Raw genomic sequence first — 72,089 nt, forward strand, 5'->3', positions numbered from 1 at the left:
GTACTTGAAGAAAAACATTTCAAGATTTGAAGACCCTGTAGTGATTATTAAAACTTCTGACAAGCATTCTCTATTCTCTAATAATCAGATCCAATACAAGTTTTTTGTCCTACTCACTTTCCTCCTTTCAGTCTAGGTCAGCCAACACACCCACCTTGTCACATCTCCTATCTCGTCCTCACCATGAACTCCTATAACTTCCAACCTCCAAAGGTCCCCCTTTCAACCACAAATTCTTGTCTTTCCCCTTACCAATTCTTCAGTGTTACAGAATGTGTTCCTCACCAAGATCCCTCATCCCTCTACTTATTTCTATCCTCCTCAACTCTTTATTTCACTCAACTCTTTAATTGTCATCACACTTCTCTGGTGGGTCAGCTAAAACATGCAAAGAGAGTACACAAAGCAAAACCTACAAAACAAAATAACAACAACAAAAAACCCATATCAGTGGATAGGGCCAAGATAGCTGGCAAAAGAATTTCATCATTATTATAAAACAGGGAGAGATGGACACACACAAGCAGCAACAAGATAAACATGGGCCTCTATGTTTTTGAATTCACCTGTTGGAAAGCTTTGGCATATGCTGGCACATTTCTCAGGCGGGCTATGTTTTCCGGTGAGCCTGGTGTTTATGTCTTAGTGAACAAGTAATTTGGGTAATTGAAGTTATTTACAAACTGGATGTCATTAATGGTATATAGGCTTGGATCTTATTATACAGTATATGGTTCTGGGAAAAATGCCTCGATAGCCACACCTCTTCCTTAAAGTATACATAATGCAATGTTAAGATTATGTATGTTACAACGACAATTCAAACAAGGTATGACTGATGTGGGCTCAAGGTACAACAGAGTGTCACATTTTCCCTAAGTAAAAATAAAATACACGACCTCTCAGGGCTAGCTAGCTACATAGTGTGTGAGCTGGGCAATCACACAGTCCCATGCTCTTAAGGGTCTCAGCTTGGTTTAATGCTCTGTTGTTGCCTTCTTCAAATTCTTAATAAGTTCATTTCTCAACTTGTATTTTGCTAACGATGACTGATGGAACAGTGGAGCAGGCATGTTAGCAGAAAAGGTAGGCACAACATGCTTGTCAGTCACTGTTTACTGTCACCCCACTCACATGCGGCGGTTGTGACACATTGTGAGCACCGAAGTCCGGAGGGCACACAATGCACAGGGGTTGCACCAGGTTCCAAGTGAGCAAAAGGTAAATGTGTACCACCTATGACTGAATAAGCAGAGCATGCCAGCTCTGAGAGGTCACACTTTCTAGAACCAGAACTTGCTTCAGATGCAGACAGAAGGTAATGGCATTCTAAGAAAAACGAACAACCAGAGTCCTACTATATGCTTTCATATTTGTGTTACTTCCCTCTATTAGCTAAGCATTTACACTGACCATGACCATGCGGAAGGAAAGGGAAACAAAGAGCAGCCTTTAGTTCTTTTTCATTTCCTTACCCATCTGAGCGCTGAAGGTAGTACATTGGTAGAATGCGTGCATATCAAGAAGTGAACTACAAACAGCTGAGTTAGTTTTGTACAGAATTTCCATATGTGTGAGATATAAGTTGTTTAATTTTGGTGGTTGTGCATATGCATGAAATGTTCCTATGTGTGCATTATAAACTGATATGGCACAATATAAATATGAATAGTAAAATTTATGCTAATAATCACATTTTTTTCTTATAATGACATTAAATAACAAACAGAAAACACAATGGCAAGTTGAGAGACCGTGAAAAAAAGAGAAAAGCCTTCCATTTTGTAAACTTTAATATTTTTTCCTCCTTTTTGAACATAAGGTCCTGCATTTTAATTTTGCACTGGACTCCACAAATTAGGAAGCCAACCTTTCAACCAGTTTCCAAAGACAGAGAGTTGAGTATTTTTAATTATCTGTGAAAGAGAAGAAATGGAAAAGAATATGGCTAAGCTTACCTTTGGGATAAACCCTGCTTTCTTATATATTTGGACATTAGAAGGTAGGTTGCACAAAATGTTTATGGAGTCAGAATGCTTTAATATATGTGCCCCAAGTTTCCACTTTAGAGAGAAGAAAGCTGTACCCTATCTCCCCTCTTCCCACTCATTATTTGGTATTTCCCACTTATTTGATTATTTGATACTTTATTATAATTTGTGACAATTTTTAGAAATGATTATGTTATGGGGCACCTGGGTGGCTCAGTTGGTTAAGCATCTAACTTGGGCTCAGGTCATGATCTTGTGTGTGAATTTGAGCCCTACGTTGGTCTCTGTGCTGGTAGCTCAGAACCTGGAGTCTCCTTCTGATTCTGTGATTCCCTCTCCCTCTGTCCCTCCCCCACTCATACTTTGTCTCTCTCTTAAAAAAATAAATGTTAAAAAATATTTTAAGGTGTGCCTGGGTGGCTCAGTAGGTTAAGCATCTGACTTTGGCTCAGGTCATGATCTCACAGTTCTTGGGTTTGAGCCCCACATCAGGCTCTGTGCTGACAACTTGCTCAGAGCCTGGAGCCTGCTTCAGATTCTGTGTCTCCTTCTCTCTCTGCCCCTCCCCTGCTCACATGCTGTCTGTCTCTTTCAAAAAAAAAATAAATGTAAAACAAATAAAAACATTTTTTCAATTAAAAAAAGAAATGATTATCGGAAATCCAAACTTTTGTTAAGAAACGTGCTAATTAACATTATGCAGCTGGTTCTTTAACACATGGGTTTGAGCTGTATGAGTCCACTTATGTGCAAATTTTTTTTGATAACTATAGTACAGTACTATAAATGAATTTTCTCTGGTAATTGTCTTCATCTGTTTCTCGAGCTTGCTTTAGTGTAAGAATATAGTATATGATACATATTGAATGCAAAATTTGTGTTAACTGTTATTAACAAGGCTTTCAGTCAACAGTTGGCTATTAGTAATATTTTGTCAAAAGTTGTTTGTGGATTTTTGACTATGTAGGGGTCAGCTGCCCTAACCCCCATGTTGTTCAAGAGTCAACTGTAATATATAAAAGAAATGCAATGATGGGGCAAGCAGATGATACAAAACAGCAGATGATTATGTTTATTTCTTTCCTCTTTAATAGGACTATTGGCAAACCTATTTCAGGTTTTCCCAGTTAAGCATACTTATAAAAGACTGCCTGCCGTATCATGCAGTAGTTTTCTACAAGTGCTCTAATCATACAGAAATTTCCCAGAGTTTAGTCAGTTATGTCACCCTTCATTCATTCCGTCTCCATCGTTCAACATGTAAGCTAATCTTGATTTATGTGTTTTGACACCTCTTTTCTTTACTCAGTGCAGATGGAAATTAATGCTTTTAGAACCTGGAACAAACTTTAGTAGATATCAAGTAAAGAATTTATTATATTCTGTATTCACAGAGCACTGTCATTTCTACTACAGCTAGAAACAAACTATTTTTTCTCTTTTCAAATTTAGTAGCTCCTTGAAGTATCCATTTTTATATAAAAATTACATAAATATTAGTGTAACTATTAATATTTGTCCTGATTAGGTTTTCCTCTTAAATCTCTCTTGCTTTTTGTCACACGTATCAAGTTAGTTCTCATAATTGTACACTTTTGGAGGATACGCTTTGTATCCTTCAAATATTGTGTTATTTCAAGATGCGACTCCTTGCTCTTAAGGATTACACAGAAGCTGTGGCACAGAAAGCCCCGTTGAAGAGTGTTTGCCTCTAAAGTTGCAGTTTCTTTTTAAAAACATGCCAGTGCATTTCTTTTTTCAGTAAAAAGAAAATATTGGCTTTGTTTGTAGTTACATGTAATAACAATACTTTGCTTTCCCTCGAGATTGTCGGCTGCATAGTCTGTTTTCCTATGGATAATCCACAAAGCTTAAGTTTGGGAAGGTAATTGAATATATATATTATTTGGGAAGCAAGATGGCCAGTTTTTCTTTGCGCACCCCCCCCCCCCCGATAGGATAAAGTACCTATTTTTCTGTGGTTCTATAAAATGTTGTATATATTTATTTTAAATATTATTTTTTAAAAAAACAATTAGTCCTCCCTCAAAGAAAACTGACATTTTGACAGGGGCAGGTGGAGCACAATGAACAATAGTGAGGTTAAAATAATGACCAAGACAGCAGAAGTATTCTTATAGTATTTATATGTAAATGATAACAAAGAATGACTTATGATGGAGATATTGCAATACCTCTGAAGACAATACCTTTAAGCCCCGCCTACTGCATCTCTTATGAAGCATTGAAACCAGTTTATTCAATTGACCTGAAAACTAGATCACACACTGTCCACCAACTGTCTTTCCCCTAAGGTCCTATATTCAAGCATTTTCCATAGAGACCCTGCCCCATCCCTTTTAATCACATCAGGAGATATATTCTCAATAGGCCTGTGTTACCTCTTCATTGGATATATTTAGACATGCCTCAGACTTAACTACAGGTTCCACTTAGGCTCAAACTGTAACATTTTACAATTAGAAATTATCTTGTCCAACCCTCCTCCTTTACAGATAAGAAGACTGAAGTGTCAGAGGTTGAGATGTTCTAAGTTTACTCCAGTGTCAGAATTGGAGCACAGGCATTCCCAGCTTGCAACCCATTTATCTTTCCCCAAGACAATGCTGCCAAATTACTTTCAAAGCTTCTACAATTCTTTTACCCTTGCCTCCAGACATTACTCTTCCTAAATAACACATGTGAAATCTTTAAAATAAAAATTTGCAAGACTTTGAAACAAGCTTTGAAAGATATTGTTGTATGCCTTCTCTGTAGTGGGGCCACAGGAAATATGAGAATGTGTAAAAAGCCACCTAAGCCCTCGAGAATCACAGTCTCACGGACAATTGAATATCAAGTACTGAAATTTACGATTATCTCCAAACACAGCTTGCTCAAAAGAATATATTAGTGTTATACAAACAATTTCTGTTGAATAATAACTTAAAACGATAGTGAGTTACTGGTCATACCTAGGCTAATCCTATTAAACACAAAGGGCAATATAAATTCTAGGTGATCTATCAGCATAGGCTTCATGTTTGATGATAAAAAAAAAGTTATATAAAACACACTGCAGGAAACCTTATCACTCTCTCTAAAATTCATTTCAGCCAAGCAGCAGTAAAGCTAATAAAAATTTCCCTTTACAGAAAGGCCAAGAGTCACATCTATTTTCTCTTTCCTAATAGGCTGTGTGCACCAAGACATCAATAGGAAATGATGGTGGGAAATTTTTGCTCAAATAAAAGATAATTTTTCTGAGAGTGCTGTGAGACTTAGCACTTTGTGATTAATATTTTAAAGACATTGAATATGAATAATGTTATGTTTTTGTTAAAAAAGTAGGAGCATGACACATCCAGTATTAAAAGAGTTTTGGAAGAATGTTTCACTCTTAACTACTCTTTAAATTTGGTCTTAGAATCACGGTTTTGCCAAATATCACTTGAGAATTATCACAAGGAATTACATACACCATCAAGCAAATATTTGATAGGAAATATGGGAAAAGGATCTTTGTTCCCAGGCTATCTTTGCTGAACTTAGAAGTCTACTAAATACTTCTCCTGAAGACACAAATAAGAGAGCATTGTAAGGGGAACAGTACCTGACGAAATAAGCTTGAGAAATTTCACACTTCTTTCCTAAAAATTAAAATGTATATTAGCAAATGTGTTACTTTGTTAGCTCTGCTGTAACAGACCGCCCAATCTGGATGTCTTAGTACAACAGAAATGTAATGTCTCATGATTTGAAAGTCCAGACATCTAAAAGTAAGGTGTGGCAAAGGCTCTGATCAATCTGGAGGGGTACAGCAGCAGCTTTCAGGCCTCTCTCCCAGCTTTTGGGAGTTCTTTGGCTACTGGCAGCATACCTCCAGTCCTCACGCACATAGTTGTTACCCCTATGTGCATATCTATGTCCAAATTTCCCTTTCTCACGGTCACCAGTCACGTTGGATGAAGGATCCTTCCTACTCTATGATAGCCATATTCAACAAAATTCATTACGTCTGTAATGATTCGATTTCCAAATAAGGCCATTCTGAGGTCTTGGGGCTTAGGATATCAAATTTTTAGGAGACACAATTCAACTCATAAAAGCATATTAAAATCTTTTGGGAAACCATTGAAGAATAACACTTAATTTGGTTTTATTTAAGCCAATTTTTTTTTCTTTTTTTTTAAAAAACACTTTATTATTATATTCTCATCAGCATCTTATAAAACAGCCTAAGAGAGAGGCAGAAGGGAAAACTAAGGCATAAAATTTAGAAAATACCTAAATCTAAGGTGATAATTCTATGAATGGAAAATAGAACTTGAAAAGGAAGTTATGTAAATAACGGCTGAAGAAGTAGAGAGACAGAAGTACAATGAATGTAAAGAGAAGAGGTTTCAACACAAAGATATTCAGTGGTGTAATGCCTATATCAATTGGCTTTTGCTGCATAACAGATCACCCTAGATCTAAATGACTTAAAACAGTAAACATGTATTTCTCCTATCTATGGCATTCAGTGAATCTATACAGAACTTGACTGATCATTGTTTATTCGCTCATGCATCTGTGGGTGGGTTTGTTCCATGTGTCTCTCATTCTCCTCCTGGGATCAGTAGGTGCACCCAGCATGTTCTCTTTATGGCAAGGGAAGAGGTACAAGAGGGCAAGTAAAAATATCTAAGGCTTCTTGAAGCCTGGGCTTCAAACTGAACAATTTTGCTTCTGCCTCATTCTTTTGGCCAAAGTAAATCACATAATTGAGCCCAGAATTTGACTAGGAGGACATTCATCTTCACATCTGAAGACACCTGTCCACTTATCATACCCCTGAAAGCTAAAGGCTGAAGGAGGCGTATTACCCCATCCTACAACCCACAGATACATCAAATGCAGGATTTTTACATTTTTAATTTACCTCTTCAACTGTGAGTTCCTTCTTTCAATAGCAATTGTGGGCTTTCGGAATGCTACTTCAAGCAAAGATCCAGAGAATTTTTTTTAAGTTTATTTATTTTAAGAGAGACAGAGACAGAGCAAGTGGGGGAGGAGCAGAGAGAGAGAGAGAGAGAGAGGGAGGAAGAGAGAGAATCCCAAGCAGGCTCCATCCTGAAAGCACAAAACCTGATGTAGGGCTCAAACTCACAAACCAGGAGATCATGACCTGAGCTGAAACCAAGAGTCATATGCTCAACTGACTGAGCCACACAGGCACCCCTCAGACCTAACGAATTTAAAGGCTGCCCAAGGGATGTTTGGTGCATATGCTCATGTTTAACAGTGGTCTAAATAAAATGTATGTTAATGGGTACTAGGCTACAAATATTCTAGGTATATATACATAGGAACACATTAATGTATGTGTAATGTATGTATATATACATAGGAACATTAATATTTGCTCTCATACTGGTAAACTAAAATGTTGGCCTCTTTAGTATAATCTCCATCTTTACTCTCTGATTCTATTTTCTTATTTTTTGGTACAGCCAATGTCTCTACCTCTTCTGGTTCGACCCCATTTTCTGATATTCAATACTCCACAGTTCAGTAATCTGAGATATGAAACCTGAGAATAACACTGGAGAGATACGTAACTCCTGTGAACATGCGGCCACATTTTATTGCCTACAATTAGCTATGGCATGAAATGGAAAAGTCAATGCATAATAAATGAGAATACCTATTCATTCATTTAATATTTATTGAACACTTACTGTACATCACGGATTGTTCTAGCTCTGGGAAGAAACCTTATATCACTAAAACCATCCATTTCATAGGACTTTTGATCATATCACATTAAATCAGCTCTGACATAAGAAAAAATTCAATGAATAAATTATGACACCTGTTTATTCATCTAATATTTACTATTATGTTTCATTCACTATTCTAGGCTCTAGAGATACTTCAATCAACTCAACTTACATTCAAGTAATAGTTACAGGAAAAAAAGTATACACATAAATTAAAAAATAACACCAGGTTCCTAGTGTAAAAGTGCTGTGCAGAATAGCAAAAACAGACTGAAAGAACAGACTGTGATGGGTAGCTAGTATTTTAGATAGGGCTATTAAGGATGATGTCTTTGACAGGGTGATACCTGAGCAAAATAAAAATTAAACAGCAAGAGAGAAAAACGCAAGAGAATATCTGGGGAAAGACTCTACCAGAGATAACAGCAGTTACAAAAGCCTTGCAGTGGTATTATGTTTAACCTGTTTGAGAATATAAAGAAGACCAGTATGGCTATCAGAGAAGCAGTCTGAATCCAGATCAAGTAAGGTATCCATTAGGGGCCTTAACAAGACCTGGGATTTCATTCTAAATGTTAGGGAAAGCCATGGAGATTTTGAATAGGGGTCTAAGAGAATAGTGAGCCCATTATTTTCGTTATTAATGCATGTTTTTTCTCTGTCCACCGAGGCTCTACAATCTGGAACCAATCAATCTACCTTCCAGACTTATCTCAACTATATTCTTCCATAAATCCTAATTCTCTAGGAAAAGATCCTGTCATTATTTCCCATTACTTCTGTCACTGCTTATCAAATCTACTCATCTTTCAAGCCCTCCAAGGTTCAAATGCCACCTCCTTTACAAAAGAACATATCTGACTGTAGTAATTTCTCCAACCTCAATCTCTATACCCTTTTGTTCCCTCCTTGGGTCTTCACTTTTATGTTATTTACTAGACTCCCCGCTATTCAACACAACTGCCAAGTAATCAAATACTTGAAAAGATATATAAAAATGGAGAACTGTTAACATTGAGACATTCACATCATGAATATTTTATATTAGATTAAAATATGTAATTATACATTCATGAATATTTTAGTGTAGAGCCAAGACCTTTTGAGTGTGGATCTATTGATTAGACTTCTGCATAATTGTCTCTCCTAAACCATTCTCCTAGTACTTTGCCTACTGATCTCCATTTTAGTTAATATTGAGCAGCAGCTTACAGAAATCTGTGCAGTGATAAATGTCAACGTAAAAATTCTTGATTTTTAAATTATTTTGTAGTCCTTTAGTCTCCTCTAGAATCTTGTTGCTAAAAACACACTTCATCAACCAGCATCTTCATCAGTATACCTTGGAACTCGTTAGAAACACAGTCTCAGTCTCTATACCAGAATTAAGTCTGTATGAATTCATACTTTAACAGTATCTTCAAGTGATTCTTGTAAACATAAAAGTTGGATAAATAATGGTATAGCACATAACTAATTCAGCTGCAATTAGTTTTTAAGATGGCCATTATTACATTCTTCAAAATACTAACTCCATTTTCATTGAAATAATTTTCTGTAGTCATTTTTATGTTTCATTGGTATATATACATGCAGAAAAGACATCCTAGCAACCTGAGACAGCTATCCTTAAAAAAGTTGTGTTTGCAAAGTTGACCCATGGCTGGTGTTAGAGAACTTGACAGGTAAACAATTTCCTAAGACTGGTATAAAGTTGTTTCTAAATGGGAAAAATGGCTCACTGTGCCTAATCTGTTTGTGAAAACAATATACTTTATAATGAACACCTGCTCTCCTTCTGAGGGTCTGGAATTTTGGTATGTGCTAGTAAAGAACGCCTATGTGATAGACTCTCAAAAACCGTGTACCCTCACTCTCACATGAACTTCTCAGGCAGACAACACTTAAATGTGTTGTCATAACTAGTTGCCAGAGGAATTGGGTACATCCTGTGTGATTCCACTGGGGGACGACTCTTGGAATTTTGTGCCAGGCCTCCTCCTAACTTTGTACTATACATACTTTTTCCGTTTGCTGACTTTGCTTTGTATCCTTTCACTATAATAAATCTTAGTTGGGTTACAACTAAGTATGATTACAACTATACTGAGCCCTTCCAGAGAAATACCCAATTTGGGAGCAATCTTGGCAACTCAAAACAAATATGACTCTAAATTAAAATGCCATGTTACAAAAGCAAATTTTGGAATACGCCTGATTTTTAGTACGCATACAACTCAATTAGTGACAGCAAAAGTACATGGATATTTAAGAGTCGCCATGGGCAATTAGCACATCCCAGACGTAAATCAGCATATTTTCAAAGAGATGAGGTGATATTGGTTAATTTACCAATGAAAAATCTCTCCTTAAGGCAGGTTCTAAGATTTACAGACCTATATATCCCCCAGAAAATATAACACTCTACTGTACACATAATAAGCTGTGGGAAATATCTATTAAAATAATTATTTAACCATTTAAACATTTGAGTTATATTTTAAGCAAGGTAAAAGACATACTAAGACATTTCTTAATAAAGGAAACAAACATATATAGACAAATCCACATTTTGCCTATAAATATTTTTAAGAAAGATAAACTGTACTTTCAGTTTTTCATTATCAACCTAATATGAAAAGATATCAGCTTTTTCTCAACATCAAAAGTATTTATTGGGTTTTTATTTTAGTAAATTTGGTTGCCTATTTCAGGTCTTATGATTTTTATTATGGTTCACTAAAACCCTCGAAGGCAAAGAAAATCACAGGGCTATTCCTGCACAAAACAAATCTGACATTCCCCAAAGCCATCATTCTTCTTGACTTGTCAACAGATTCAATTCAATTTTTGTATAGATATAAGTTGAACTCTGAAAGCTAAATACCCCAGGAAGCTGTGATCCTTCTGAGCTGGTTTGAAGGACTTTGCCATTTAGACAAGTAAATGGCTCCATTTAGAAACTATTACTATGGTTTACTATAAAAATCAAGAACGATTGTTAAAATGTTGATTTATCATAATGTAGGTAAAATTGCTTCACTTTGCTGTTAACATGATTTCCCACAGTATTTGGTCACCCAGAGAGGGTTAGCTTAAAAACGTTAACTTAGAATGGTCTCTGATGTACATGTGCTAAAAATCATCTCATTATAATTTTTTTTCTGAATTAGGAACCTTTGAATACCTAGACATCTGGTACCAACCAAGTCTGTGTGGTTATAATTTTATCTGAATCCTCAAAATTACTGGTCAACTTCAACTTGTATTGGGCCAACATAAGTAACCCTATGGAATGAAGTTCTGTTAATTATAATTTTCCACCTATTCTGGTGCAGAATCTTTGTATTTATCACATATAAAAGATCACAAAATACTATATTGCTAAAGACATTTATGACATTTATTGACAAGAAAAATTAATTACAAATTATAGATTCCATTTTAAATTGAATAAAACCATATCTTCCTAGAGGTTTTTTCTCCTTCCCTTAGCCATATATTTCACAAAAATGTTAGCATGCTGAAACAATTTATGAGATATTTATATTTTTAAGGGGAAAAAAGAGAGTTTCCTGTTATCCTAAGGAACAAAGAAAATGGATTTTACATGAGGCATTTTCATTCAAATGCTAATAAGTTTAGGACAATTTAAAAATTCTAGAATAACTTTTAAATTTACCTGAGCACTATGCACAAAAAAACTCTTTTACTCACATGAGAAATCTAACACTTCCATTCAGAGCCCAGTCCAGTAGTCGATGCATAAAGGGAGTAAATAAATATCTTTTGAATAAAGGAATAATGAAAGTATTAATGAATAAATGAACAAATGTGTAAATTAGAGATCTTTAGAGGTCAGGATTTTAGATTCTAACATCTCTGAAACTGTAAAATTCACCAGGAGAAAAAAATCAAGGCATCTACATATAGCACATTTATACCTTTAACATACTGTTAAAATAACAGCACAGACATTGGGATGTTGGAGAACAGAACATTATGCTATATGGTAATCATTTGTGATGTGCAATTTACCCCTCAGTTGTTAATATCTAAGTCAATTAAGATACTACCATACTCTCACAGTTGGTTCTAATTATGGGTTTAGTTACCAGCCTCTATCAACAGTACCAATAATAACAAATAATACCAAACACATTTGTTTGTAGAACATACATGCAATAGGTCAGAATTCTCAATTTCTTTTAAATGTATGTTTTTTTAATCCCTCTGAGGGTCTTAGCTAGTGACTATACTCAGTTTTAAAATATGCAAACTGAACACGAGGTAATTATAGGAGTCATAAAGAGGTTTGAACTAAGTAGAAAATCATGCAATAAAAGATATTGTGCAATGTGATGCAAAGGTGTTACTTATTCTTATAGTCACCAGTGCTATAGTAAAATGATTCAAGATTTAAAAAATATTTGTAAAAATCCCGCTAGGGAAATTTTTTAGATTTTGGATTTTAACTCTGGAAAAATTCAAAAGAAAGAGACAAGTGCATCAATCATCAATGTTAAGCCACTCAGTTCTTCTGTCAAAGAAAAAAACACCAGTAGACTGTCTTTGAAAAAAAAAGTAAAATCCAGAGCCTGAAAAAATACAAGCAATGAGACATGTTTTGCTCCAATTTTCAAAGTCTGAGATCTACACGTAATATATCAACTTCAATTTATTTCCATTCCTGACTTCCTCAACTACCCATTACTTAATCCTGATGTTTCCTTCCAAAATTAGCATTTTAATATTCTTATACATCTTGTATAGGGGATATTTCCGCTATAATCATTTTCTAGTGGAGGAGAATGATGCAATTCAGTCTGTGCTTTGGGATAATCCTTTATCATTTGTGTTCCGTTTTGGCATAAACTAGGTTAAAATGTCCACTTTGGCATCCGAATAGAAAGTCTGGACTATATATATGAACTGAATGCATAAATAAAGAGATACTACAAATCATTGTTCATGAAGAGAAAGATCATTCCTCGATGCTAAAAAAAAAATTGAGAATTTGAAATATATATATTTTAAATCTTTACATAATGGCTTATATCAAAATAAAATTCTATGTAGTATGTAATGATTTGGTTGTGATGTCAGCAATATTGGATTCTTGGCAAGGCAGAAGCCTAGGGCAATTTTGCAGGCCTCAGGCCCTTGACACCATCGAGACTGTCTCTCCCATTCTCACTTCTACATTTCCTTGCTGGCTGGCTTAATTCTCTGTTGCTGCTAAAAGATACCTTCTGCTAGTCACAGCATGCATCAACAACTACTGGGTTTAAATTTTCACACCTTAGTGACAGAGCTGAAAATGCTGTCCCTCCACCAAAAGTTTGAAATCTCCCAGGAAAGGGGAATGTACGCCTGCCTGGGCTTGAGTTAGTCCCCAACTCTCAAACCACTGCTGTGGCCAGGGAGCAAATGCCATGGAAAATATGTCAGTTCCAATTTGGACTATAAGCTAAAGTTAAGATGAAGTGACTCTGCCCCAAGGAGGGGGAGATGCTAGCAATTAAACAATGCAGTTACAGCAGAAATCTCCAAAATTACTTACATTAGCCATTAGCGATAAAAATGTAATATTATGAACAAATTAAAATACAGTGTTATGTATAAATGTTCATACAATGTGTGCATCTATGCAAGGTATTTCTTGAAGTTTCCTTTTTTTTTTTTTTACCCATAAACTGGGATCCATAGTATTTTTTTCTTCTAAAATCATTCTGAAATTAAAACACAAAATACCCTTCAATTGATGAGGCCTTAACTTGACATGAAAATTATGATTCACAGTGTGTTGCTATTGTTCAAATAGCAATCTGTATTCACTTTGAAAGAATTCTGTTAAATCCTGCTTAAATATCATTTTTTAAATGATGTGTTTCTGGGCTATTATTTTTGTTAATAATAATGCTGGTAATTATTTTGATATCATATTGGCATAGCCATTTGTACAATATCAGCATATAAAGCCCTAAATGAATACATGTATGGTATATAAAGAAAGCACAAAATAGTAACTCAAGAAAACACCTCAGTGTCCTAACCTACAAGTAACACCCACTGAGAGACCTATGAATGTGGCCACCCTGTATGTTGCAGCCCTGCTGACCCTCAGCTGAATGTAGGCTCATTATTAAGCTCAAGGGGAACCAACAGAGGAAACTCTTATTAACCCCACAGTAGTAGAGAGAAATAATAAATCACTGTTGTATGAAACCACTAAGTTTGGGGTAGATTTTTACATACAACTAGATAACTGTTACAGAAATCTTATGCAGTTTTGTAGTAGTTTTGGGTACCTAAAAATTATAGAATTTGAAACACAAAGAAAATAAGATTCTAGATAATGAGAAAAATATAAGGCTACTTTAAATATAATTCACTAGAAGTGTTTTTTTTTTCAACGTTACTTCTATTTTTCCCCCTAAACTTTTGCTCTTTTGATTTTCTGAAACCAAGAACTAGTTTTATTTACACAATACCTCTTGGGAGGGTTACCAAAAAATCTTCCAATATTTTTCATATAGTCTCTCAAGGTGTGTGTGTGTGTGTGTGTGTGTGTGTGTGTGTGTGTGTGTGTGTATGTATTTAATGCTCAAGATTTTGGCAACTTCTACTGAATATACTTAGTTGAAAATTTTTCAATGTTCGGGGAGCCGGAGGGAAGATGGCGGCGTAGGAGGACGCGGGGCTCACCGCGCGTCCTGCTGATCACTTAGATTCCACCTACACCTGCCTAAATAACCCAGAAAACCGCCAGAGGATTAGCAGAATGGAGTCTCCGGAGCCAAGCGCAGACGAGAGGCCCACGGAAGAGGGTAGGAAGGGCGGCGAGGCTTTGCGCGCTCCACGGACTGGCGGGAGGGAGCCGGGGCGGAGGGGCGGCTCGCCGGCCAAGCAGAGCCCCCGAGTCTGGCTGGCAAAAGCGGAGGGGCCGGACAGACTGTGTTCCGACAGCAAGTGCGACTTAGCGTCTGGGAGGTCATAAGTTAACAGCTCTGCTCGGAAAGCGGGAAGGCTGGAGGACAAAGGGAGGGAGAGCTGCTGAGCCCCCCCGGAAGGCAGAGCTCAGCTTGGCGGAGAACAAAGGCGCTCGCCAGCGCCATCTCCCCCGCCCATCCCCCAGCCAAAATCCCAAAGGGAACCAGTTCCTGCCAGGGAACTTGCTTGCACTGTGTAACACCCAATGCTGTGCTTCTGCAGATCCATCCCTCCGGCAGCGGGTCTGACTCCCTCCCGCTGCCACAGGGCTCCTCCTGAAGTGGATCACCTAAGGAGAAGCGAGCTAAGCCTGCCCCTCCAGCCCCCGTGCACCTTGCCTACCCACCCCAGCTAATACGCCAGAACCCCAGCAACACAAGCCTGGCAGTGTGCAAGTAGCCCAGACGGGCCACACCACCCCACAGTGAATCCCGCCCCTAGGAGAGGGGAAGAGAAGGCACACACCAGTCTGACTGTGGCCCCAGCGGTGGGCTGGGGGCAGACATCAGGTCGGACTGCAGCCCCGCCCACCAACTCCAGTTATACACCACAGCACGGGGGAAGTGCCCTGCAGGTCCTCACCACTCCAGGGACTATCCAAAATGATGAAACGGAAGAATTCCCCTCAGAAGAATCTCCAGGAAATAACAACAGCTAATGAACTGATCAAAAAGGATTTAAAAAATATAACAGAAAGTGAATTTAGAATAATAGTCATAAAATTAATCGCTGGGCTTGAAAACAGTATAGAGGACAGCAGAGAATCTCTTGCTACAGAGATCAAGGGACTAAGGAACAGTCACGAGGAGCTGAAAAGCGCTTTAAACGAAATGCAAAACAAAATAGAAACCACGACAGCTCGGATTGAAGAGGCAGAGGGGAGAATAGGTGAACTAGAAGATAAAGTTATGGAAAAAGAGGAAGCTGAGAGAAAGAGAGATAAAAAAATCCAGGAGTATGAGGGGAAAATTAGAGAACTAAGTGATACACTAAAAAGAAATAATATACGCATAATTGGTATCCCAGAGGAGGAAGAGAGAGGGAAAGGTGCTGAAGGGGTACTTGAAGAAATTATAGCTGAGAACTTCCCTGAACTGGGGAAGGAAAAAGGCATTGAAATCCAAGAGGCACAGAGAACTCCCTTCAGACGTAACTTGAATCGATCTTCTGCACGACATATCATAGTGAAACTGGCAAAATACAAGGATAAAGAGAAAATTCTGAAAGCAGCAAGGGATAAACGTGCCCTCACATATAAAGGGAGACCTATAAGACTCGTGACTGATCTCTCTTTGAAACTTGGCAGGCCAGAAGGCTTGGCACGATATCTTCAGTGTGCTAAACAGAAAAAATATGCAGCCGAGAATCCTTTATCCAAAAAGTCTGTCATTTAGAATAGAAGGAGAGATAAAGGTCTTCCCAAACAAACAAAAACTGAAGGAATTTGTCACCACTAAACCAGCCCTACAAGAGATCCTAAGGGGGATCCTGTGAGACAAAGTACCAGAGACATCACTACAAGCATAAAACATACAGACATCACAATGACTCTAAACCTGTATCTTTCTATAATAACACTGAATGTAAATGGATTAAATGCGCCAACCAAAAGACATAGGGTATCAGAATGGATAAAAAAACAAGACCCATCTATTTGCTGTCTACAAGAGACTCATTTTAGATCTGAGGACACCTTTAGATTGAGAGTGAGGGGATGGAGAACTATTTGTCATGCTCCTGGAAGCCAAAAGAAAGCTGGAGTAGCCATACTTATATCAGACAAACTAGACTTTAAATTAAAGGCTGTAACAAGAGATGAAGAAGGGCATTATATAATAATTACAGGGTCTATCCATCAGGAAGAGCTAACAATTATAAATATCTACGTGCCAAATACCGGAGCCCCCAAATATATAAAACAATTACTCATAAACATAAGCAACCTTATTGATAAGAATGTGGTAATTGCAGGGGACTTTAACACTCCACTTACAGAAATGGATAGATCATCTAGACACACGGTCAATAAAGAAACAAGGGCCCTGAATGACACATTGGATCAGATGGACTTGACAGATCTATTTAGAACTCTGCATCCCAAAGCAACAGAATATACTTTCTTCTCGAGTGCACATGGAACATTCTCCAAGATAGATCATATACTGGGTCACAAAACAGCCCTTCATAAGTTTACAAGAATTGAAATTATACCATGCATACTTTCAGACCACAATGCTATGAAGCTTGAAATCAACCACAGGAAAAAGTCTGGAAAACCTCCAAAAGCATGGAGGTTAAAGAACACCCTACTAAAGAATGAGTGGGTCAACCAGGCAATTAGAGAAGAAATCAAAAAATATATGGAAACAAACGAAAATGAAAAAACAACAATCCAAACACTTTGGGATGCAGCGAAGGCAGTCCTGAGAGGAAAATACATTGCAATCCAGGCCTATCTCAAGAAACAAGAAAAATCCCAAATACAAAATCTAACAGCACACCTAAAGGAAATAGAAGCAGAACAGCAAAGGCAGCCTAAACCCAGCAGAAGAAGAGAAATAATAAAGATCAGAGCAGAAATAAACAATATAGAATCTAAAAAAACTGTAGAGCAGATCAACGAAACCAAGAGTTGGTTTTTTGAAAAAATAAACAAAATTGACAAACCTCTAGCCAGGCTTCTCAAAAAGAAAAGGGAGATGACCCAAATAGATAAAATCATGAATGAAAATGGAATGATTACAACCAATCCCTCAGAGATACAAACAATTATCAGGGAATACTATGAAAAATTATATGCCAACAAATTCGACAACCTGGAAGAAATGGACAAATTCCTAAACACCCACATGCTTCCAAAACTCAATCAGGAGGAAATAGAAAGCTTGAACAGACCCATAACCAGCGACGAAATTGAATCGGTTATCAAAAATCTCCCAAGAAATAAGAGTCCAGGACCAGAAGGCTTCCCAGGGGAGTTCTGCCAGACGTTTAAAGCAGAGATAATACCTATCCTTCTCAAGCTATTCCAAGAAATAGAAAGGGAAGGAAAACTTCCAGACTCATTCTATGAAGCCAGTATTACTTTGATTCCTAAACCAGACAGAGACCCAGTAAAAAAAGAGAACTACAGGCCAATATCCCTGATGAATATGGATGCAAAAATTCTCAATAAGATACTAGCAAATCGAATTCAACAGCATATAAAAAGAATTATTCACCATGATCAAGTGGGATTCATTCCTGGGATGCAGGGCTGGTTCAACATTCGCAAATCAATCAATGTGATACATCACATTAACAAAAAAAAAAAGAGAAGAACCATATGATCCTGTCAATCGATGCAGAAAAGGCCTTTGACAAAATCCAGCACCCTTTCTTAATAAAAACCCTTGAGAAAGTCGGGATAGAAGGAACATACTTAAAGATCATAAAAGCCATTTATGAAAAGCCCACAGCTAACATCATCCTCAACGGGGAAAAACTGAGAGCTTTTTCCCTGAGATCAGGAACACGACAGGGATGCCCACTCTTACCGCTGTTGTTTAACATAGTGTTGGAAGTTCTAGCATCAGCAATCAGACAACAAAAGGAAATCAAAGGCATCAAAATTGGCAAAGATGAAGTCAAACTTTCACTTTTTGCAGATGACATGATATTATACATGGAAAATCTGATAGACTCCACCAAAAGTCTGCTACAACTGATACATGAATTCAGCAAAGTTGCAGGATACAAAATCAACGTGCAGAAATCAGTTGCATTCTTATACACTAACAATGAAGCACCAGAAAGACAAATAAAGAAACTGATCCCATTCACAATTGCACCAAGAAGCATAAAATACCTAGGAATAAATCTAACCAAAGATGTAAAAGATCTGTATGCTGAAAACTATAGAAAGCTTATGAAGGTAATTGAAGATTTAAAGAAATGGAAAGACATTCCCTGCTCATGGATTGGAAGAATAAATATTGTCAAAATGTCAATACTACCCAAAGCTATCTACACATTCAATGCAATCCCAATCAAAATTGCACCAGCATTCTTCTCGAAACTAGAACAAGCAATCCTAAAATTCATATGGAACCACAAAAGGCCCCAAATAGCCAAAGTAATTTTGAAGAAGACCAAAGCAGGAGGCATCACAATCCCAGACTTTAACCTCTACTACAAAGCTGTCATCATCAAGACAGCATGGTATTGGCACAAAAACAGACACATAGACCAATGGAATAGAATAGAAACCCCAGAACTAGACCCACAAACGTATGGCCAACTCATCTTTGACAAAGCAGGAAAGAACATCCAATGGAAAAAAGACAGTCTCTTTAACAAATGGTGCTGGCAGAACTGGACAACAACATGCAGAAGGTTGAAACTAGACCACTTTCTCACACCATTCACAAAAATAAACTCAAAATGGATAAAGGACCTGAATGTGAGACAGGAAACCATCAAAACCTTAGAGGAGAAAGCAGGAAAAGACCTCTCTGACCTCAGCCGTAGCAATCTCTTACTCGGCACATCCCCAAAGGCAAGGGAATTAAAAGCAAAAATGAATTACTGGGACCTTATGAAGATAAAAAGCTTCTGCACAGCAAAGGAAACAACCAACAAAACTAAAAGGCAACCAACTGAATGGGAAAAGATATTTGCAAATGACATATCGGACAAAAGGCTAGTATCCAAAATCTATAAAGAGCTCACCAAACTCCACACCCAAAAGACAAATAACCCAGTGAAGAAATGGGCAGAAAACATGAATAGACACTTCTCTAAAGAAGACATCTGGATGGCCAACAGGCACATGAAAAGATGTTCAACGTCGCTCCTCATCAGGGAAATACAAATCAAAACCACACTCAGATATCACCTCACACCAGTCAGAGTGGCCAAAAAGAACAGATCAGGAGACTATAGATGCTGGAGAGGATGTGGAGAAACAGGAACCCTCTTGCACTGTTGGTGGGCATGCAAATTGGTGCAGCCGCTCTGGAAAGCAGTGTGGAGGTTCCTCAGAAAATTAAAAATAGACCTACCCTATGACCCAGCAATAGCACTGCTAGGAATTTATCCAAGGGATACAGGAGTACTGATGCATAGGGGCAATTGTACCCCAATGTTTATAGCAGCACTCTCCACAATCGCCAAATTATGGAAAGAGCCTAAATGTCCATCAACTGATGAATGGATAAAGAAATTGTGGTTTATATACACAATGGAATACTACATGGCAATGAGAAAAAATGAAATATGGCCTTTTGTAGCAACATGGATGGAACTGGAGAGTGTGATGCTAAGTGAAATAAGCCATACAGAGAAAGACAGATACCATATGGTTTCACTCTTATGTTGATCCTGAGAAACGTAACTGAAACCCATGGGGGAGGGGAAGGAAAAAAAAAAAAAAGAGGTTAGAGTGGGAGAGAGCCAAAGCATAAGAGACTGTTAAAAACTGAGAACAAACTGAGGGTTGATGGGGGGTGGGAGGGAGGAGAGGGTGGGTGATGGGTATTGAGGAGGGCAGCTTTTGGGATGAGCACTGGGTGTTGTATGGAAGCCAATTTGACAATAAATTTCATGAAAAAAAAAAAAGAAAAAGAAAATTTTTCAATGTTCTTTTTGTACGTATGGCAACAGTTAGTATAATGGTGTCCCTGATCCTTGATTATTGGATTAATACATTGTTCAATGTATTCTACTTCTAAGTGAAATATACAGATTCTTCAAACATTGAGACTTTGCATGAATAGATCTCAATTAAATGGAGAGTTGAGACAATTGTCTGGCTAATAATTCCCAAACCTTACTATTAAGAAAAAGTGAGGTTTGAGGTTTAAAAATTTCAGATGGGCTGACTACATTAAGTCATCCAGCTTTCCAATTCATTCTTTTTTGCAAACATGATTTGGGGTCTGTTTGATAAAGAATAATACCTTCAAGTATATCTATATCCATATAAAAATGGAGTATTGAAGTGGTTATCTATTTTACTTGGTCTAATATCAGCAATTGTTTTTTTTAAATACATAAGGAAATTGTCTGCAGTCTCCTCTTTATCTTGAAAAGGTGTCACAATAAGGTGATGTTATATAAATACAATTTAAAAACATAACATTTGAAATGGAGTTAAAAATCCTTTATAAATGATTTAGGACTAGAAGACACTGGAGAATACTAGATATCATATATTTGAACATGATTGATTTTAACCCATTAGTTACCTTCTAAAAGTGGGAAAATAATGGTTATATCTGTTGTCTATTTTTATGGCACAATATTGACTTTCCAATTAATTCTTTTGACATTAACTCATTATCTCTTGTGACATTCACAGAAAGTATATTTTCTTCTCCCCTAAAAGAGATTATATATAATATGAAAAGTGAAAGAAAAAAAATCTGACAAATTTCTGATTAATGTGATTGACACATACAGTTGAGCAATAAAAATCAGGAGCCAAACATAGCTCTCCTCATGAATGATCTACAAAATAATTTGATCAGTTGCTAACATGTCACCATGTACTCCTATGAATGCAGTACATGATAGCAATCAATTACCCCATATCTTTTACACTGACTTTCCAATAAGTGCTCCATATTTTTTTATATATGGAAGGAAGGAAGGAAGGGAGGGAGGGAGGAAGGGAGAAAGGGAGAAAGGGAGAAAGGGAGAGAGAGGGAGGGAGGAAAAGGGAGAGTGAGAGTTGGGGGGAATGGAAAGAAGGGAGGAAGAGAGAACACTGCTGACCTGGCTTCCCAACATTATTTACACATAAATCTCTTACCAACTGAGGAATCCCTTTTGAAAGATCATGAGTAAAGCCCCATAGTGACATCAAAGTCTACTCCTCTCATTCACTTAGACCAACCCCTTCCTTGTTGTTGTCAATGGTTTCTATACATCTCTAATTAACTGAGAGTCAGAATTAATTCTTCTCAGTCAAAAGGAGGAAAGTAGGTCAATAGTTCTTTGAAATTCCTTTCTCCCTTCCTTCTTTATCTTTTTTCTCAACCAATTCTTTAATTTTATCCATTTCTCCCTTATTTACCTTTCAAGGAAAGACCAGATGTATCCTTGACTTTAAATAACCACTTGCCTGTAACAGAAAAAGTATGATTTAACAGGAAGTTGAAGATGAGCTCTTGTGTTGGAGGTAACCTTGCCTGATCTTCCTTACCACTGGTTTCCTCACTTTAAAAGGGAAACAGTAAACTACCCATTTCATAAGGGAGTGGTAAGAATGTGTCATAAAACTTTTAAAAATGAAAAATAATTAAACTGTATACTTTGATTTATGTTACAAAATAAAGCTAGCTTAATCTAGGAAGAAAATAGTATTTTTCCAGTATTATTTTTCTGGAAATTAACCAATTTTAAGTCATTTTTCAGGAGTTATAAATAAACTTTTAGTCTTATAATGAGTTTCTCAGATTTCTGAGAATTACAGAATATAAGCGTTGGAAGAGACCCTAAAAAGACACGTAGTGGGGAAGGAGTGGGAAGTGGAAAGGAAGGAAGGAAAGTGGAAATAAGGGAGAAAGAAACAAAGAACTATCATACCTAGAAAAATAATAGGGATAAATCTCAAATTACCTCCTAATAATTGGATGATAATGGCTTATATAAGACCACATTTTTTTACATAAAGACTAAAAATAATCTTGAAAAAGCACATAGGAGTGAATTCTCAAAGATGTATAAAGGATGACATATAACTGCCCTGAGGCTCAATTAGTACAATTCCTTCATTACACTTGAAATTTTGTATCCTAAGTTATGCCTTGAAAATAATAAACTCTCAAAACATGTTTGCAGTCAAGTAATATAAAATTGTCTTAGCTAGGGGGAAGGTTAACAATAAAACAACCAATACAAAAGTAGATTTTAACATTTTGGTATAGCATTATTTAAATATTATTTTTTTAACAGTCAATATTCTCTAACATTCAGGTTCAAGAATATCTGCTGATGTATACTACAAGTATACAGGTATACTTGTATGCTACATACAAGATAATTTATAAGAAATAGTCACTGCCTCAAAAATTATATACAGAGTCAGGTTGAAAGGAAATAACATTTATGTAGAAAGTTATGTATATATATATGTGTGTGTGTGTGTATATATACACACACACACACATATATATATACATATATACACACATACATACATATATTTTTTTAAGTGGGATTTATACTTCTGAGCAATTTAGAGGATCAGGGGCCACATTTATCTTCCTGCCTAAAAACATATAAAAAACAAGAAAAAATATAGGAAACAACGGTAAAGATGTTGATTATCAAGTGACAAAGGAGAGTTATCTCTGAGTCACAAGCAATAAATAAAGTAAGGCCTGAGACTGCAGCCACATACTGTCTTTAGAGACTTTCCAGGCCATGACTCAAGAAGGGCAATCCAGTTGGAATCCCACAGCCTCCCTGAATTGAGGAAGTAGAGCTGAGAGCCAGGGAAATCAAACTGGCTAGTGTGTTGCAGCTGTGAAATATTCACCAGATTTTGAAGGCCTTTATGAAGAAAATGATATATACCTTATTTATGGTTCTAATGTGGATTATATTTTAAACTGATACTATTTTTAATTTCATGGATTAAAAAACATAAGAGACTCTTAAAAACTGTGAACAAACTGAGGGTTGATAGGGGGTGGAAGGGAGGGGAGGGTGGGTGATGGGTATTGAGGAGGGCACCCGTTGGGATGAACACTGGGTGTTGTGTGGAAACCAATCTGACAATAAATTTCATATTAAAAAAAAAAAGAAAGAAAAATATCCACATGTAAGTGGACCTGTGCAGTTCAAAGCCATGTTGTTCAAGAATCAACTGTAATAAAAGAAAAACTGTCAACTGAAAAAAATAAAAAAATAAAAAATAAAATAAATAAATAAATAAAAATATTTTGAACTGGAAAAAAAAAACAAAAACTTCTAACCATATCATTATCACATTAAAGTAAGTGGTCTAAATATCTCCAAATAAAAGGCAAGGATTGTCAGATTGGATAAAAGAGAAAGATCCAACTGTAAGAAATCCTCTTTAACTATAAAGACACATATCGGTTAAATGTATAAGAATGTGTAAAGTTATAACAAGATAAAAATAATCCAATAGAGTCTCAGTGTTTGTATCAGCTCAGTCGATCAGAGCTAAGAATATTATCAGGGATAAAGAAAGTCATTTGATAAAAATAAAGGGGTCATTTCATCAAAAGAACATAAAAACACTAAATATTTTTGCACCCAGCAACAGAGCTTTGAAATGGAGGAAGCAAAAACTAGAACTGCAAGGATTAAAAAGCAAATCTGGAATTATAGTTGGAGACTTCAATACCCTTCTCTCAATAAATGATAGAAAGAGTGGACAAAAAACCTTTACGAACATACAAGGTTTCAACAACATTATCAGTCAACTGGATCTCATTGATATTTACAGAATGCTCCACCTACCAAAAACAGTACACACACTCTTTTCAAGTGCATACAGCCATTAAACATTATAGACCACATTCTGCACCATAAAAAAAGTCTCAAAATGTAAAATGATCCATTTTGACAAAATGTGTTTTTTGACTACAGTGTAATTAAAATTGAAATCAGTAAGAGAAAGACGTCTGGAAAACCCCTAAATATTTGGAGACTAAACAACACATTTTTAACTCATGTGGCAAGGAAGAGATCATGAAGGAAATTAGAAGCTATTTTGAGCTAAATGAAAATAACACAACATATTAATTTGTGGGATGCTGCTAAGTACTATTTAGTGGAAAATTCCTAGCATTAAATAAATATCTATGGGAAAAAAGAGATTCAAATCAATTATCTTAGCTTTTACCTTAAAATACTAAAAACAAAACTAAAGAAATCAAATTAATCCCAAAGTCAGCAGAAAGAAAAAAGAAATAATAAAGAGAATAAATCAATGCAATTGAAAATGAAAAAAAGAGAAAAATCAATGCAACTAGAATCTGGTTCATTGAAAATACCAGTAAAAATGTTTAGTCTCTCTCTAGACTAATAAGGAAATCAAAAGACCCATTTTACCAATATCAGGAAAAATGAAGGTGACATACCTACAGATACTATAGATATTAAAAGGATAATAAGGGCCTATTAATTTAACATGAGGGCAGAAAGCAAAGCAGATCAACAGTTGCCAGAGGATAGGGATATGGGGGACAGGAGGTGCAGAAGGAAAGGATCACAAAGGTAAATGAAGAAACTTTTAGGGGTCACGGGAGCATTATCTTGATTGTGGTGATGATTTTATAGCTGTGTACATGTCAAAATTCTCAAATTATATGCTTGAAATGTGTGCAGTTTGTTGTACATCAATTATACCTTGACAAATCTGTTAAAATAAAGGAGGTAAGTCATGACAAATTAACCATAACAAGTTAAACAATGAAGATTTTTTAAAAGTACAATTAGTGACGGTTAATGAAGCCTTCATAAAGCGAGAAATGTCACAGCTTTAATCCTCTCTACTGCTTATAAACATATCAACTGCTGACCAGAAATGAACCACAGATCCATACAGCTATAGGACCATCAGTTTTTCTCTAATACATTACTGATTATTACCATTAATTTCTCTACAACTAGCTATTTCACATAAAAAGATAAATTTCCCACAAAAAGATAGACTTCTGGCTGTTTTCTTGTGTGCTTGCCCTGTTTTTAAAAATGGGAACAACTGGCAATGCTAGGCACATTTTTCCTCAGGGAAACACCTTTTTCACTCTTCCCACTAAGAAGCTTATACTGGCCGGTTCCACACTGAACACTGGACTTCTTTCGCTACCTAGAAGTTGCCATCTACCATCATAATCATGCATTATTTTTCTGAAAGAAGGAAAGTGTTTTTTTCCAGCTTCATTCACGTATGCTTCTTGTCTTGGTTCCGGGGCATTTTACTTTGAACCCTTGCTATTGATGGTTATTGGAATATTCACTGATTAAAATTTGGTTTTATGGGGTCTTCTTAGGGTAGTACACAATAGCAAGCTTAATATATTCAAACGCTAACATTCCTGAGCTGCTGCTACCTGGGAACATTCGAAGCGGTGTGCTTAAAAGTGTCCTGATGCAGCTCCGTTGGGGGCATGTTTTCTGCTTTGGGGCTCCAAAGAAATCTCTCTTCCTTGAGAAAAAGAGCAAAAATAAAAGCTTTCCTTTTGCCCCTTTGTGACAGAGAGTGGAGTCAGCAGAGAGAATTCATTTCTGTGGTGAACATGTAAAGATCGGGAAATCAGTATTTTACGAAATATGTCGGAGGGAACAAAATCTTTTATAGAAAACAAAACGGAGTGCAAATTCGACTTTAAACATTGGCAAACCCAATAATCAGTGCTCATTGCAAGACAATTTGTCTCCTGATGGAACAACTGTAAGTTTGGGAGACACTAAATGTCAGAATTTTAAAGAAGAATTGAGACTGGAAATGAATAAGAGGACTTTTGATCAGAGTGGGATTAGAACCCTTTAAAAGTAAGTAACATTTATACGAGCTACACACTATGCTAATCCTCTCGGAAACTCTGATCTAGCTACAGTTTCTTCCTTATGCATCTGAAGAAACTGAGGCATAAAGGGCAAAGAAATAATTATGCCAACTCAAGTAGGTATACTGCTTATTGTGGAAATACATATAACTTGATACCATTTTCCAGCTAATGAGACAAATAAAATGTCATATGAATCTTGTTCACTAAGATATGGTCTATAATGAATATTGAAATGTAAGTTGCTTTTATAACCCTTCATCACTGAACCTGAATTCTGAATGGACAATGATAGTATATACAAGTGAATTATTATAAGTTTATTCCCCAAAAGGCAGCCCAATTCTTAAATTTCTAAAATCTATTTATAATGGCCCATGTAAGGGTCAATAATTCAAATTTACAAGTAAAGAGTTGAGTCTCAATCTTAGACTGATCACAATCACCAAAATCTAATGGAATTCGTTTCCCTGACTTATCTTGATGAAGATCAATTGCTCTATCTTCTCAAAACTATCATCTGTAATAATAATGAGTCAGCAAGGTCCAGGGAAGACAAAACCAAAGCGTTCAAAAGAAATGATCTAGTACTTTGAATGTTCATCAGCATCAGCTATCCATTCTCAAATTCAAAAAGATCTGCAGATCTTCAATGCAGCATCTTCTTTCTTAGATGCAACCAGACCTTCTTGTCACAATTGTGAGGTAAGTCATTGAATCCTTTAGTGTTCAGGTGTAATCCTTAAAGCTTCTTTCTTTAGTAGTCACTGACCCCCAAAATGTTTGTAATTTCTGTAATTAGTAAGTCAGGTCTAGTCAGTGATGGTGTATGTTTTTTCAGGGTTAGTGCTCACCAAATGCTTAGATACTGATGACCATATATTTCACAGAAATGTAGATAATTGATACCTATGTGGAGACATCTTAAAACTATACACCATGAATAAGCGAGCACCTATCACATAAGATACTTCAAGAAAATTCATTATCTCAAATTAAAAATAATAAAATTGAGATTAATAAATTGCATAAGGCCATTCTGTTAGTAGTAAATAGTAGGGGACTTTATTTGCTTCTTTGTTTGTCCTCACTAGCCATTCATTGTCTGCTAAGTCACTTGACTCCAGCACTTGCCGCTGGTTCCCAAGTAGAGTTCAAGGCATCATGAATTCAGAGTATGAGATGTTCATTCACTATAATGCAATTTTACTTTATTTTGCCTGATTCTTTTTCCTGCACAACTATCAATAAGGAAAATATATTACACCATATATATACATGCATATATATATATCTATATATATATATCTATATATATATATATCTCACAATGCATATAAATTCATAATATATATCTACATATAAACACACACATAGGCGGGGTGTGGATATGTGTATTCCATACATTTTTTTTTTCCTTCCAATCTGAAGATATTGAGGAGGTTCCCAAATCAGGTTTTAGGCTTTGATGCAGGGAATACTTTAGGTACCACCCTTGATGAAAGAGAAATAGGAAACAGTGACTAGCCTATCTGTTTTCTTTTGTGTCAGGACACAGAATATTAAAAGGAAGGCTATCCAGGCATTAATGCTGCTGCTGACAAAGTCGAACTACAACTCAAAAAATATCAGAATTCATTGCAATCAGAAGTGTCTACCTTTCTGAACTCTTTCCAAATCTTAGTAAATAAATGTGGCAGAATCTACCTACTGAATGCTGGTATTATCCATTAAGGAAATTCCAATTAAATGATACCATTACCTAGATATGGTTATATTTCAGAACCCTAGCAGAAAGAAAGGGCAGAGGGGAGGAAGAGAGAAAGAAAGAGAGCAAAAGGGAATAAGAGAAAGACAAAAAGACGGGGGGAAAGGGAGAGAGAAGAGAGGGGAGGTCAATGCAGGGGGAGGGAGAGGTGCGAAGAGAAGAAAGAAAAACAGAATAGAGCCAAAGAACTAACATTGCTATCTGAGGCCAGTTTCCTCCCTGTCACCATACTGCTTCTCTGCCGGGTCCATGACAGCTAATCATGGTGGCATGCCTCAAGCATCTCCCGGAGGTTATCTGAAAGCATGTAACATTACTATTGAAACTTACATCTGTTTTGTTATATTTTCATTGGCACTAGCAGGTTTGAACCTCAGCCAGTGTCATTTCTATGTGCCCTTCTAGGGAATATTGTTTTACCCTCTCTTACCTTCAGTTTCTGCCTCCCTGTCTTTTTGGATCAGCTTTAATAACTAAAAGAAGTGGGGAGATGGGGAACAATCATACTCTAATCACAGTTGCCCTATCTAGAGCAATTTACTTAGAAAAGCTTGAGCTTGAAATTGATCAAAAATTTTGACCTTTTTTCCAGATTCCATAGATTTTTCAGGTTTTGAAGGCACTCTTCCCCCTAGCATTCTGGAAGGTGAGAAAAAAAGAGAGACAGGAAGGGAAGCAGGGAGAAAGGGAGAGGGAGGGAGGGAGGAGAGGAAGGAAGGAGGAAGGGAAGGGGGGAGGAGGAGAAAGAGAGAGAGAAAAGAAGAAAGAACAAGTTAAATTAGCTAGACCTGCCCTTCAGTTCTCCACTCACCAAAATGCCCACTTGAAAGTATTTCCACATTCTGCTCGTCAATGCCTTGTTTTGGTTTCGTTTGGCCAAGAGGGCTCAAGTACAGTTTTCAGGCCTGATACTTCTGTATCTAGCAGAAACTAAGACACCTGGGTGACAGTTCAAAAGGTCCCTGACCTGATGCTGGGCGTAGGATTTTTCGAAAATACTCTTAGCTTTTGATAATGATTTCTCCCAGTGAAAGAGAAAATAAGTATTCTGATGTTGAGATACATTCATCAAGCTGACAAAGTATTTTCTAACTCCTCCAGGTTACCTACCATCAGATGCTCTGTCTCTTTTCTAAAAGTTTATTCATTTATTATTTCAGAGAGAGGGAGAGCACATGGGCAAGAGAGGGCGCAAGTTGGGGGAGGGGCAGAGAGAGAGAGATACACACACACACACACACACACACACACACACACACACACACACACAGAATCTAAAGCAGGCTCCAGGCTCTGAGCTGTCAGTGTAGAGCCTGACATGAGGCTTAAACCCAGGGACTGCAAGATCACGACCTGAGCCGAAGTGAGACACTTTAACCAAGTGAGCCACCCAGGCGCCTCTCTCTCTCTCTCTTTAAAGAATGCATCAGGAAGAAAACCTTATTTTTATTGTAACCCAGACTAGTTCCCAACAAACTCTGTCAATAGACTAGCACACAAAGTAATTATTTAATTGGATAAAGACCAATCCCTTTGGTACAGCCTTCCCACATAACCATGTCTACTATAATTTTAATGAAGTTTTTCACATCCTATATATATTCCCAGCTAGTCGTTATTGCTATCACCAAAAATATGACTATCAAATCAATTTTTATGCCTATGCATTATTCCTCCACCAATCTGGTTCTTAAGAAGCAGGAGAGGGGCACCTGGGTGACTCAGTTAGATGTTGGACTTTGGCTCGGGTCATGATCTTGCAGTTCACGAGTTTAAGCCCCCTGTCTGGTTCTGTGCTGACAGCACAGAGCCTGGAGCCTGCTTCGGATTCTGTGTCTCCCTCTCTGTCTTTGCCCCTCCCTCACTCATACTGTGTCTCCCTCTCCCTCTCAAAAATAAAACATTTACATTTTTTTAAAGAGATTTAACTCTAGCTTACAGGTACTATTTTGTCCATGAAGTAATTCAGGTTTCACTCAGGATTTATATATTGAAAGGTGAGCAGATGTATTAATCACCTATGGGGAAAAAAATGGAAAGAGAACAAAAGAGACAGGACTGATAGCTTTAACTTGGCAAATGGCAAGGTCTATCTGTGTATCATGGAATGGCTCCCCAAATTAGTGGGAATGATGCTGACTCAACTCATAGAAAATTTCCTAGCCAACACTGTAGTTAGGGTAATACTTTCCTTTCATGCCATCATGTACAGGTGGGTTTACTTTCTCCACACATTTTCTAAGTAGTACGTAAGACAGAATTTATTATCAAATCATCGTTCCCCTGGGGTAATGGAATATCACAAGCCCTGAGACTCCCATAGAGTTTGCCCATATGTATTAGTTTCTACTGTACCATATATGCTCTGGTGCTCCATTCTGAACATGGGGTTCTCAAGCCATCTCATATTCTCCAGTAGTTATGATTGCCATACTGATTGTCAATTCTCCATTTTAGTAGCCCATTAACTGACACTTACTTGCTTTTCTCAGGCTCCTACCCTAATATCAGCAAGTGTTCCTCTAAATCCTGGCCCAGATAGTAACTATCACCTGGCGGCGGGGGAGGGGGGGGGGACTTTCTTACCTTCTTAGATAATCATGTTTGTCCACCTTGATTATAGATATTACCAGGTGTGTGCAGGTGTGGTGGTTAATTTTATGTGTCAGTTGGTGCTAAGGGATGCCTAGATAGCTGGTAAAACATTATTTCTAGTTGTGTCTGTGAGGATGTTTCCAGAAGAGATTAACATCTGAATTGGTTGAATGAGCAAAGAGGACTACCTTCATTTAATTTGGATGGGCACTATCCAATCCATGGAGATCCTGAATAGAACAAAAAGGCAGAGGAAGGGCAAATTGCTCTCTGGGACATTATCTTCTCCTCAGGCATTGGCACTCTAGGTTCTTAAAACTTTGAGATTGGACTAGAATTACCTCACAGACTTTTCCAGGCCTCCAACTTGCAGAAGGAAGATCATGGGACTTATGTGAGCCAATCTCTCATAAGTCCCTTTAGGTCTCCTTCTCTGCCGTATTAGTTCTGTTTCTCTGGAGAACCCTGAGTAATCATAGCAAGTAAATGTTCAACAATCAGCTTCTCCAGGGGTGGAGGGGGAGCATACACAAACTTCTGTAAATATTCTTATTGTGGCCATGTTCCAGCTACCAGCATATCACACTGAATGCACAATTGGAAGAGACACACACTAGCTGCTGGAGTGAGCAGGTGGAAACAGCTCTAGTATACTTACGTCAATTACCCATGATTCTTTTCTTCCGACTCCATTTCTTCATCCTGGAACTCTTTTGGCTATTATTTCACCTCAACAATAAATATGACTAACTTGTAGACTGTGCAATCCACCCCACTACCAAAAGAATGCCTGTGTACGTAAACTTTGACCATCTACACAGCCACGCCTAGTCTCACCATGCACTCAACCCAAGCCCCATACCTACAGGCTCAGTGCCAGACCCTGATTCTGGTTACCCCAGCCGTACATCACCAAAAAACCTTAGAAAACAACAGGAAAAAATCAAGAATACTAGAATATATTCAGTCTTTTCATATATTAGGCCAATTGAAATGAATTTGATTACCTATTACCACTTACTTGTTTCATACTAATAGAGTGAAAACAAATGATTTCATGTCATTAAACTATCAGAAACTCATAGGAAAGAAGTTAAAGGGTTTCAGTTTTTGTGTGTGTGTGTGGGTAACATGTCATTAAATAGTCCAGCTGGTAGTCATATTTCTATGCTTTGCGATGAGTAATCTGAGGTCTTACCTGTTCTTTTGTAATTTGTCACTGACCCTCTCCTAATACACCAAGTACTGAATTTTTTCTTTGTGATATTATCTCAATTAAAAGTAAATTGACAAGGACAGACATGTGAACTGGCCAGCTAACAGGCTTAGTGGAACTTTAAATCATCTAATTAAACAGATGGAAGGCATCTGGTAAAGCCAAACTGGACTAGAGAAAAATGGTTACATTTCCTGATTCAGAGATCTGTTCCAATCCCCCCTTCTGCCAATAACAGTTGTGTAATACTGAACAAGTTACTAAACATCTGTTGCCAGAGGCCACTAGCTGCTCATCACAACTACTTTTACTTCTCCTAGGCTCCTGGCTAGACTATTATCTCTCAACCTTTCTTGCAGTAAGTTATGGCCTTATAACCGGTTCTTGCCAATGCAACATGAACAGAAAAGAAACAGATGAGACTTTGGGACTAAGTATTTTAAGAAACCAATGTGTCTCCTCCATTCCCTTTCTGAAATACAAACTGGATGCAAATAACAATAAAGACTCTAAGGGATGGTGGAACAACAAACTGAAAGAAGCCCAGTGGTTCCTTGAATCCCCACTAGAGTCTCCTGCTGACAGAAACCATCTCCTTGACTTTTACTTAGGTGTACTGTCTTTGAATTTCAGTCAGCCTGTTCGTTACATCATTTTAACCTACCTTAATGAATACAACATCTCTTTAAATGAAAGTTTAATCATACTGCCTGCCTTAATTAACTTAATTCTCTTGGTTGGGAGTAGCAAAACTCCACTCAAGCTAGTTTAAGCTAAATGGAGAAATTTTCCATAATGAAACGGCAGTCCAGAAATACAGCTGGGCCTCAAGAGGCAACCGAGACAAACAGGAAAGCCGTCTAAAACCTAAGAAGCTACTTTTTAAATCTCTCTCCCCAGGCCCCCAACCTTACACACATAGCCCTCTGGGCCAATAATCTCTGGTAACTATTTTTTTCTGTCCATTTTCATTATTCTATCTTTCCATTCCATGTAAAGGCCACTCCACAATTACTGATTTTACATACCCCTTTGTTCAAGACAGTAAAATCTCTCAACTCAACTTCAAATCAAGAGGCTATAATCTATTTAAGCCATTTTAAGTCAAGTGTTCACCTTTGATTCTCTTAGGCAAAAGGAAGAGGATCACAAAATACTAACATCCTTGCCAAAGGTCCACTCCTATGTGTGAGTAAGGAGGTGTGGTTCTCAAAGACAAGTGGTTTGGGTTAAACTGACTTCTCAAAACGGGCCAAATACACTCCTTCATGAATAAAAATTAAGCAAAATGCTCATAAAATCCTTAGCAAAGTTCCTAATATGCAGAAATTTCCATTTTCCTTGTTATTCTTATAATTATTATTAGATATATTAGTTTTCTGTTGCCATAACAAATTATCACAGACTTAATGGCCTACATAACATCCATTCATTATCTCATGGTTTCCATGGGTCCCAAGTATGAGCACAGTGTGCTTCAGCTTCTCCCTATGGGCTAGGTCCCAAGAACCAAATTCAAATGTTGGCAGGACTGTATTCTTGTCTACAGGCACATCTTAGAGGCACTTCAAAGTTCATTTAGACTGTTAGCAGAATTTAGATCTTTGCACTTGTAGGAAAAAGGTCCCTGTTTTCTTGCTGACTATTACCTACATGTTGCCTTTCTTTCCTAGATTTATTTCTCCGGTCCTTGTGGTTGGCCCCCTGTGTCTCAAAACTAGCAAGGGTGCATCACATCCTTACTCGGAATCTCTCCGCCTTCTGCTTCTGCAGCATCTTCCCTGCCTTCTCTTCTACCACATCTCTGACTCCAGCCAGAGAATATGATCTCCTTTCAAGGCTCATGTGATTGAGTTGGACCCAACCAGATAATCCAGAATAATCTCCCTACTTTAAGGTATGTAACCTTAATTGTATTGGCAAAGTCTGTTCTGACATAAAACATAACATATTCATAGGTTGCAGTGACTAGGGCACAGACATTTCAGGGACTTATTCTGCCTACCACAAACAGATGTTAAATAGGACTACTCCAGCCTTCTCTAATTCGGAAAACATGACAAATATACATGACCTAACTGTCACTTACTTTTAGTAGTTCTGAAGAAACTTTGAAGCATGTCATGGTTCAAACATAACTATAATGATTACACACACAATTTTCATTTGCCTTTATATATAAATTACTTTGTATATGTATATTTTAAATTTATTTTCTCTGTTAGTATATGCCCTCTTCAATCTATGCATTTCACATTTATGTCTTCACAATTTCAGGTCCTGAGGATACAGCACCAAACTGTTTAGGTTTAGGGTCCTGTGCCATGGGCAACAAGCAATAAGCAAGTTAACACATGGAAAATCAAGGTAATTTCAAATGGTGGTAAAACAAGGTCATGTAATAAAGTCCAAGCCAGAAGGTTGCTCTATTTTAGATTGGTTTATCAGGGGAGGTCTCTCTGAGAAGGTAGGATTTGGGCTTTCCAGGAAAAAGGTACACTAGAAGAATGTGGTCCAGAGTTGTGATGCCTCCAGCTTTGCTTGTCTTTTTTAAGGTTGCTTTGGCTATGCAAGGTCTTTTATGGTTCCATACAAATTTTAGCATTGTTCGTTCTAGCTCTGTGAAAAAATGCTCTTGGTGTTATAAAAGGTATTGCATTAAATGTGTAGATTGCTTTGGGTAGTATAGACATTTTAACAATATTTGTTCTTCTAATCCCTGAGCAGGGAATGTCTTTCCATTTCTTTGTGTCATCTTCAATTTCTTTCATCAGTGTTATATAGTTTTTGGAGTACAGGTCTTTTTCCTCTTTGGTTAGGTTTATTCCTAGGAGGTATCTTATGGTTTTGGTGCAATTGTAAATGGGACTGATTCCTTCATTTCTTTTTATGTTGCTCCATTAAGTGTCCATTGACTGATGCATGAATAAAGATGTGGTGTGTAAATATATACGATGGAATATTACTTAGCAGTAAAAGGAATGAAATCTTGCCATTTGTAATGACATGGATGGAGCTAGAGAGTATTATGCTAAATAAAATAAGTTTACCAGATAAAGAAAAACACCATTTCAATCATATGTGGAACTTCAGAAACAAAGCAAAAGAGCAAAGGGGGGAAAAAGAGTGAGAGAGAAAAGAGAGAGGCAAACCAAGAGACAGACTCTTAACTATAGAGAACTGATGGCTACTAGAAGGAGGTGTTTGGGGGATTGGGTTAAACAGATGATGGGTATTAAGGAGGACACTTGTGAGGAATACTGGGTGATATATGGCAAGGTTGAATCACTATATTGTAAACCTGAAACTAATATTACATTGTATGTTAACTAACTGGAATTTAAATGAAAACTTAAAAAAAAAAAAAAAAAAGAATGTATCTATGGGGGTAGGAATTGGTTTGAATTGTCCTAGGAACCAGTTTGGAGAAAAGGTGATCAGTGGGGAGAAGGGTACTAGGTGAGTTCAGAGTGGGGCAGAGACCAGCCCAGGTCATTTGTCTAACACTTTTAAAGTCTCATTGTCAATGTAAGTACTTAAAAATCACAATATGATGTTAAAACTGTAAAGCATACAAATGATCCGTTCTAACTGAACTTCACCAACCTGGTTAGTTTGGGTGCAATATTTTTCATCAAATATAAAGTTGTAATTAAAGACAAAGTGATAGTGGATAATTTCACCCAGTTGTTCCCCAGTTCACTAGTCCTATACAATCATTCTTTCTCTACAAGTATAAATAGAACACATATTCTTTCATAAGAAGATTCCTATGTCCAATCTGTAATGAGAAAATCTTAAATCCTTCCTTTCTTCATGTCCTTTCTAGAGAACCATTAGAGTTTGTGTTTTTTCAAATCAATTTGTCCTAATTTACTGCATCTGCTAAATTTTATACTCACTTATGTCTGTCTTCTGACTGCTTTTATTTCCTCCCCAGTGCACTCCCAAATGACACTGGCCAATTCCACCTGGGAGCAGGGGTACTGTCCTCTTTGCCTTCAGACATGTTGCACATTCTCTGACTCCTTTATCCCTCTTCTATTACCTTAGCCCTTCTCTCAGAACTGTCACAGGAAACTCCAAATCAACTGTCCCTATAGCTGCCATATCACAAGAGTACCTCAAGGTTTTCTCTTAAATGATATTTCTGTCCTTAATGGGAATTCTGCTGGATTAAACTTTTTTTCTCCTTACCTTATAAGCTATGAAGACTCTTTTGAAAGTCATAGCTAATTTATTTTCCCTTTAGGCATTACCTCTGCATTATGACACGCATGTCATATATATGCATACACTCAAGGAAAGTGTGCTTTATAAATGCAAAATGACAATATTGATCATTTTTATTCATGGTTAATTGTGGTCTACACAATTCATCCATGAAAGGATATGTTGCTGATAAAGTGACAGATGTTAAAAACCTTCAGCAGGAAAAAAAAAAAAAAAGATCTAGTTAAGTAATAAGATCTAGTCTTACTTTATTCAGCCACTCAACCTAAAAATGGCTTGTTAAAAAGGCTGTATTCAAATATTTAGTGAATTGAGATCTAAATTTATCTGTTGGTGTTGAAAATTTTGGGGAATTTTTCAAATCCTAACAGAATTCTTACATATGATCTAGAAGCAGCTCTTGACTCTCTGTCTCTTGTTCCAGACTCCCACTTTTTAACATTATGGATTCTAACGCCTTAAATACTTTGGGGGAAAAAAAACAGAATTCTGACTCTAAGTTAGTTGAGAAACATATAAAGATATTAAATGATGATTCTACATATCAGTGAACATGTGAATATAAGTGTTGTAACCATTTTTTAGAGAAATTCACATGTATTTAAAAAACGTATGGACGGGTCACCTGGGTGGCTTAGTCGGTTGAGCATCTGACTTGGGCTGGGGTCATGATCTCATGGTTCATGAGTTTGAGCCCTGCATTGGAATTAGTGCTGACAGCTCAGAGCCTGAAACCTGCTTCAGATTCTGTGTCTCCTTCTCTCTGCTCCTCACCCCCCCACACACACTCATTTTCTCTCTCTCTTTCTCTCTCTCTGTCTCTCTCTCAAATAAAGACTAAAAATTTTATAATAAAGAAAAACACAAAAGAACGTATGGAATGTCATCATTTTCACAAGAGAAACTAGAAGATTAAGCCTGGTTCTGGCTGGATATTAATTCCAGCTCTGTAATTTACTAGCAAGTTATTTCACTTTTCTGTGATTCAGTTTCCTCATCTGTAAAATAGGTAATAATCCATACAGTTGTAGAAGAATTAATTAACACAGGTAAAGTTCTTAGATCAATGTCTGCCATATAATGAGGATTTTACAACACTAGCTATTAGGAAAAAAAATATTAAGATGTAAAATTATTATATGAAACTTCACAGAAATGAGGAAATAAAAGTACTTCTGGTATTAACATTAAAATCAGTGGATTATCCAAGACTTTGCCCTCAATCAAGTGGCAATTAGACCAATCTTCTCAATTGAAAGATCAGTTGTGAAGGGAAAAGACAGTGTACAAGATTCTGGGGAAAGTTCATTGTGTCTAAATTTTTTATTATACTATTAGCTCTCAGGAGACAGAATCAAACTACTATTCATGTTAAACTCTTAATTTTTAAATAAAAAGAATTCATAAGTTCTTTTTTTCTTAGTTTTCTTTTGCTATGTTTATTTCATCATTGGTATTTTCTCTAAAATGAAATGAATTTTTTGTATGCTCAAATCAAAATGCATTAGTATGATATTTGTATAATTCACAATTTTTAGGCCAGAAGATTTTTCTTCTCCAGGGATTCCCACGTGAAAAAATATCTTTTGCTATCTTCTAAGATAATAAATTTATTTTATAAGTGATTTGTCTGTCACAAATTATAATCTATAATACAACATGGCTTTAAAGGTATGCTTCAATTTAAGAAATTCTGAAGGCTGATTTTAGACATTATTTTAGTTTTGAATAACACTGGTCTTTTTTTAAATTTTTTAATTTTTTTAAAATTTACATCCAAATTAGTTAGCATATAGTGAAACAATGATTTCAGGAGTAGATTCCTTAGTGCCCCTTACCCATTTATCCCATCCCCCCTCCCATAACCTCTCCTGTAACCCTCAGTTTGTTCTCCATATTTCTGGGTCTCTTCTGTTTTGCCCCCTCCCTGTTTTTATATTATTTTTGTTTCCCTTCCCTTATGTTCATCTGTTTTGTCTATTTAAAAAAAAAATTAGTGTTTATTTTTTAGACAGAGACAGAGCATGAATAGGGGAAGGTCAGAGAGAGGGAGACACAGAATCTGAAGCAGGCTCCAGGCTCTGAGCTGTCAGCACAGAGTCCAACACAGGGCTCAAACTCATGGACTGTGAGATCATGACCTGAGCCAAAGTCGGATGCTTAACCGACTGAGCCACCCAGGCGCCCCTCTGTTTTGTCTCTTAAAGTCCTCATATGAGTGAAGTCATATGATTTTTGTCTTTCTCTGACTGACTAATTTCACTTAGCATAATACCCTCCAGTTCCATCCATGTGGTTGCAAATGGCAAGATTTCATTCTTTTTGATTGCCAAGTAATACTCCATTGTATATATATACCACACCTTCTTTATCCATTCATCCATCGATGGACATGTGGGCTCTTTCCATTCTTTGGCTATTGTTGATAGTGCTGCTATAAACACGGAGGTGCATGTGTCCCTTCGAAACAGAACACCTGTATCCCTTGGATAAATGCCTAGTAGTGCAATTGCTGGGTCGTAGGGTAGTTCTATTTTTAGTTATTTGAGGAATCTCCATACCATTTTCCAGAGTGGCCGCACCAACTTGCATCGCCACCAAAAATGCAAAAGAGATACTCTTTCTCCACATCCTTGCCAACATCTGTTGTTGCCTGAGTTGTTCATATTAGCCATTCTGACTGGTGTAAGGTGGTATCTCTTTGTGGCTTTGATTTGTATTTTCCTAGTGATGAGTGATGTTGAGCATTTTTTCATGTGTCAGTTGGCCACCTGGATTTTTTCTTTGGAGAAGTGTGTATTCATGTCTTTTGTCCATTTCTTCACTGGATTATTTGTGTTTTGGGTGTTGAGTTTGAGAAGTTCTTTATAGATTTTGGATAGTAACCCTTTATCTGATATGTCATTTGCAAATATCTTCTCCCATTCTGTCAGTTGCCTTCTGATTGTTTCTTTCACTGTGCAGAAGCTTTTTATTTTGATGAGGTCCCAGTAGTTCATTTTGGCTTTTGTTTCCCTTGCCTCAAGAGACATGTTGAGCAAGAAGTTGCTGTGGCCAAGATCAAAGAGGTTTTTGCCTGCTTTCTCTTAGAGGATTTTGATGGCTTCCTGTCTTACATTGAGGTCTTTCATCCATTTTGAGTTTATTTTTGTGTATGGTGTAAGAAACTGGTCCAGGTTTATTCTCCTGCATGTCGCTGTCCAGTTTTCCCAGCACCACTTGCTGAAGAGACTGTCTTTATTCCATTGGATATTCTTTTATGCTTTGTCAAAGATTACTTGGCCACACGTTTGTGGGTCCATTTCTGGGTTCTCTATTCTGTTCCATTGATCTGAGTGTCTATTCTTGTGCCAGTACCATACTGTCTGGATGATTGCAGCTTTGTAGTGTAGCTTGAAGTCTGGGATTGTGATGCTTCCTGCTTTGGTTTTCTTTTTCAAGATCACTGGCTATTCGGGGTCTTTTCTGGTTTCATACAAATTTTAGGATTATTTGTTCTAGCTCTGTGAAGAATGCTGGTGTTACTTTGATAGGGATTGCATTGAATATGTAGATTGCTTTGGGTAGTATTGACATCTTAACAATATTTGTTCTTCCTATCCAGGAGAATGGAATCTTTTCCCATTTTTTTGTGTCTTCTTCAATTTCTTTCATAAGCTTTCTGTAGTTTTCAGTGTATAGATTTTTCACCTTTTGGGTTAGATTTGTTCCTAGGTATTTTATGGTTTTTGGTGCAACTGTAAATGGGATTGATTCCTTGATTTCTCTGTTGCTTCATTGTTGGTGTATAGGAATGCAACCGATTTCTGTGCGTTGATTTTATATGCTGCAACTTTGCTGAATTCATGAATCAATTCTAGCAGTTTTTTTGGTGGAATCTTTTGGGTTTTCCATATAGAGTATCATGTCATCTGTGCAGAGTGAAAGTTTGACCTCCTGGCCAACTTGGATTCCTTTTATTTCTTTGTGTTGTCTGATAGCAGAGGCTAAGACTTCCAATACTATGTTGAATAACAGTGGCGAGAGTGGACATCCCTGTCTCCTTCCTGACCTTAGGGGGAAAGCTCTCAGTTTTTCCCCATTGAGGATGATATTAGCGTTGGGTTGTTCATATATGGCTTTGAATGACACTGGTCTTTTGATGAGATTGTCCATGATTGTCAGTGAAGATTTAAAGAGATCAAAATTTTAAAAGGATGAAAGCCAGAAGGTCAGATAAGAGGCCATGTCACTAGAGCTACAAAGTTGATGTTATGGTGACATGCACCACTCATACATTTTCCTTCCCACTGCCCACCTGTGGCGAAATGTGAGACAAGAGTGAAAATCAGAAAATGTTAGAAAAGGCAAAGGACTTAGATGACCTCCAATACTCTTTTCTACAAGTGAGGGAAGCCCTCTACAAGCCCTGCTCAAAGGGAATATGTGACTAGCTCAAACATACAAGTGAATCTCAGACTTTTCACATCTGGAGATCACTTTAAAAACAATAGATCTTTTACTATGCTCTCTTGCCACCATAAAAGAGAAAATCGTTTGTGGGCTGTAACCTGGGAAAAAACATGCTGCTCCAATCATGTTTTTGTTTACTTCTTTCTTTCCTCCCTTCTTGCCTTTATTCTTTCCTCTTCCATTTGTTCACATACGTCTCACATACAAATTATTTTAAATAAGCACATGCCATTAAAAGCCACATTTTTTAAAATGTTGTGTTACCTTTTCCTCTCTCTTTGATGCTTGCTTGGCACTTATTTTATTACCATCTGAAATTACCTGATCTTTTATGTGTTAAGGTGTTTATTTCTCTTCTCTCCTTCCTGTCACATAATCCCTCTCCAAAGACTTTACTGGTATGATTCACTCCGTGGTTCTATTGTTGCAATAACCATACACAACATGAACACAAAAAATACACATGGATTATGTGTAGGCATGTACATAACTTTCTCAGTTACGTAAAGTTAGGTAAACTCAGCAGTGAACCTACCTAGTCCTTTTTTTTTTTTTTTTTGACTGATCATGAATCATTATCTTCCATTATCTTCCACATTGACCTATTTACTGACGTGTTCCATATTTCTACCAGTTCTGCGTGTCTTTTGCTTTGCTAGGCAACCATCCATTTCTTCTCCAGTACAAAACAGATTTCTCTGAGATAACCTCTTCTAATTCTTTTGAGCTTTTCTGTATTTGGAAATTATGTTTTTCTTCTCATTCCTAAGGTTTCTCATTTCTTTCATAACTGATGAACAAGTAGTTTGTTTTGGTCATGGGTCTTTTCAAAGAGCTGGGTTTTACATGATTTAATACCTGTACTATTATTTTTAATTTTTTTCATTCATTTTGACTTCATTGCAAGTTAGTAATCACTGTTTTAGAATTATAATATTTGTATATGTATTTACTTATCTATCGATCTATCTACCTACCTCTCTCTCTATATATATGTATCTTTCATCAAGGTAGCCATGTCAGAATCTATTTTAAAAGTCAGTATTAGCAGGATATCTAATGTATGATTGTATTTTACCAAAATATCAATCATTATTTGTGCAGATTGTTAAGCAATAAATCTCTGACAATAAACATCTGATTTTTGTCTTTTACAATGATTTTTGGTTTTATTATAAAATTGTCTTTTAATGTCAATCATTTTAGTTTATAAGAAATATGAACTTAAAACTATTAAATCCATGTATGTCAAAAGTTCGTTATAATTCAAGATAAAGTAAATTATCATACTTAACATTCATGACTTTTTCAAGATCAGGAATGGTTTTAATGATTCTTAATTACTGGTTTTTAATTACAAACACCTAGGAATCATTTTCTGTGTTTTCTACATAAGGATATGACATAAAATGACATATTTTAAAAGTTATCAATTTCCTTTAAGATAAAATTATATCTATTATAATTCACAATATCAGATTTTACACATATCTATTGTACATATAAGATCTGTTATTTTAATCTTTATGAAAATTTTAATTTTTTTTTCAACGTTTTTTATTTATTTTTGGGACAGAGAGAGACAGAGCATGAACGGGGGAGGGGCAGAGAGAGAGGGAGACACAGAATCGGAAACAGGCTCCAGGCTCCGAGCCATCAGCCCAGAGCCTGACGCGGGGCTCGAACTCACGGACCGCGAGATCGTGACCTGGCTGATGTCAGACGCTTAACCGACTGCACCACCCAGGCGCCCCTGTTTATGAAAATTTTAAAGTCCAAGTAGATGACAAGAAAGTTTTATATTTGCATTATATAAGAGGTCACATTGATTAAAAGATGAATAAATAAATAAATTCAGGAACTACCAACAAACCGTTAAGAGAGCATAACAAAAAAAAAAATAGACTTAAAAAGTGTGCAAGGAAGGAATTAAACATATTGAAGATTTATCACGTATCTACAAAACTCTGAGCATTACAGTGAACTTTCATATGAGACAAAAGGGAGAAGAATATAACCACTAACTCTTAACTGTTAAACATGAATTATTCTCCAAAATATAAAACCTGGGTTTTCAAAAACAAAACAAAAAAACAAAAACAAAAACAAAACAAAACCAAGATTACAAACCCTTATTTAGTGTAAACTTGAAATAACTGCTATTCTTGACCATATTTGAATTTACCTTTACAATCAGATTATTTCCAGAACAGCCCTTAGGCTTTGAAGGGGATAAGGCCTTTCATAAAGGGGATAAGAGGATCTGCCTAAAATTCTGTACCTTGATAAATACAAGACTGGGGCGCCTGGGTAGGTCAGTCGGTTGGGTGTCCAACTTCAGCTCAGGTCATGATCTCACAGTCCGTGAGTTCGAGCCCCACGTCAGGCTCTGTGCTGACAGCCCAGAGCCTAGAGCCTGCTTCGGATTCTGTGTCACCCACTCTCTCTGCCCCCCATCCCCCATGCTCTGCCTCTGTGTCTCTCTCTCAAAAATAAATAAAAACATATTAATTTTTTTTTAAAAAAACCACAAGACTAAAGATGTCACCTCTTGTGAAAGGTCTCCTGTATCAGCAACTTATGACACTATGTGCAGAGGAAATACACTTTAAGAAAGACTAGAAGTTGGGTTGCCTGGGTGGTTCAGTTGGTTAAGTGTCAGACTCTTGATTTGGACTCAAGTCATGATCTCACAGTTTGTGAGTTCAAGCCCCATGTTGGACTCTGTGCTGACAGAGCAAAGACTGCTTGGGATTCTCTCTCTGGGCCCATCGCTTGCTTGCTCTCTTTCTCAAAATAGATAAACATTAAAAAAAAAGACCAAGAGTAAAATAAACTAGTTATTTTTTAGAGAAAGAATATTAATTTCATCACCCTTTATTTAAAACAAGACTAAACACAATGCAACATTGCCAGTCCTCTGAGACGAATGATGTGTGTCGTAATCTTTTTTTTTTTTTTAAACAATCTACTCTGCATTTGCTATCAATATGTAATTAGAAACACTGATGTGTCTCCTCATAAACTGATCCAGGTGTAGGCTTATGGGTTCTGTTCTCTGTTTAAAACAGTAAGAAGGAACAGGTTGGGGGTAGGGGGAGGGAGGGGAAAAAATGAAGGAGGGAGAGAAGAGGAGAATAAGTGTCACAAGTTACTTTGAATCTCGAATTCATCCCTAATCATTTGTAGCAAAGACCAAGTCATCAGAATATTAACATGACTCTCTTAGGGAAAAAGATTAAAGTTTCAGAAATCAGGATGGTGTGAATTATCTTGGAATGGGGAAAAGCATGCTGCTTAAATAACAAGAATTATAAGGAAGTTATAGCATCTTTAATCACAAAAGATTGAAGGAGATCAAAGAGTAATTTTCACCCACAGCATTTGAATCCTTAGTTTTGGTCAATCTTTGCAGAGCAAAGTTTGAACAAGAAACAAGAAACCCGAAACAGTTCTTTTAATTTTACTACAGCCCCTATTGAAACAATGGGACTCCTCATCAGAATTATTTCTCCTAGAACCTAAATCCTTATTTTTTTTTAAAGTACAATGTGTTTTTTTAAGTAAAGAAATGATCGGTTATATCAAAATTAGCTATGAGAACATTGTAGAGAATGCTAATTTCTCATTAATTAAGATTCCTATTAGAAAAATTCAGAATTGAAAATGTTTTAAGGCCACATATACCACGTGCTGGTTAATTTGGTTTCTCAAAAGAAGTCCCCTTAGATTCCCCTTACTTGACATACTTGAAAGTTATTAACATCTGATGCTTCACAAACAGCCAATTTTCCATCACAGATCACATTGTCTCTCCCGTTAAAAGACAGAACCTGTATAATCCATTGATCTTCCACTTTATGATTGTTGTATTATCCAAATACATTCAAAATTTTTACATATTTTATAATGTTTTTAAGTTATGCATAATGCTTGGTTTTGTTCGGAATTATTTTACAAATCTCAATACTAACATTTCAAGTTTCCAATATCAAATTCTGCAAGTCTCTATAATGCTGTTCCCATACTCCAAATAAGAACAACATAACAAATATGAGAGCTGGCACTTTGGTTAAATGTTTCATTGCCAATTATGAAGTTCTAACTAAACAACTTTTCTTTTTTTAAGCCAAGACTTCATCATAATTAAAGATGTTATAGAAATCTGACTCAGTGAGCTTAGAAGTAATTTAGGAAAGCAACATTAAAAAAAAAACCATAAATGAGCAATTTGCATGTTTTTCTCCTCTCTTTCATTGCCATAGTGGTGGGAAAATAGACAGTTTATGGATAATGGTGGTCTCAGCATTTCTAGTAAATCAACTGACTGACCAAAGTCTCCAGAAAGTTTCATGGTTCATGAAGTTTTAAATTACAAATTCTCACATCATCCATTTTCCAATTTATGGCAGTTGGAGCAAAAATCTAGTTTTAAACAATTAGCTCAGAAAGCACTGGCCCTTTTTTGTTTGATTCCAACAGGATCATTCTTGAATGTGAATCTTAAGTCTCCGAGCCAATCAGTTGGCCGCTTCTCAAAGGGATTCTAAATATTTGCACTCCTGGACTCATTATTCAGGGACGGATCTTTTGATAGTACTAGCTTTACATTGATCGCAAATGTTTCACAATTTTTGTGTTTTTGATTTTTTTGAGAGAAAAACTTGCAACGAATTACAGGACAGAGAAATAAAATATAGCAGATAACCAACTGACTATTAAACAAATTGAAGCACATGAACAGAAGGGCATGCCCTAATGTGCTGCCTATTGGTTTATAATACTTGCCAGTTATTATATTCAGAATATACGTAGACTACTGTGTTCTCAGCCTATGTGATGGCTCAAAACTGTTAGACTCTAATGACCAACCTCTACTCCCTGAAGTAACTCTTTTCTCTTATTTTCTGTATTATATTTTCTCCGTTGTTTTGTTTTTGTTTGTTTCTCCTTCAGTGGCATCTTTTCCCTACCATCTCCCATTGCTGAGTTTCTCCATGTTTGGTATTGAGCCCTTTACCAGGATATTGTACTTTTTCCCAGTAGTTTTAAATATTCTCTCTATGCTAACAACTCTAAAGCTCTATCTCCTACACAGACATCTACTTGCATTCCAGACACTCATATCCAGTTTCCTATTTAGTACCTTTAACTTCATCTTTCACAGACATCTCAAATTAAATAAGTCCCAAACCGAACTCACCTCCCAGCCTTCTGCAAATTGTTTATCCCAGTCTTTTCTCAGTATATAGGATACCATCACATACCCAAATTGCTGAAGGCAATACCACAGAGGTGATAATACTAGAAAACTGGGAATAATGCAAACCCTTTCTCTACCTCGCCACTCGAACTCTATTTGTCAGTATATCCCATGATTTCTCCCTCAAATATATGTCTTGGGTATGTCTACTCCTCAACATCTCATCTCCCACTACACTTGTCAAAACCATTTCCAGGCTACTAAAATAGCCCACGGTTTTCCTTGCTTTTCCTGTGACTTCCACAGGAAGGGTCTCCTACACAGACCCCAAGTAAAGATGAACCATACCAGGTCAAGCCTCTTTGTAAAATCCTTTAACATCTCCCCCTTGTATAAATCTCCCAATGTTGGCCTACAAGTCCTTGCAAAGTGAGACTCTTCACTATGTCTCCAATCTTATACATTCTTTTGATTACTATTAACATCAATTAACCTACTACAAAACACCAGTTTTCTTCCCAATTTAGGGACCTAAAGCATTTTTTTATGTAACCTGAAATGCTGTGGTTCTCTAGGCTCTCAACATGGTTGCCTCTGTCAGACCCTTCAAGTCTCAATTCAAATGTCACTTCATCAATAAGAACATCTCTTTAACTGTCTCTGATCATATAAGCTTAAGCATTAAAAGTATAGACTCCACCCACGCTCCTATCCTAGCTTTATCTCTTTCTACCGTAGAACACTGGACAACTCATTTGACTTGTGTGTTCCTGTTTCCTCATTTTTAAAGCACAAAAAATAGTAGTATCTATCTCATAGAGTTAATTAATTAGTAAACACATAGAACTGGTTCTGGCCCTGCTGTGTCAATGCTCAATAAATGTTAATAATTTTCTTTATAGTACTCCACAATTTACATTTACTCATTTACCAGTTAGCTTGATTTTGTTTTTGTTTGTAGTCAATGTCCCCTAGAGGACTAAGAATTTTAGTAAGCAGAGCAGATTTATATGTATTTTCTTTTTATATTATCATACACTAACAAATACAATGTCCACACACAGTAGATGTGCAATAAATTATTAAATCATGAAATTACTTTTGAATGGCTTTAAAAATGCCTATTGAAACATACATCTGGTTGTTGTTTTTCCTTAGGCTATAGGGGAAAATGTAATTCATTGCTTTGACCGTATGTTTTTATCATTCACTGATAATATACATACATATACACGTGAAAAATTCTCATTTGTTATATAAATAGGCTCTTGTTTTTAATCCCGACTTCACTCTTAATAAACAAACACTTTAGTCATGAGTTGCCTGACCCATCATTTTCTCTTTACTCTTTTCTTCAAAAAAAACTTATGTTTTAACACGGGGCTTTGCATTTTCCATAGCGTCTCAGGCTTGTATTGTAGGCTTTCATATGACATCTGAACTTTCAGAGACACCAATATCATAGTTTAAAAGCCTGCAAAACTTATCAGGAAAAAAATTTTGTGTTACTGTTGTCACTGTTGAAATTGTAACACTTTCTCTTGACCTCTACATACTTGAGCTCTGCAAAAACAATGTTTTAGGCATTAGATCACAGGGTTTTTTTTTACTCTTTGTTTTCTTCTACATTGACTTTGAAGTTTGTCTTTGGCCAGTTCTATCCCGAGACAGGTCTGAAGGTTTCCAGTCTTCAAAACACTGAACTCTCAGCTTAAAGTCCATCGCATGACCTATCTTCCTCCAGGCTGCATGAAAACATTGGCTACACTCACTCTTTGCCATGCCCTGAAAAACCTACTTCAAGCCTCTTACTGATTCATCAGCTCTGCTCAGATTGTAACATTATATTGCTCCATTCTACTCTTTAGTTTTCCTTATTTGAGGAATATATTAGGAGTTGTTTGTAATGCTAAAAAAAAAGTGGCCTTAGAGATAACTTGTTTCCGTCTCTATAACCCCTCTTTGCCTCATCCAAGTTACCACGTCATAAATCTTACCCTTGTAAAGGTAAAATTATCTGCAAGCTTAATAAAATTTTGACATATTTACACTTATTTTTAACATTTCCATTATGTTATTAGTTCTGGCACAATTAGAAAACCATATATATAGGGAGGTCACAGAAAACACACAAGGTACATAGAAAACTAAAAATATGTTCATCTGTAGTCATTATGAAAGAAAGAACTATTGAACAACAGTGGGATTACATTTTGCACATATTGGATTAGAAAATATTATGTTTGATTAAGGCTAGAATGGACCTAAGTAGACATTACTCCTGAAGTATAAATTGAGGTACTTATTGTGGAAGCAAATTTGGAAATATCCAGGAAAAGTTAAGATGCATACATACTTTAACCTAGCATTTATACTTTTAATAATTTACCTAGAAAACAACAATTAAAGTACACAAATATACTCACAAGGAAATAGTACTTTTTTTCCTGTTCCATGTCTCCATTCTTAGTTCACGGTATTTCAGCAGGGCTGATACCCCATGCTCCCAAAGTAACGTATGAGAGTATGACCCAAACTTGAACACTTAGAATATCATCTCCCATGACCCCAACAATTGGTCAAGAGTTTTAAACCAATCAGACCCAAAGAGCATTATTATAAGTTTTGATTGAGGAAACAGAAGAGAAGATCACTTTTTTTCAGCTGGTTTCCCGGGACAAGGCTATAAGTCTGGTACTGCTGGCAGCCATTCTGACATTTTGAAAGGGAAGGCAGCCTAATGAGAAATGAGCCAGAGGAAAACCAAGCCCGGAGATGTAGAGAAACCAGTTACAGATGACATTAGTTGAGGGCATGGAACCAATCACACTGGGTGTCAGTTGTACTCCTAATTTTTTTGAACTGTGATGGCAAATTTCCTTTTCTGTTTAAGCTTATTTTAATTGGATTTTATGACATTTTAAAGCCACAAAAAGCCCAGCTAATAGAAAGATGGTATTTTAGCACACAAATGAAAAAGGAAAAAAAAGCCATCTCTGTAGAGAATTTTAATCATAGCAAATTATGACATATACTTAAAAGGAATACTAAAAAGTTATTAAAGAGAATAAAATAGAGCTATTGAGATTTTTTTTGAGAGATAGTGAGGGAGAAGAGAAGGAGAGAGAGAAAGAGAGGGAGGGAGGGAGAGATATTCTCAAGCAGGATCCACGTTCAGTGTGGAGCCCCATGCAGGGTTCAATCCCACAACCCTAGGATCATAACCTGAGCCAAAATCATGAGTCAGACGCTCAACTGACTGAGCCCCCTAGGTGCCCACTATTGATATTTCTATAAGTAGATAATCAGGATATAAGGAAGTTCTAGAAAAAAATATATAGCAACTTAAAGATCTAAAAGTATATGGATATATACATTTACATAGACTTGTATATGTATAGAAAATTGGTGGAGTACTGAATAGTGGTTACTTTCATGATTTCTCATTTAATGGCATACTTCTATACTCAATCTGTTCCTTTTGAGTATTGTACCATGAACCTGTACTTATATTTATAAAAATTATTGTGCAAAAAAATAAAGACATAAGAGGAGCAAAATATAAAAGTACTATTTTTTTTTCTTTCTAGCTTTATTCAAGGTGAATCACTCTTCTACTACAAAAGAGGGTATAAGATCTAATACCATTTACTATGTAGTTCTTTGCTTAGAAATTAATGGTGCATATACCATACAGTTATGACTAATTCACATTGAAATGGAAACTGAGGAAACGGGTCTGTGTATCAAAACAAAGTACGTTTATTTTTCTTCATGTAGTCAATATAATCAATGTGGTGTGGTGGACAGACTTTAAGGTGGCCTCCATGATTCTATCTTCAGTGTTCATTTCCTTGAGTATGACTTGTTTCTAACCAACAGAATATGGTAAAAGTAATGAGATGTTGGTCCCATGATTATATTATGTGGGAAAGGTCAAATGTCACTTCTACGACAATGTCATAAAAGACTCAGTCTTGCTGGTCAACTTGCTCTATGTATCAGATGCCCCCTCTTTGTCCTTGGTTTTAAAAAAGCAAGCTAACATGAATCCTGGAGTCAGAAGGGTATCAATTTTGCCAACAACTTGAAGGAGCTTGGAATCTGATCCTTTCTCAGTAAAAGCTCCAGATGCAAACCAGCTAAGCCATGCCTGGGCTTTCAACCCATAGAAACTGAGACAATAAATGTGTGTGGTTTAAAGCCACACATTTGTGGTAATTTGTTACATAGCATACAAAGCTATTACAGATAAAACAGACTTAAATTCTAATATCCATGCAAAATTTTGTGACTCTTCTCTGTATTTTAAGATTAAAAATATTAACTACATGAATGCTTGAAACCTATTTGTATAAGAAAACTAAATATTTCTAAGTTGTAGTATATTAAAAGGAGTCATAAATTCCAGAAAAAAAGAAAGATATCAGAGACAAATTATATTTTCTGTCAAAATTATAAAACCCAAACTTGCTATGCTAATTCTTGGCATAAAAAGAAATTCAACACTATTTCCCACATAATTTAAAACCCAAAACATAGGGGCGCCTGGGTGGCTCAGTTGGTTAAGCGTCTGACTTCAGCTCAGGTCATAATTTCACGGTTTGTGAGTTTGAGTCCTGAGTCGGGCTCTGTGCTGACAGCTCAGAGCCTGGAGCCTGCTTTGGATTCTGTGTCTCCCCTCTCTCTGTCCCTCCCATGCTCATGCTCTGTCTCTCTCTGTCTCTCAATAATAAAGAGACATTAAAAAAATTTTTAAAGCCAAAATATAAAGTGTTGGTGTTTTCTACCAGAAAAGGTACTTAACACACATTGAGGAAAAAAAAAAAAAAAAAAGGAGTGACTGGAGAGGAAAAAACAAATGTGTATCACACCAAAGGTAGGTATGAGAATAGTTTGGTTTAGATAAAAACCAACCAGCCAACCAATAAACCAACAAAATTTAATATAATTGCAATCCTTGGCCTCTAAATAATATAAATTTAATGAGATACTCTATCCTATGATGTGTAGTTGAAACTCTCAGTAATTATGAAGGGAATTGTGTTTGCAGACCTAAGGTCTAAATTTTCTCTCTAAAAAGCTACAAAAAAAAAGTATATATTTATAGATACATTTAGAATGTATTGTTTTCTCTAATGTTTACTAAACTATACACATGTCTAAACACTGATTTTAAAATGTAAAATGAAATGCTTTCCAATTTTGAATGGATTTTAATCAAGTCAACCCACACACAAAGTCCCATATAAGGACATATTTTTATGTGAAATATTTTTCTCTAGTAGAGTTCACATAAATATAGCCTCTCAGACTTTTTAGTAACTGTGGCAAAAAAAAAACAACAACAAAAAAAAACACGTTGATTGGGAATTTATTTTTCTTACAGCTTGTATATGCTTTCTTTTTCTTGGATTGTCTGCCCTGGTAGTTGAGAGATTTGAATAATTCTTTCCACAGTGGTAACAGAGTCAAAGATCAAAAGTTTCCAAGCATGGACTAAAAGTAAACAGCAAGAAAAATATCAAAATGTATGCAAAAATATACACAAAGGTTATTGATCTTATAAAAGCAAAACATACCAGAAAATTGCCTTAAGAAAATGAAACTCACACTTATCTAACAAAACCTACCAAGAAGTACATAATCACATCAGCTGCCTTAAAAATCTTAAAAACAAAAGCCATATCTATAGGATGAATAGTACCAGGCCAAGAAAAACTTTAATGCCCTGTTCTGAATGATAATAATGGAAGAACATATAGTGACCTATATAATTTAGGAAACAAAAGCCTGCCAAGTAGAAAAATTGACAACTATTTTTTTTAATCAAACTAACGTGTGTATCAAAGTTACCAGAACAAAATGGAGAATGGAATTAATTATCTGGATAATTAAAGCTCAAAAATGTACATCTTTCTGCCCCATTATTTATGCATTTCAGGGAATAATTTACTTGGAGTTTTCACTTTATGTGACTGCATATCTTCTGTTTCATGAATTAGCCATTCTCTACAAAAAGGCTGAGCAAAAATTTTACTCAAGGGTGGAGAGTAATTAAAGAGGACTACAACGTAGATACACAAATATCTTAAACTGCATACTTCACATAACTTCATAGTGCCGTGGAAACATTATAAAGAGTCGGGGCTTTATTCTAAGGCTAAGGGAAACCATCCATATAATTATATTTGCATTTGGAAAAATTTGCTCTTGCTATAATGTGGAAAATTTGTTGTCAGAACAAATGTGGAAGGGCCATATTACAGATGTCAATGTAAGACATGTGAATGTGTTACCTGTCTCATTCTTCTGCACTTCACCAACTAAGCATCTCTGCTTCCTTTGCCATGTGTTCATTTTTTAAGTTCCTATCATTCCATCTATGAAGAAGTTCATGAAATTCCAGCCTGTCCTGTAAACTCAACCATTCCTGCTTTTGTGCCCATTAAACCAGTGTATGTGTCTACCATGGTACATAAACCATTTAATTGCATTTAATTGTGTACATATTTGTCCTTCTACTAGTCAATATATTCCTAATGAGACTTGTTTTCTGACTCTAGAATCTAACACAATGTTCAAACCTGTGTTAAGCAAGGAAATTCTGATTGACATGAAACATTATTTTTACAACTCTTTTCTGTACCCTCCCTAAAGACCACCCCTAAAAAGACATTTTGACAATATCCATTTTGGCAAACTTTAGGAAGTTACAGTGGTGCTGAAATAGCTCAAGTTGCTGAAGGAAGATACCTTGTCTGTATCATTCTCACTGCATCCCCTCAGCCTAGAACAAATGTGGCAATTAGCAGAATTGTTAATTTTCAACAAATCTTTGAAAAATAAATGATTCATTTTTAAGTTCAATATCGGCTTTCCCCTTCCTTTTCAAAATGTCACCCACCACTAGTATATATGGAAAACATAATTCATGTCTACTCTTAAGGTCTTCATTTGTTTACTGGCCACTGGAACCAGTAACAGTACATTTACTTCTGATTGGTTAGCGCAAAGAAGGATACGTTTCTTCTGCCACAAAAATCACCACAAAGTCTTGTAAATGGAAAAATGGTAGGCTTCATATTGTTGTTGCTTCGATTAAAGGAAAGGCAGGGAACAGTATAGTGAATATCCCCGATTTATTTGACCTTGGTCCCTTCTCTTTATCCATTCTTATCTGAAAACCTGCTGAGTACACATATCTACTACACTTTAAGTAAACTATATAATTTATACTGTTTGATTTGGTGTTTGTCCCCTTATCTCACCAGGACTTATGTGGGTCATAATAAGCAGTACATTTCTCAAAGTCCATTATTTGGTCTACAGCAACAAAAGGGGACAGAAGAAGAATGGGTTTTGGTAATCTGAAACTAGTCTTCTTCTAGAACCCTATCTCCCTCTTCCTCCTGCCTTGTCTCCCTCTTTCTCTTTCACACACCACATATCTCAAAGAAAAGCATTTCTTTTTTCCAGATTCCAGAGGCTAAACAGTCAAGGTCTATATTAGACAGGAAAGGAAAGCACACCTGAACACCCCTGCCAACAATGGCAATATCACTACCATATTGTGCAGAAGGAAATTAGATGCCACAACCATCCACTTGTATTTGTTACAGCAACCCTAACTACCATAGGCTTAAAACAACAGGATTTATTCTCTCAAAGTTCTGGATGCTAAACATCTGAAATCAAGGTGTCAGCAAGCTCTATTCTGGAGGTTCTTGGGAAGGATCCTTTCTTCCCTCTTCCTAATGGTTGGCAAGGTGTTCTGTGGTTTGGAGGTTCACCATCCAGGCTCTGTCTCTGTTGTCACATGGTGTTCTTCCCTCTGTATTTGTCTTTGTGTCTTTTCCCCTCTTTTATAAGGGTATCAGTCATATCGGATAAATGGCCCACCTTACTCTAGTGTGGCCACGTCTTAACTACATCTACAAGAGCTATTTTCAAATAAGGCCACATTCTGAAATTCTGGGGAAGAAATGAATCAGATGTGGTTGGGAAGGGGGTGGGGGGACACCATTCAATCCAGTACATCACTTTGGATAAACTTTCTTTTAAGCTGCTCTGTGGCTGTGGTGCCTATCTATAATAGCAAATGAAATCATTACTAGAATCTTCTGTAACTACACTCAGCAGAAGCTTTAAGATAACAGGATTAATTTTTCCATATTCAAAATGAAGCCAGTATCTTTTTACCCTGAAAGTCTGATGTTATATGCAGGTGACAACATATATGGAAATTTCATAATTTTTTTCATATGGAGGCTGTTGCAAAACTCCCTGTTTTAATGAATGTCCTTTCTACCATTCCTCTCTTAGTAGATTCCACATAATTTTTAAAAAATAGTCATCCCTTTATGTCTAACAACTACTCTAAAGGAAGTTTAGTGAAAGGCATGATTTTCCTTTGTAACATTAACCAAAACATGAATGATCAAATCTACAACAGCAGTTCGGATAAAATAGTTTCTCAATAACACTCTTTTTACCTGTGCTAAAGACAATAGTGAGTTTCATAAACTTACCTACCATCTTTTTTTTTCTTTTCATTCCTTCCTAAACTTGTTTTTCAAGCTTCAAGAGAAGTTCAGGTGCCCAGTATGTAAGTTTATAATTTACATATAATGCTTATGGCTGTTGCCGATTTCTATCAGTTTATCCTCACTTATCTTCCCTCATCCCTTTCCCTGATCAAGTAAATTATTAAACTCTGATTGCTTTTGCTTTCCTTAGGTAAGGAAAATGAAAACTCTCACAATTTTTAAGGAGGATATAGGGTTTATGAGAGATGAACATAGACCCCTCTTCTCTGTTGGGTTTCAATTACTCTTTCTGACAATGCCCATAGTTGTGATAACCACACTGCCTATGGAATAGTGCCTTTGTTTCTACATGGGGGAATGAAAATCCCATTCCTAAGTCATAAAAGGAGTTTGTGACCTGCTCTCTTGTAAATATATACAGAGTTTAGATGATTTTTTTTCTTAACCTTGGTCATATTTAAAGCCATATGAAACTTTTCTATACATACCCCGCCTTGGGAGCTCTTTCTGCAGCTGTATACTTATTAAAAAGGCATTTTGTTATGCATGAACTCCAAAACATATGGAGACTGGGGATTTTGTGGATCGTCCTTTTCCCAGGCTAGGGTAAATCTGGGTCCATCAGCATCTGAGGAAGACTCTGCTATTATTTATTCTTATTTGTGCAGGAAAATGTCTGTTCATTGTTGCTTTCCATAACTAAGCTAATTCCCTACTCGTGACTAAACAAGTTCTCCCTGTCCCCACCTTAACAGTAATTCACATACTTAGAAATAATAGCCTTTGATTAGGAACTTTGCCAAAATCTAAATGAAGTCTAGACAACATATATTCAACCTAGCCTTAATTATTTTAGCTACCCACGCAAAGATCTAGAAGAGTCAAGCATGGTTTCCTTTTACAAAAACCGGGTTTTCTTCCCACCAGAAGGTCATATTTATTTATGTTTTCAGCATCCTTACCCTTTATCATAGAGGTTCTACCAGATTATTGGTTCCATAACTTTACATTGGATAAAATTTATCTAGTCCTAGAGATTTATTTACATTTAAAATGTTCATTAGGGTCTTGAAATTATATTTGTATATATATGTTATTTACACAAAGCTTATAAAAACTATTTTAAGAAAAGTAAAATTACCCCCCAATTTCCTCAGTAAAGCCAAGGCATGGGAAAACCGCATTAATGAAATGTTCATGGCAACATATTCAAAGACAGAATTCAAAGATAGAACTATCACGACTGAGAATAGATTCCCAAAGACTAGAGCAATTTTAGCATGTAGCACAGATGAACTCAAAGTGTCCAAGATGGAAGAGTGGGAAGGAGAGGAAGAGCAAAGGAGTGGCAATGTATGGTGGTCACGGTATTTGCACGTCACCTTTATCCATCTAAGATTTTGTGATTCTATTAAATTATCCCCTATTGTCTCTACAGTCTCCTACTTGCCTCACAAGAATATAGTACTCTCCGTTAAAAAAAAGGAGGCGGGGGTAACTATAGTATTTAATTCTGTTACATTTTATATCTCATGTTATAAATACTTAACTCCTTCCTAGGAAACTGGATTCTACTCCGTGTGTTTTCATATACAGTCTTTGAACATACTGTTTCTGCTCTTGATTGTGTTTAAGAATAAATGCAATGTCTTAATGTAATGAGCGTTAGCATGTTTTTAACAAAGTTGAAATTATTTCATGAATCATAGCATTTCCTTCTATGACAAAACCTGGCTGACCATGGACCAAATGTTTGTTTTCCCCTTGTAATTGCATCTTTTTGTGCTATTTTTCAATTATTTGTGCCTCCAAAAGGTCATGTGTAGTATTTCTTTATTCACTTAGCATGAGTACTCCAAGTCTTCTTTCCAAGCCACCATGAAAACTAACTGAACTAGTCAATTACTCTGCCCAATTACAACTCAGCAAGTCACATTTGCATTTGCCACCAATTTACTCTTTTTTCCAACTCTCTTTGTTATCTGAAATTTTTCATTCCATCATTGTCCTCTCCCATGGCATTTGTCCCATACAAAGTGACAATAAAGAGGGTCTCTAATAACTGCCTAAGGGCTTTAAATTCGTAGTTTATTTTCCTATTTTACAAGGTTCATACTAGATTAACGTTATTTTTCTTACTCTTCCAGTTGCCAGATTTCCTTTTGCACAATTAATTTTTTCATTATACTCTACATGAATATAGTTTTTATAAAAATTGAAGTGTTACAGAAAATGCTAAAGTCCTCTTCTTATCATTGTCAATTCCATTCCTCAGATGTAATCATTATTTTTAAGTATTCTATTATATGTATGTCTATGCATTTACATCCAGAGATCCACCCAAAGAAAATATGTACTATTGTTATGCAGGTTTAAAAAACTTACAATGTCTTAAAAGTCTATCATCGTGCCTCTTTCTTTTCAACTCTTGTATCATAACCCACAAAATGGATATATCATAGTTTATCCATTCACATATTGGTGGACATAAAGATATTTCAATGCTTGTTTATCAATAACACTATAACGAATATCCTTGCACCTGCTTTTCTAAGCACACAACACTTAATATTCCTTCCCTTCTCTTCTTTACCTGATTAAATTTCTATCTAAATGTCATACAAGGTAGCTCAAATATTACTCACCTCTGACACTCTAATTGTATTTTTTTTCACTTTCCTCAGAATGCGGTTGACCTTTTATTTTGACACTTAACATTGCCCAGGTTTTTTGTTTGTTTGTTTGTTTGTTTACAGATGCCTGAATATTCCTTGGGATATTTCAGTGATTTTTCTTAATTTTTTAATCCATTAACCAAATGTTTATATGCATGTGCTATGGCACAAAGAACTATTCGAGGTACTAGGAATGCAGCAAGCAACAAAATATGAGGGACTTTGCCAATATGAATTAAAAAGGACCATCTCATATACCTTTAGCTTCTTCCAGTGCTGAGTATTATGTCATAATTGATACGTGCTCAATAAATCTTATGGGAAAGTTGACTTATGCTCATGATATAGATAAATAAGCTCAAATAACTGTATACGTACTGTGATAGTTAGTGGTACGTGTTAACTTGTTTGAGGTATGGTATCCAGATATTATTTTGGATATTTCTGTAAGGGTATTTTTAGATGAGATAACAATTAAATCAGTGCACTTTGAATAAAGCATATTGCCCTCCATAGTGGTGAGCCTCGACCAATCCATTGAAGACCAGAATAGAACAAAAAGACTGACTTTTCCAAGCAATAGATGACTCTGCCAGCAGGACGCCCTTGAACTTGAAGTGCCACAGGGGCTCTTCCCTGTCTTCACTGTGATGATCTTTGGACATGCCAGCCTCCATAACCACATGCAACAACTCCTTAAAACACACACACACACACACACACACACACACACACACACACACACACACGTGCGGCGCACGCACTCCATTGATTCCATCTCTCTGGAGAGCCCTAATACACACAGGGGAAATAATGAAATCATTTCTTACTCTGCAGTCATGGATAGACCTTGTAGTAACCTCTATTATTGCTGCTCCTCCCTTTGGAAGAGTTGTCAAAATCAGGGTTGGCCGCGTGTCTAGGGCGATCCCTTCCCACAGGAGAATTATACTTGCCCACTCAATTAATAATATAAAGCTCTCCATGTGACTTGTTTTAGTCAACAGCAGGTGAGTGAGTATGCCCAGTACCATTTGCAAACATGAGCTATTTCCCTCTACCACATGAACAGCACATCATAGAAAGAGATAGCTCCTTCATACTGAGCCCCAAAGTGATTAGGCACAAGGACTAGAGGTGTGACTAATTAATAAGCACTGAACATAAATTTGAATAAAAGATAAGCGTTGCTTGTTTTAATGATTTTGCAACTTCCATTATTATGGCAAAATTAGCCTTAACAGACTGATACTGCCTTAATGGGTTACTGAATTAATGCCCTTCCCCATCACCAAAAACCTTTATAAAAAGAAAAAAAAAACCGAAACCTTGCCATTTGCAAAGACACGAATGGAGCTAGAGAGTATTATGCTAAGTAAAACAAGTCAGAGAAAGACAAATACCATGATTTCACTCATATATGGAATTTAAGAAACAAAAAAAATGAAATGAGCAAAGGGATCAAAAGGGGAGGCAAACCAAGAAACTATAGAGAACAAACTGATGGTTACCAGAGGGAACACTGACAGGATGGGTTAAATAGATGATGGGGATTCAGGAGGGCACTTGTGATGAGCATGGGTGTTGTATGGAGATGTTGAATCACTAGATTGTACACCTGAGCTAATATTAAACCGTAGGTTAACTAAATGGAATTTAAATAAAAACTTTAAAAAGAAACGGGAAAAAAGATTGTGAATGTATTAATTGATAGATAGGTAAAAAAAAAAATGTATTCCACCTTCTTCCACTTTGGAGAGAGGTTCCACATATCACTCATTGAATTCTCAAAGTGATCTTGGTATAAAAAAAAAAGATTAACAAATACTGCAAAATTCAGAATGGAAAAGAAGATGTTCACAGTAAGTTGTGACAAATATTCTAAGGAAGAAGCCTTTAGTTGTCTTCTGCACTATTCTGATTTACCCCATTTTACAAGCTCTTAAATGAGACAAAAAATTTCTGTGCTTGCTTCAGATAGACAGCTCTAATAATTCATTCACTGAATAAAATATACACTGAGCACCAACTCTGCTAGACTGTATAGGAGGCACTAATGACAAGGATAGACATAGTCTCTGCACTACTGGAACTTCTAGAGAAATAGTATAGAAATATAGAATTCTTTAAGCATTGTGAATAAATTCATAGATCTTAAATTCAGCCTTCCTAAGAGTACTAAATTTAAGTTGAAACCTTGACATTTTCTACCAACCCTACCCATTTCCTGCCTATCCCTTACTGATTAGTCTTCATCTAGCTCACAACCTGATAAAGTAACTTAATATTTTAAAATACCCCTCTCCCACTTGTGCACATTTTCTCGCTCTCTTAAAATAGATAAACTGAAACAAATTCAATAATGTAAATTGTCAATGAAATGAATCTTTAATAATGTTTACTAAAATTTATATGTACGTAATTTCTGTATACTGGGGCAATCACTGGGTTGAAAATTTGATAAATAATATTCTTGGATAAATTTTATTCTCTATTTATTTATCAAGTACCTAAGAACAGTACCTGGCCAAGAGAGGGGCCTGCTTGCTCCAGTAACAGAATTAGAATCCCATGAACTTAATCTATGTAAAAAAAAATTATATATACATATATATATATGTATATACATACACACACACACACACACACACACACACCCACGTCTCATAGGCAGAGGTAGTGCCTTGGATCAGGTAGGAGAAGAGCCAACATATTTCCAGGTCACAAATTTACTCATGTTTTCTCAGAGTTTTATAATTTTACCTCTGACATTTGCATCTCTTACTCATTTGGAGTTAGTATTTGTGTAGAACATAAGGTAGTTTCCTGACTTCATTCTTTTCTATGTGGATGTGATGCCATGATATGATATTATAAAATCATATGCAACAAAAGAACTAGACAAGTTAGACATGATAATTAAAGTTTTATGCAAAGGACACCATCAAGAGAATGAAAAGACAATACATGGAATGAGGGAAATGTTTGCAACTCCTATGTAGTAAGAGGCTTTTATCCAGAATACGTACACATAAAATACTTTGCAGTAAAAAGACAAATGGCCCAATATTTAGGAGGGCAAAGTGTTTGCATAGACATTTCTGTGAAGATCTATATATAGAAAATAATTATAAGAAAAATAGTTTAATGTCATCAGTCACTAGAAAAATCCAAGTCAAAATCACAGTGAGATACCACTTTACAACCAGCGGAATGGCTAAAATAAAAATGACAAGACAAAAACAAGTGTTGGTGAGGTTGTGGAGAAACTGAAACCTGCATACATTGCTGTTGGAAATGTAAAATAGTGCAGCCACTTAGGTAGGTCCTCAAAAATGTAGACATGGAGTTACAATATGACCCAACAATTCCAGCTATATACTCAAGAGAAGAGCTAATGCATTTCCACCAAAAAATTACATGCAAGTGTTCGGAGGACTATTAGCCCAGTAGTCAAAAAATAGAAATAAACTACATGTTCATTGACTATTGCAAGGAGAAACAAAGGGGCACCTAGGTGGCTCAATTGATTAAGCATCCCACTCTTGGTTTTGGCTCAGGTCATGATCTCATGGTTCCTGAATTTGAGCCCTGCATCAGGCTCTGCGCTGACAGCATGGAGCTTGCTTAGGATTCTCTCTTTTCTTCTCTCTCCATCCCTCTCCCCTTTGTGCTCTCTCTAAATAAATAAATAAACTTAAAAAAAATAAACAAAATGTAATATATCCATGCAATGGATTATTCAGTAGTAAAGAGAATGGAGTGGGGATACATACTGCAACATGAACAATCCTTGAAAATATTCGACTAAGTGAAAGAAGCCATTCACAAAAGACCAGATATTCTATTATTCCACTTACATGAAATATCCAGGAAAAGTATCTCCATGGAGGCAGGAAGTTAATTAGTGGTTTCCAGAGGGTGGGGAGACTCTAAGTTTGGGAGTCACTAATAATATGTACAGTTTTTATTCGGCTAAAATTCTATTGTGGTGATGATTGCAAAACTCTGGAAAAAAAAATAAAATCCATCTAACTGCATACTTTAAATGGGTGAATTGTATAGCATATGAAATATGTCTTAATAAAGCTATAAAAAAGGAAATTATTAGTATCAGAATGCAATCTGTATTGCTAGGCAATGCAAATAAAGGTTAATAGTCATTAAAAGCTCTATTTATTAGATAAACTGACTCAATTTATGGAAAGACATTTTAATCACAGCATTTAATAATTAAAGAGGATCTTAAATAGAAAGTTAACTGTTAAAAACACAGGAAGTAAAAATTAATGTAAAATAATGTTCTCATTAAAAGCATCTGAATTTTAATCAAGCCACCAAGAATGTTTTGCTATAGATGGGACCATGCCATAAATGTGTATGTTCTTAGTAAATATTTATGTAAGAAAAAGTATATATTGATAATAAATCCCACATAGTTTTAATTACCAAAACACTTAGTAATTTAAGCAATTAACATAGTCATCACAGAAGGCAGAGTAGAAAAATAAAAAGGTAAATGACAATCTACCACTGGCTTTGGTGCCCTATTTTAGTGCTTGGTAGGTGTTGAGCCTCCTCACATTTGAGACACACCCCCTTCATATCATTTCAAATATATTTAAAAATGAGTACCTGCCGTATTACATATATTGGCTATAAAATTTTGAAATTTTAAAATAAATTTATTTTTTTGTCTCTTTGGTTGTGAATAATATTTATCATTGGTTATAATTTCTCAGTAATTGTATAAAGTGAGAAATCTAATCATAAATTCGTTCTAAATGAATTCTTTCATGAGAACTAAATGTAACAATGAGGCTGTTAAAAGAATAAATGATCACTAAATTTAATTTTGAAGTGTTTTACATTTTGACACTTTTTTTCCTCACTTTGATAATCTGTGTCTCCAAAATGGTATTTATAACATTTATTGGATGTACTAGCTTGACTATATATGTTACCTTGTACAAATTAATTGTTTCTTATTAAAATAAGACTGAATAGTCTATATATGGTCAGTATGAGGACTAGACACTACCATACATTAAATACTTATTTAAATGCCTCACACATTGAAGATAATTATTAAATTCAAGTTAATGTGTTAATACTTTCAATTGTGCTTTACACAAGAAAGAAAGAAAGAAAGAAAGAAAGAAAGAAAGAAAGAAAGAAAGAAAGAAAGAAAGAAAGAAAGAAAGAATACAAGGTTCCTTCTCTGAGGGACACCATCCAGCAATAAACAAATTATTTAAAATGTAACAGGTATTAACAGAGATACACACAAAATTCAAAGTTATCACAGAATAGAGGAATTTTTACGAGGCAATAGGTGAAACGGATTTTAAATTTTATAGCACAGCTGCTTTGAAATACAAGAGTTGAGATCTGAGAGGTTCACCGTGGCTAGACCCCCATGTGGGTGGATCCTCTCCCACTCACTTCCACAGATCTGACAGTTTACACTAGTAAACATTCGTTTACACTCATAAATGAACATGGGTGTCGAAGTCCAGTCAAACTGATTCAACATCTAGCTGTTCCACAGATCCTCAAGTAGTCAAAAAGTGACTTGGGGTATCACTGTGGTGAAGGGAGGCGATCATGGGGGAGGTTATGTATGTGTGAAAACTGTGGTTTTCACTCAATTTTGCTACAACCCTAAAACTGTTCTACAAAATAAAGTTTATTAATTAAAAAAATTGATTCAGGTCATAGACCCCTATACAACAAGCAATATGAAAAGAATCGAACATAAGAAGTTTTTTAATCCTGATTTGACCTCTAACTAGAAAGAAAATGTTCTTCTACTTGGCAGTATTCAAGTATTCCAGTCTGTATCATGAAACATTTATTAAATGCTAAATATGCACTAAATAACATACTACATACTGAAAATAACAATATAATGATTACAACTTATCCCTGATAAACTTAACAATCGATGGAGGAGACAAACATTGAATATGAACTCTTATTTTTAATATTAACTTAAATATATTTTAATCAGAACCTTGCCTCTGCAGATTTAGCTCATTTTTAATGAATATTTATCATATAAGCTAGTTAGCAAAACCAGTCCACATCCAGGTCAGTCAAATCTTATTTTATATCAGAAAAAAATATTCTGAATTCATTTTTCAATTCCAATTTAATGAATTTTATAAAACACACCAAGATAACTATGAGTAGTCAGCTAGATAAGATATATTACTAAAAGTTATATATCAAAAGCATTACAGATCTAACAGTTTATCTATTTTTGTAATTCAGAAAAATACATCTATATGTTATTTCTTATTGTTTTATAAGTCATTAGAAGTAGCTAATATTAAAAATTATTTTGAAATGAGGCATTCCTTTGGAGTATGTATTTGTTGGCACATATAGTTATTTCCCAAGACTCTCGAGTTCAGTTTTATGAATGATGAAAAAGGAAAAACAAAAATTATCAATTTCATTTTATGAAATGATTGCACTTTTCTATTTTTTTAAATTTTATTGTAGTAAGAACACTTAGGAGATATGCTCTCTTAAAATGTTTAAGTATAGAATATATTATTGTTGATTATAGATATGATATCTGCAGATCTCTAGCATTTATTCATCTTACTTAGCTGACACTTTATGCCCCTTGATTTTAACTCTCCATTTGCCCCTCCACCCAGCCCCTGGCAACCACTATTCCACCATCAGATTCTATTTTGACTAGATCTCCTATAAATAGAATGATGAGGTATTTGTCTTCCCATGACTTATTTAACTTAACATAATGCTCTCAAGGTTCATCAACGTTGTGGCAGGTGAAGAATTGTTTCCTTTTAAAGATCAAATGATATTTCATCATATGTATATACCAGGTTTATCATTAATCTGTCCTTGAACATTTAGATTGTTTCTGTCTCTTGACCATTTTGAATAGTGCTACAGTGAATACTGGAGCACTAATATTTCTCAGGATTATAATTTCAATTCTTGGATAGAATGGGATAGCTGGACCATGTGGTATTTCTATTTTTAACCTTTTTAACCTTTTGAGGTAACTCCATACTGTTTTCTATTGCAGTGGCACCATTTTGAATCATACAGTATACATGGGTTCCAATTATTCATCCTCATCAACACTTATCCTTACCAACACATGGGTTTGGGGGTTATTTATTTTTTTTATTTGAGAGAGAGAGAGAGAGAGAAACATGAGAGGGGGGCAAGAGGGGGGCGAGAGGGGAAGCTTAATCAGGCTCCATGTTCAGCACGGAACCTGAGGTGAAGCTTCATCTCAAGACCCTGAGACCATGACCCAAGCCGAAATCAGGAGTCTGAAGCTTAACCAACTGAGCCACCCAGGCACCCCAACATGTGTTTTTTGTTTTTTAATAACAGCCATCCTGACAGGTGTGAGGCAATATTTCATTGTGGTTTTAATTTGCATTTCCATGTTGACTAATGACATTGAAAACTTTTTCATATAGTTTTTAGCCATTTGCATGTCTTCTTTGGAGAAGAGTACATTCAGATCCCTTGGCCATTTTTTAACCTGGTTATCAATTTTTCTGCTATTGAGTTGTTGGATTTCCTTGTGTGTTTTGGGCATTAACCCCTGATACATAGCTGCAATTATTTTCTCCATTCCACAGGTTGCCTTTCCACTCTTGTTTCCTTTGTCACACGGAAGCTTTTTAGTTTGAGATGGCTCCACTTGTTTATTTTTTTGCTGTTGCTATTGCCAAGTACAAAGCCTGGAAGGTTTTACCATTTTCCTTCTAGGGGTTTTATAGTTTCATGTCTTACCTTTAAGTCTTTAGTCCATTTTGAGTTGATTTGTATAGAGTAGGGGTCCAATTTCAGCCTTTTGCATGTGTTTTTCCCAACACCATTGAGAGAGATTATTCTTTCCCTATTGTGTATTATTGGCACCCTTATATAATATCACTTGACCTTACATGCCTGGGTTCATTTCTGGGCTCTTTTCTGTTCCATTAGTCTACAAGGCTGACTTTATACCAGTATGATACTGCCTTGAATACTATAGCTTTATAATATAGCTTGAAATTAGGAAGTGTGATGTCTCCACGTTTGTTCTTTATTAAGGTTGATTTGGTTATTTATGGTTTTCTGTGATTCAGTGTGAATTATAGCATTACTTTTCTGTAAAAAGTGCCATTGGGACCTTAACAGAAATTGAATGGAATCCACAAATCACTTTGGATGGTGTACCTTTTAACAATATTAAGGCTTTAAACACATGAGCACAGGGTGTCTTTCCATTTGTGTCTTAATTCCTGTCCATGTTTTGTGATTTTTGGCATATAGGTCTTTTACCTCCTTAAGTTTATCCCTAAGTATTTTAGTCTTTTTGGTACTATTTTAAGTTGTTTTCCTACTTTCCTTTTCAGAATTTGTTGTTACTACATAGAAACGTAACTAACTCTTGTGTGTGGATTTTGAATCCTGCAACTTTACTTGATTTCTTAATAGTTCTGATTTTTTTTTTATGGAGTTTTAGGTTTCTTTCTCTATAAGAACATGTCATCTACAAACAGGGACAATTTTATTTATTTATTTATTTATTTATTTATTTATTTACAAATTTATTTCTTTTTTTAGGTTTTTAAGTTCCAGTTGGCGTACAGTGTAATGATTCAACACTTCCATACAACACCCAGGGCTCATCACAAGCACATTCCTTAATCCCCGTCCCCTATTTCTCCCATCCCCCCCACCCACCTGTCCTCTGGTAACCATCAGTTTGTTCTCTATGGTTAAGAGTCTCTTTTGGTTTGCCTCCCTCTTTTTTTGCCATGTTGCTCACTTGTTTCTTGAATTCCACATATGAGTGAAATCGTATGGTATTTGTCTTTCCCTGACAGATTTATTTCGCTTAGCATAATGCTCTCGAGCTCCATCTAGGTCATTGCAAATGGCAAGATTGCATTCTTTTTTATAGCTGATTAATATTCTAGTGTGTGTGTGTGTGTGTGTGTGTATGTGTGTGTGTGTGTATATATATACACATATATATATGTGTACATATACACATATATATATGTGTACATATACACATATATATATGTGTACATATACACATATATATATGTGTATATATATACACACACACACATACACACACACACAAAACAACTTGGGTTGTTTCCATAATTTCACTATTGTAAGTAACACTGCTATGCACATTGGGGGTGCACATATCCCTTTGAATTAGTATTTTTGTATTCTGTGAGTAAATATCTAGTAGGGTAATTGCTCTTCTTTGCAATTTAGATTCTTTTTTTTTCCTTTTTCTTTCTTGTTTTTTAATTTTTTAATGTTTATTTATGAGAGACAGAGAGAGACAGAGCATGAGCAGGGGGAAGGGCAGAGAGAGAGGGAGACACATAATCCGAAACAGGCTCCAGGCTCTGAGCTGTCAGCACATAGTCTGACGCGGAGCTCGAACTCCAAACGGCGAGATCATGACCTGAGCCAAAGCAGACACTCAACCGACTGAGCCACCCAGGCGTCCCTTTCCTTTTTCTTATCTAATGGCTCTGGCTAGGAATTCCAGTCCTTTGTTGCATAGAAGTAGTGAGAGTGGATATCTTGGTCTTGATCATAGTGGAAAAGCTTTCACCCTTGATTATGATGTTAGCACTGGGATTTTCATGCATTGCCTTTACTATGTTGAAGTAATTTCCTTCTAGTCTTACTTTGAAAGTTTTTATCATGAAAACATGTTGAATTTTGTTGAATGCCTTTTCTGTATCTGCTTAAATAATTATGTAATTTTATTCTTTATTCTGTTAGAGTGGCATATCCCAGTTGATTTTCATATGTTGAACCAATTTTGTATTCCAGAAATAAATCCCACTTGGTCATGGCGTGTGATCAATTTTTGCATATATGCATTTCAGGGATAATTTTCTTGTGGTGTCTTTGTCTGGCTTTGGCATTAGGGTAATGCTGGCCTCATAAAAGGAGTTTGGAATGGTTCCCTCTTCTTCAATTTTTTTTACGAGATTGAGAAGGATTGGCAGAATTCACTTGTGAAGCCATCTTGTCCTGGGCTTTTCTGAGAGGATTTTGATAACCAATTCAATCTCCATACAGTTATAGGTATGTTGACACTTTTTATTTCTTCATGGGCTAACCTTGGTAGATTGTATATTTTTAGGAATTTATTCATGTCTTCTAGGATATCTAATTTGTTCGCATATAATTGTTCATAGTAGTCACTTATAATGCTTATCTCTGTAGTATTAGTTGTAAAATGTCATCTTTTCTGATTTTGTCTCCTTTTTTCTTATGTTACCTAATGGTTTGTCAGTTTTGTTTATCTTCAAAAAGCTAATGCTTTCATTTTTTTCCATTTTTCTATTTTCTATTTTCTATTTATTTCTGCTCTGTTCTTATGTCCTTCCTTTTGATAACTTTAGGCTTAATTTATTATTTTTCTATTCCCTTGAAGTAGAAATTTTACATTGTTTGAGGTCTTGTTTTTTAATGTAGGAATTTGCCACAAATGTTCGTCTCAGTGTTACTTTTGCTGCATCCTGTATGTTTTTGCATGTTGTTTTCAGTTTTGGTTGAATTAAGGTATTATCTAATTTCCTTTTTGATTTCATCTTTAGCCCAATGGTTGTTCAAGAATGTGTTGTTTAATTTCCACACGTTTGTCAACTTTTCAGTTTCCTTTTACTACCGATTTTTCACTCAACTGTAGTCAGAAAAGATACTTGGCATAATTTTAATCTTCTTAAATTCAATCTTCCTAAAATATTAACTTTGTTAATATAAAGCTTTGTAAATACAAAGCTTTGTTTTATGACCTAAGATGTGATTTATCCTGGAGAAAGTTCTATATACATTTAAGAATGTGTATTCTGCTGCTGGTCAGTGAAATGTTCTACATATGTCTGCTAGGTCTCATTTATTCATATTATTGTTCAAGCCTGCTATTTCCTAATGATCCTTCTGGATGTTCTAGGTTTCTATGTTGCTAACCAAAGAAAAACCTATAATGTACTGAAAATATTAAGTAGCCAAAAATTTGTGCTAAAAGACGTTTTTTAGAAAGAATAAAATATTGAGCATTTAATAGGAGGAAATAAGATGAAGTCTAATCGACATACCCCATGATATGATTTGGTAAAATCAGTTTGTGCTTATTTTTAAATTATACACATTGGGGTGCCTGGGTGGCTCAGTCAGTTAAGCATCTGACTCTTGATTTCGGCTCAGGTCATGATCTCATGGTTCATGAGTTCGAGCCCCACATCAGGCTCCATGCTGACAGTGTAGAGTCTGCTTGGGATTCTCTCTCTTTCTCTCTCTCTCTCTCTCTCTGCCCCTCCCCCACTCTCTCACTCTGTCAAAATAAATAAATAAACTTAAAAAAATAAATAGATTATACACATTAACTCTTGAGGAAATAACATGTAAATTTAATCTTTGGAATTGTACCTGGATCATTTTTGTAATTCCAGAAAAACTCTTTAGTTTGAAAAAATTAGCATCACTAATCTATTCTGCTTTGGCTTTTCGTGGCTATTTTTATTTCCAGCTAATTATACATCCCAGAGATAAGCAATTCTCAGTTTTTCTAGACCCTTATGTTTAAGTACTTAAGAAGACGACTTTTAGTAATTTTTGCTCTCAAGAACTCTTCCATCCAGAAAATAATTTTTTTAAATGGTGGGAATTGGAATGGAGAGAAGGGTAAGGAAACAAATTATCTACAGGAAAGTTGTCATTGTATCCAAAACATACACTTATTACCGTTTAGCTGAATTCAGACTATCTGTGAAGATCAAAATATCCAATTTTTAAAAAATCATGCTTCACTTTAAAAAAATAAATAGACACAAGGAGGGGAATCAGGAAGCACTCAGGCTTTAGGATACCTTAATTAACCATTAAAAGATACCTCCCATTTGTTGGTGTGCCAGAGGTTTACACAGGAGAAAGTCTCCACAGCAAGACTGGGGAACAGCAAGAGGGACAGTCAGATAACTGAGGATCATCTTTTGTTTTTACAGGGAAAAGTGCCATGGTGAGGCCGGGAAGATCTCAGGCACAGTGATTTTAGGAAAGAGAACATAGGAAGTTGAAGGTGTAAAAATGTCTGTGTAGCTCTTTGGAATTTTCAGTGTCATGACCACCAATTTAAACCATAAACTTTGGGTATAGGAGAAATCTGAAAAAAGGGGAGAGAAGAAAAGTAGGAAAAGACAATGACAATTGGTGGCTGGCTAGAGCCTGTTACAAAGCTGCACAGGGAGAAGTTCATGAGAGAGGGGTGACCAACCAACTTTTAACATCATTGTGGTAGACTTCTGAGAGGGTTCCCAGTGGTCCTACCTCCTGGTATTTATGTTCTTATGTAGTGGCATCCCTCTGAGTGTATACTAGACCTAGTGACATGCTTCTAACAAATAATGCTACAAAAGTGATGAGACGTCATTGCCAAGATTAGATTACAACAGACTGACTTCAGTTTCTGTTTCTGTGTCTCTTTTATACACATACACACACACACACACACACACACACACACACACACACACACACACACCCTTACCTGACTCTGGAGGAAACAAACTTCAGTTTGTGAGCAGCCCTATGCACAGGCTTTCCCGGCAAAAAACTGAGGTCTCCCATCAACAAACAGTGGACCTGAGACCTTCAAACAGCCCTGTGAGTAAACCTGGAGATAATCCTACTGGGTTATTTGCAACCCTGGCCCATCCCTTGACTGTAGCCATGTGAGACTCTGCGTCAGAAGCACACAGCCAAGTGCATAGATTTCTGACCCCAGACCCTGTGGATAATAAGTGTCTGCTGATTTAAGCCGTGAAATTTTGGGGGTAATTTGGTATGCAGTAATGGATTACTGCAGACATGGTTATCTAATAATCCATTTTTAAGTTGTCTAATGCTTACAGTATAATAGCTACACAGTAAGTAACCATTGTCAAGATATGAGAGACTAGTGCAGAGTTCTTAAGACTCAATCAGAAATTTTATGATTTTTATAGATACACACATATATACAGAAAATAAAATTCAAAGAGGTGAACTGTGATAAGGCTTTCCAATTCCCAGTTACAGTCACCCTTTCTCATGTTCATCCCATCTGGTTCGCATGTTCACTCTTGCTTCCTCCACTGCAGATACAAGTGCACATATGGGTACACACACTTAGAAACAGATTGTATCATAGCCAGATTTACTAGTGCTGTTGGATGTAAGTTAGGTGCTTTATGAAACACTTGAGAGGATTTCCATTATAATTCAAATTTCAAAAATAAAACACCATCTTATTGTTTCCTGTAACCACCCTGACCCATGAAAATAAATCTAAATAATTCCTGCCACAATTCCATCTATTTTTTTTTTACCTATGAAATAAAATATCTGTCATCTTAAAAATGCAGTCAAAGCGACTACAGGTTAATAAAGCTGATAAGAACTTCTCTTACAGTGTATTTGACTCTTGATTTCTCATTTTTGGTGAAATAGCATTTCCTATCCACAGCTGGAGTTCTCTTCTTATAAGGTTTCAGCAAAATGTCAGCACCTCCCATGGAGATAGATGTCAGCATTATAACCCAAGCAGAGATGTGGTGGAAATTATTGGGCTATTTCCTTCTTTAAAGTCTCAAAATACTGTGAGGTAGCATTCATACCACATATATTTTCACTTAAGACTGGCTCAATTTATTCATATGTTTGTACTTCTCTATAACACTGTTCTCTACTTCCTTGCTCTAAAACTCATTGCTTTGTACTTTTTCCTTTTGACATTTGAGTAGTTCATATAGAGTCCACCACACTCATTTTATACTGCATTTGATAAAGACTTTCTAATGCTAAAATATACTTTATTTCCATTTCAGTGAGATATGCTTTTATCATGGGAGAATCTTTTCTGTAGTGCCAGTGTACTATGCATAAAATAAACCACATTCCTCACACTTAGTCTGTTTATCCATTTGGAATATGCTTACGTAGAATAATTCTCCACCAAAAAAAAAAAAAAAAAAGCCACAGATTTTCTTGTGAACTAAGAAATCCATTATCCATTTGAGTAAATCTGACTGTTTAAATAGGCTCAATGCGCTGTAAAACTAAACTTGGCTGATTGTTTGTTTTCCAGGGTGATCATTAAAGGACAAAGCAGAATGTTAGAGCTGCAGCATTACTGGCAAGTTTTGCTTGTTTGCTTCTCTCTGTAAATGAGCAGCCAAAGGAACTTCTGTGCTTGTGACAGCGTTCCAAGCCGTGCATCTCTATCATGTTAATGTCTACTTAGCCACCCAAGTCTTATCATCAATCCTTCCTCTTGTTTTCGTGTCCATGCAGCTGCTTTACTTTAGATTCCCATCATTTTCCCCCTTTCTTTTAAATTTAAATGTTTCATATTTTGAATTTCAAACGCATAGACAAGCAGCCAGAATTCTGATATCCCCTTCAACCGGAACACCCGATTGTTAACATTTTATGACTTTTGCCCCATTGCATCCCTACCTGTCTCTTCATGTACATATATACATACATGTGTGTACACATGCACAATGTGTCAATGTGTGTATAAATATGCTCACATATATTGGTCTTTTTTCAGAGCCTTTTGAGAGCAAGCTGCAGATGGGATACCCCGTTATTCCCCAAATATTCCAAACACTCCAGTGTATATTTCTCTAAAACTAGAACATACATCTGCATAATGACCATGTAACCCTCCAAATCAGGTATTCAACGCTGATATAACACCACCAACTTCTCAGACCCCATTCCAGATTTATTTGCTGTCCCACTGTGGTACATCAAAGATGGCTGCAGTAACTTTGCTATTTCTCCACTGGGATGTGGTATCTAACGCTTCTACTCCTGAATCAGGATTGACATTAATGATTGCTTACCAATAGGATTCATGAAACTCTGAGTTGCAATACAAGTCTGATTCCCTAAAACCACTAAGCTGGAGTGGCCACAGTTAAGCATTCTCTTTGACAGTCGCAGCTGAGCACAGACTCCCCACCAGCCCTGCCAAGTCTTTAACAATGTGATTTAGGCCTTCCTGGGCTCTCCATACCTGCCCACCTGCCAATGTTTAATA

The sequence above is a fragment of the Panthera pardus genome, unplaced genomic scaffold, assembly GCF_024362965.1.
Source record: "Panthera pardus isolate Hobbes unplaced genomic scaffold, ASM2436296v1 HiC_scaffold_6, whole genome shotgun sequence".
NCBI classification, from domain to species: domain Eukaryota; kingdom Metazoa; phylum Chordata; class Mammalia; order Carnivora; family Felidae; genus Panthera; species Panthera pardus.